The following is a 72,089-nucleotide window of genomic DNA, read 5'->3' as shown; positions in this document are numbered from 1 at the left end:
ATTGGATGCTGCTTCTAGCAAACAATGCTTCGATCCGTATTGTGCAACGGCATTGACGTGCATGAGCAGGGCTTCGAATGTCGCACTATTTTAACTCTAAAAAAATGACAAAAACTGCATGCGTTTTCCTCGGAAAAGCAGACTCCACAATGTCCCCGCTGGTGTGCACAACAAATGAATTGTTCTCGGAGCGCATGCGCGCCTTGTGTTTATTTCGTTCAAGCTTGTTTTTTCCTACGGTTTCAAATAACATTCTTGCGCGCGTTTTTCTTTCGGCTTCAAAGCGAAATAATTGTTCCGCTTGGCTCTAATTTCGCAAGGACTTAGCTGCAGCATATTGCGAATTACGACAGAGAGAGCACCAAGGCTTTTCCCGACTCCCAAGAACGAAACCGCAATAGCTATAATGGATATTTCTTACTCCCTTATCTTTAGTGGAAGCTGAAAGCCGAGATACGTGTGGTGTCATATCTATAACGTCATGAAGCAAATTCTCAGAAAACCTTGTTTTCATCAAGCACGTCATGAAGCACGTCATAAATGTCATGAAGCAAAGTCTCAGAAAGCCTTGTTTCTTGGGCTAGCTGGATTGAGAAAATATTGTTTCCTGCGAAACAAATTCGATGTTCTGAAATCACGCGGTCTTCTGGTGTTGAGGTGTTTAAAAAATTGCTCCTTGCGCGCTATTTGAATGGCACCCATTTTGAATGGTCCGTTTCTAGAAAACTTATGGAAACGCATTTAATTATCTTCAGAAGAAAGAAATCAACCTCCCTCATGCAATGTACAACGCCGAGTAATTTTATTGTTTATTATTATTTCATAAATACTGCCAACTGCCCTTTGGCGGTCAAGGGAGGAGTGCACAAAGTTAAAAAATTACAAAGTAGTAACAACAAAATAACAGCAACAAAGGCCGATTATAGTACGAGGACATAAATTCAATAATACCAACGGGAAGCAAAAATAGTACAGGCAAATCATCCGACGTCAAACAGACTAAGTGAACAGAATAAAAACAAGGAAACCGAAATACGCTGTGAACTAGACGCGCTACTGCGATACATGAGACGAAACAGCAGGCAAGGAAGAATCTGAAGATACCAGTTTGGTGATATCGCTTGGCAGTCGGTTCCATAGAGAAATGGTGCGTGGAAAGAAGACACAAGGATATGCTTTTGTTCGGCATCTTGGCATCAAGATAGTCCTTTCGTGTTTGTTACTGGTGGGGCGTGTTGTGTTGTATTGCACATAACTATGAAAATTCAGTTTTGTTTTATTATGTGTGATATTGAACAACATTTTTATTCGGTGTTCCCTGCGAAGGGATTCAAGCATGGGAAGCCCAGATCTGTTGAGCAAATCAGATACCGAGACCTGCCGGCCATAAGCGTGATAAATAAACCGGAGTGCTTTCCTCTGGATGCCTTCAACAAGTTTTACAAAGTAAAGTCATTACAAGGTAAAGAAAGGAGGGGAAGACTGTGAATGCTTTCCGACGTTCCGACCAGATTACCTGGCTTCGTATGGTCCTATTGACGAAACTATGGCATGCACCCGGAGGCTTTCGCCACTCTTTTTTACTTTGTGTGTTTCAAAAAACTATCTACCACCCCTCTCTCCACGGTGGACTTGAGCAGTGTTTAGATTTATTCCCACCATAAATACTGTCGTAAAACGCACCAAGATTATACACAAAAACATGACACATTAAAAAATCGCATGTTTCAACTAAGGTGCTCTGCAGTTTCTAAATATATGCTTTTAAAATTTTTGAAGAGTGCTTTTTTTCGGCATAGCATTGTCAGAGGTGTGGCGCTTCCGTGCACTGCTAAGACTTACTAATTACTAGGCTCGTTGTATAATATTTAACTGTTACCCTTCTAATTATTATTCTTAGTCTCTGTATGTATTGAGAGAAGTCTAGCCTGCCATAAGTAATATGTATACCGGTTTTTTGAAACCGCAGCTGGACTCGCGCTGCAACACAACAATTTTGCCCACATCGAGTTGCGTGCGTGCGTGCGCGGTGCTGCGTGTGTGTGTGTGTGTGTGAGTGCGTGTGTGTGTGTGTGTGTGTGTGCATGCGCGCGCGTGCGTGTGTGCGTGAGTGCGTGTGCATGAGTGCGTTTTTGCTTGTGTGTGTGCGTGCGTGTGTGTGTGTGTGTGTGTGTGCATGCGCGCGCGTGCGTGCGTGTGTGTGTGTGTGTGCATGAGTGCGTTTTTGCTTGTGTGTGTGCGTGCGTGTGTGTGTGCGTGTGTGTGTGTGTGTGAGTGCGTGTGAGTGCGTGAGTCCGTGCGTGTGTGTGTGTGTGTGTGCGTGTGTGCGTGTGTGTGTGTGCGTGTGAGTGCGTGAGTCCGTGCGTGTGTGTGTGTGTGTGTGTGTGAGTGCGTGTGAGTGCGTGAGTCCGTGCGTGTGTGTGTGTGCGTGTGTGCGTGTGTGTGCGTGTGTGAGTGCGTGTGTGTGTGTGAGTGCGTGTGAGTGCGTGAGTCCGTGCGTGTGTGTGTGTGAGTGTGTGAGTGCGTGCGTGTGTGTGTGTGTGTGTGTGTGTGTGTGTGAGTGCGTGTGAGTGCGTGAGTCCGTGCGTGTGTGTGTGTGTGTGAGTGCGTGAGTCCGTGCGTGTGCGTGTGTGTGTGTGTGTGCGTGCGTGCGTGCGTGCGTGTGTGCGTGTGTGTGCGTGCGTGTGTGTGCGTGTGTGAGTGCGTGTGTGTGTGTGAGAGTGCGTGTGAGTGCGTGAGTCCGTGCGTGTGTGTGTGTGTGTGTGTGTGAGTGCGTGTGAGTGCGTGAGTCCGTGCGTGTGTGTGTGTGTGCGTGCGTGCGTGCGTGCGTGCGTGTGTGTGTGTGTGTGTGTGTGTGTGTGTGCGTGCGTGCGTGCTGCGCGCTTGCCCTACATTCGATGGTACTCTGGTGCCGGTTAAAATAATGACCGGCCGTTGCCACCCCAGGGCTCTGGCGCACAGCTTAACCGCTGAGAACTCCCAGGGATTTATGAATGTGAAGTAGAGGAAGTCCAAGTTTGCCTATATGGGCATTAACCCATAAGCCATCGCGACATCAGCGCACAGATCAAAATGAGTCCAGCGGCCACTTCGCATAGCCATGCAGAGGTGCAATTACCTGCTGCGTGGTTTCTGGTTAGAGCACGCCGCGCGGCGACTACATTCATAACGTGAGCGAGCGGGCTTACGCCTTCTCACAAGTCATCATTATTATTAAGGTGAAAGCCGGAGCTCTGCGTTTGCTGGAGGGTATGAACCTGGACCGGCTTAAAGCAAGTGCCAATAAGGCAAAGGGACTTAGTTTAAGAATTTTTTTCTCAGCGAAAAAGCACAAAGATGGTATGTCATTTCGGGCTATTGTAACTGAGAGGAGCACTTGGCAGTACGAAATTTCAGGGTATTTACAGAAATTTTTGGCTACCTTGGCTATTAAGGACCCATTCAGAGTCCGCAACTTTGAAAGTGTGGTAAATTTTCTGCGACATGAAAATCCAGGCTCATGTACAGTGTTCAGTATTGATGTGGTCGATTTGTTCTATCCCTCCCTCACAATGAATTGATGAAGGCGGTTTCAAAATGTGTAACAATTGACAATGATGAAGAACAGTTTATTAGAGGGTGTGGCATTTCTGTGGCTAGCTTTCTTGAGCTGCTGTCTTTTTATTTAAAGTCAATGTTCGTTGCATGGGACGGTAAACTGTATACCCAAAAAGCGGGTGTTTGCATTGGATCTAGAGTGGCACCAGTAATTAGCGATATTTTTTTGTCCTTTGTTGATCGTGGCATCCAGGAAAATCTGTCTGGAATGGCGTCACGCATTTTTCGTTACGTCGATGACTTCTTAATTTTTGCAGAAAAAACTAACTTTTCTAGGCGCATGACTGATGTACTAAAAGTATTTAAAGAAAATGCTTTAGGTCTAGAGTTTACCACTGAGGTCACGGTCGGTAGCAGGCTACAATTTTTAGATCTGAGTTTGAAGGTGGAGACGGGACACGTCTGTTGGGAATATCGTCCAAGGATGGGAAAACCGCTGTTAAATTATAAATCGCATCATTCGAAAACAGTTAAAACAGGAATTGTTGTCTCATCTCTTTCGTCCTCATTATCAAAATCTTGTATCCATATGGCAGCCAATAGCTTCAATGAACAAGTTAAAAGGTTAAAGGAAGCTGGATACCCGGATGGTGTTATGTTATTGGGCTGTAACAAGGTAGCCAGAAAGCTTAAGAATCCATACTTGGTGCCTAGTCCAGGAAAAGAGAAGGAAAGAAAAAAGTTTGCCATTCTCCCTTATGTACATCGCCTGTCACATAATTTTAAAAATGTGGCAAAACGGTATGGCGTAGGGGTGGTTTTTACCGCACCCAAGAAATTTAAAAGGGTTTGTGCTGTTTTGGAAAAAAAGGCTGAGCAACGAAAAGAATCTGAAACAACTTGTGGGGTTAAGCACGAAACAATGTATGTGCCATGCGCAGAAGAGGTAGTTTACAAAATCCCAATGTCATGCGGACAAATATACATCGGGCAGACGGGGCGTTGCATCAATACACGTTTGAAAGAGCATGCAAATAATCTGGAAGCTAACAAATCTAATAATCTAGTTGACCATGTTCGAGGCTGCCAATCTTGTTTTCCTTCATTGCCTTACTGTGATATCCTCTACAAACACCCGTCCCGATTAACACGTGAGATTATGGAAGCATATCACATGAGGAAAGAAACAAGGTTATGCGTCAGTAAGCCATCTATTTCATTATATGACAGTGAGGTTGCATACCTTGATGCCACGTAGAAACATGGGTTGTGTTTACTAGCTGATAAGTTGTCCACTTTTTCTATAAAATGTACTACTTTCCTTGAATAAAATTTCAGTTGTGAGTCAGCGCTTGTCCTGCGTGTTCTTCTACTTTGTCTGCGTCGTTTGCGCTGTTGGCATTCAATATATACCACCAACTCGCCCGTTTGGCTATAGTGTTGATTATTATCAGACCGACTACGCCAACTGCAGGACAAATGACTCACCCATATCTCTCAATTAACCAGATCATGTGCCAGCTGCGGCTTCCGTATTTCCGCAAACTTCGTAATCGCATCCGCCCACCTAACTTTCTGCCGTCCCCTGCTACGCTTGCCTTCTCTTGGAATCCACTCCGTTACCCTTAAGGACCAGCGGTTATCTTTCTCTCGCATTATATGCCCTGCACGAGCCGATTTCTTCCTCTTTATTTTGAATAGGATGTCATCAACACGTGTTTGATCCCTGACATGCCCTGTGCTCTTCTTGTCTCTTAAAGTTAAATCTATCATTTATCTCTCCATAGCTCACTGTGTTGTCCTTAAGTTGAACGCTTTTCGTTAGCCTCCATGTTTCTGCCGCATAGGTTATTACCGGTAAGATACAGCTGTTGTATAGTTTTCTTATGAAGGATATTGGTAAACTGCCATCCGTGATCTGAGAGAACCTGCCACATGCGCTCGACCCCATTCTTATTCTTCTGGTTATTTCCCTCTCAGCCTCCGGATCTGTTGTCGCTACCTGTCCTAAGTAGATGTATTCCGTTATAATTTCCACCACCGAGCTACTAATTGTAAACTGCTGTTCCCTTCGGAGACAGCATGTAAACTGTCTTAACTGTCTAGGCCGAATTTTTTTTCCTGCCTATAGCTTTGGCTGCGATGAATTCTTTCAGCAAACTGTGGGCCTCTAATCGTTCAGAATCGGGTAACTCATTCCCAGTGGCCCAAGTGCGTCACTGCGCCAGTCTAGTCGCTGATTGTAACAATTGCATCACCACCGGGGCAGTGCAAGTTCCCTCCCGCACCGAGTGAGTGACGTGACCACCCTCTCTCGTCTTTTCGCACGCCGTAGACCCGCGCACCACCTGTGCCACAGCGTCACGTGACCATCCATGCCTCCGCCGGACAGCGCGCATCTGTGCCCTGCTCCTCCGATTTCATCGCGACAAAGGGCGCCTTTTAAGCTCGAAACCTCTAACTCAGACGTAAAGAGTGTAAAAAAAATCGCCTCCAGCATGTACACTGCAAAACAATTCCGTGAATGTTACATACAAACTCTCCATAACAGAACAAACGCTTGCTCTGTTGCATCTAAAATGGAGGGCCCATCCGTAACACATTCGTGAAGGTGGCTGGCCGTATTATGCATTTTCTGAAACGTATTACTAGCCGTAACTGTTGGCCCCCGGACTAGGCACCACATGGCGTCCCATTTCTGATCTGTGTGGCTTATTCTTGTTCAACAATGTCCACAAACTAGCACGGCAAAAATGAGATTAACCCCATGTGCAAAGGTGAAGATCCGAGGGGGCTGATAATCAAATTAGACCCAAGTGACGCATAATGTTGCGTCAACGTTCAGGGATTGCTACAAATTGTGAGCAACATTAAATAACAAAGGACTTACTTTGCTATAACTTTAAAAGAAGAACGTTTACTTCATAAAAAAATATTTTCACCATGTTGCTAACCACATGACGGGGTAACAATTAATAAATGCATTTAATAAATAATTTAGAAATGCAGCGTAATGAGGTCGAGTTAAAAAAGCATTTAGACACAGACAATGGTTAGACAACTTCTCTAAATTGAAACTGAACACCAGCTGAAAATACATTACAAACATGATGAAAGTGCACAAGGTGAAAGCAGAATTTCCGTCTGCCGTTTGATAAGGAAACGAACCACTGAGAAAGCCAAAAGCATGGGCAAATAAATTTGTGAATGCAGTGCAATGTAGCAGTCACATCTTTGCTACACAACCATCAATCAAAAACGCTATCTCCTTCAGGGATAACAAAAGCACAGGCACAACAAAATATTGCTTATTGCAATGTTCAATTTATTAGGTACCTATAGCCGGCCATTCATGCCTGGTCTTCCTGCGGATAAATGAAACGCTGCAAAAAAGCAGTGAGCAGCCATAATTGCTGTAGTGACAAGGAGGATGTGCACCGTCGGTGCTGCTTCCTCATCCTGAGTAGGAAATAATAGCTGTTGTTTCTGGAATGTACTCTGGAAGCATGAATTTCCTATCCACCTTTATTTAGCTTGCCCTGACACGACCCATCATGAACTCTACAGCTTTGACAAACATGCGGGCCAGTCGACAGCCACAGAAGACTGTAGAACCCTGCTAACTTGCAAAAAACCAGTGCTCAGAAAGAAAAATTATAAAAAAATGAGGAGTTCCTTATACGCACTATGTTTTATATGGTACTAAGAATGTGGCTAAGACATGGCATGAATATTGTTTTTTTTCTGCTCAGTTACAAACTTTCTCGCCTGTGCCAACATATTACTGCAATGTAAATAATCAAACATGCCAGCATTGCACAACATGCTGTAAGACTTACAAAATGCACCCCCTGCAAGGCTACCACATGCCTCTTACATGTGGTAATGTTTATATCTACCAAACTATCTAGACTAAAATGAGACACCAAGCCTCTGACATCTGGATATGTGTAGCTCCCATGCAATTAGAGTGATTGGAGATGCTCCTTCTTGATGGCATTTCAGTTGCTAGGTGTGGAAGGACCGGATATGAAGGTGGACAAATAGACACCCACTTTTTAAGCAACGTCACAATGAGCAATGTGCCTTGGCTTTTCTTCCATCCAAAAAGTTTTATGTTACATGTTTACGTAACTGCTTGCATGTGCTCATTTTCGCTTCCTGAGGGTTTCTTTTCTTTGTTAAACTAGCTTTAACTCTGACCTCAGTCTTCTGCACCTTCTTAATTTTTTGCTAGCGTTCACCTTAAGTCATGTGTAAGCTCACGCAGATCTCTACTTTTCTACGTTTCCAACTGTCACATCTTCTCTGCCTTCGTCATGTCCATCACTGCATCCGACGCCTTCAAGTATGCTGTGTATAATCCCCTTAACTAATCTGCCTATTACACATGTATTTTTGTTAGCCACCCACTCCTCTATCTGGCGCCGATAGGCCCTGAGAGTAAATAAATGAATTGTAGTCTATGCTAAGTCTCAGCAAGCATGCATTATGTTCAGTTTATTTTACCATGTTGACTGTTATGTTTGGTTATTGTCGGAGAGACTGACGACATGGACCAGCCCAGTTGTGAACAGAAAAGGAACTGAGGTTTATTCAGGATTTGCTTGGGTTGCTGTTACGTAGGTGGCGCTGGCTGTGGAGCCTTGTTAGGACGAGGTGGCCACGTAGAGATGGCGCCACAGGATGGGAAGCCTAGTTGTGTTTGTGGGTATACATAACACGACCTTCTTTAATGAAAATTGAGAAGGTTGCACACGGAATATCCTGGTTATCTGAAGTCACTGATTGTGCTTGGATAACGTGCAGGAGGCTTGATCCTTCTTCCTGATCGAGTAGTATAAGGTGGGCGAGGAGGTACTTGAAGTGGTTGGGGGAGAAGGACCGGATATTCTGGGTTCTGTTGAGGAGTGCTTGAATCGAATACCTCGTAGTCTTCTGGCGAAGTTTGGGCAGTAGGAGGTTCCGCCGTTCGAGGTCGCAGGTGGATTCGATTTCTTACAAAGATGCCTCCGGTGTCTGTTTTCACAGTGTACCTTCTAGGCTCTGGGCCCACGTTTACCACGGTGGCTTTTTTCCAATTGCGGCTATTTCGGAGCCATACGGGTTGGCCAGGAACAAGCGGGGCAAGGTTTCTTGTGTGCAGGTCAGCATGCTTGTGTTGTTGTTTCTGCCTTTCCTGCAGAAGATTCTGGTGAGCCTCAGTTGGAAAGCTTGGTTTCAAGGCACTTGGTAGCGTTGGTAGGAATGTGCGAAGCTTTCTACCCATCAGGAGTTCAGCCGGTGATTTTGCTCCTGGTATTGGTGTGGAGCGGTAGTTGAGGAGCACTACTGCTAGGTCTTTGCCTTCCTCGGCTGCTTTAGTCATCATTGCCTTGATGGTCTGTATTGTTCTTTCCGCTTGGCCATTGCTACGAGGGTACAAGGGAGAAGACGGCTGGTGTGTCACGTCCCAATCACGGAAGAACTTCCTGAGCTCGTCGCTGTCGAAGGGAGGTCCCTGATCAGATACGATTGTTGTTGGAATGCCAAACCTGGCAAATGTTTCCTTCAGTATCTGTATCAGCGAACTTGCTGTGGTTGTCCTCAACTGCCGGACCTCTGCATACTTGGAAAAATAATCGACAATAAGCAGGTATGTATTTCCCTGCAGATGGAAGAAGTCCATGGCGAGTTGTTGCCATGGTTGATCTGGAAGGGCTCGGTCCAATAGAGGCTGGTGTGGATTGCCAATTTGATGTGATTGACATATGTAGCAGCTCTTGACCAAAGTCTCGATGTCTTGGTTTAGAGTTGGCCAATACACACTCTGGCTTGCCAAACCCTTGCACGCAACGATTCCGCGGTGTGCTTGGTGGAGCGTGCGAAGTACATTTGCCTGGCATGCGGCTGATATAACCAAGCGTTGGCCGTAGCACACGAAGCCTTCCGTTGTGTAGAGCTCGCTTCTCACATGGTAGAATGGTTTGACGTTGTTGTCTACCTGTGCGAGTTTTTGAGGCCACCCTTCTTTGATGTATTTGGTTACTGTTTGAAGAGTCGAATCTCGTGATGTCTCCTCAGCGATCTCGCGAAGTCTGCCAGGAGTTGCTTGAACCAAACTTGAAACGTCAAGTCCGGGGTCGTGATCTGCTGTTTCCATTCTTGTTGACCCATCGGGAGCTCTTGACAAGGCATCTGCAACTGCTAGTTATTTTCCCGGAACGTAAGTCAGAGTCACGGTGTACCGCTGGAGGCGCAGTAGTAACCTTTGAAGTCGGGGTGACATTTTGTTCAGGTCCTTATTCTGCAGTCCAATCAGAGGTTTGTGATCCGACTGTATGGTCACTTCTCGTGCGAACGTTTAGTAATGAAATCTTTCACACGCAAACACGACGGCTAGCAGTTCTTTCTCGATTTGCGCATACTGCTGCTGGGTGGCTGTGAGAGCTGCTGAAGCGTAGGCCACGGGTCTGCCTTCTTGCAGTAAGACTGATCCCATTCCGCAGGAGCTGGCGTCCGTAGAAATTGTCACGGGCTTTGATGGATCAAAATAGCGAAGTACGGGTGCCGTAATCAACCTTGACTTCACGAGCTTGACGATGTCGGTATGTTGTTGCGTCCAGTGCCAGTGAACATCCGTCTTCAGTAGTTCACGAAGAGGGCTTGTGAGTTCCGAAAAGTTGGCAATAAATTTCGTCAAGTAGGTAACCATTCCAAGAAATCTCTGTAGTTCTTGCTTGTTTGTTGGCAGTGGCATAGATTCGACGGCTGTCACTTTTGCTGGATCTGGAGCAATCCCATGGGATGATAGTTGGTGTCCAAGGTATGTAATGGATGTCAAAGCCAGCTGGAGCTTTTCCTTATTAAGTTTTAGGTTGTTGGCTCTGGCGATGGTCAGCACCTGTCTCAGGCCGGCCGCATGTTCTTCAAGGTTTCTTGATGCCACAAGGATGTCGTCAAAATAGGGCTTGACAGTTAGTTGCTGCTCAAACGCCCTGTCTATGGCTTGTTGGAAAAGTTCAGGAGCTGTTGCAAGGCCGAATGGAACCCGAAGGAAACGATAGCGTCCCCAGGGCGTCGTGAAAGTGCACAAGCTCGTCTAGGACCAGCTGCTAGAATGCACTTTTAGCATCGAGAACAGAAAAAATCTTTGCACCGTTCAGCGTTGCGAACAACTCTTCAGGGACTGGAACCTGATAGTGCTGTCTTTTCACAGCTGCGTTCAGGTTGCGAGGGTCCAAACACAGCCTTACGTTGCCATCTTTTTTTGTGAATAATGACAACTGGGTGAACCCACTCGGATGGCTCTGTCACCTTCATTATGATGCCGTTTTCTTCCATGCGTTGCAGCTCGGCCTTCACTTTGTGCTCTATTGCGCAGGGTACTCGGCGTGGAGCTGACACCGTAGGAATCACTCCTTCTTTCAGTTGTATGGAGTACACCCCAGGCAATTTCCCAATGCCTTCAAATACATCAGAAAAGTCGTCGAGCACGTTCCTTGTGGTCTGGGTTGCTGTGCATGCAGCTACAGTTGTTCGCTGCGGCTGTACTCTTTTGATGAGCTGCAATGCCTTGCAAGCGTCGGCGCCTAAGATTGGCTTTAGCGGCTGGTTGACGACGAGGAAATTCAAGATGCAGGAGTGTTCGCCCGCTGAGCATTGCAGTTGGCATTCAGCATATATAGGAAGTTCCTGCCCGCTGTACGTCGTCACTCGTGCATGCGTCGGCTTCATTTCTGGTTGCATACGCCAGTTTCTGATTTGATGCATGGGCATGATGTTCACGTCGGAGCCGGTGTCTAACTTGAACCCGATGCTGTGACCATTCACGCAGACTGTTTCGAACCATTCTGAGGCACTGTTTACGTTGAGGAGGTCGAGGCTCTCCAGGAAGAATTCTTGTTGCTGATCCTGCTGCTGAGGACCTTCAAGGAGCCCGATTCGCTGACTTGAGGAGTTGCTGCCTCGTTGGTGTTGTTTACACATGCTCGAAAAATGCCCGAATTTGCCGCAGGTGTAACAGTTGTGACCGTAAGCGGGGCAGGCTCGCGGCTTGTGCGCTTTTCCACAGCGCGAGCATTCGCGTTGCTGCTTCTGCTTCGGGATCGAATGCGGGGTCCTCAAAGCTGGTTGTTTTGACGAGTTCCATCTTTTCTGATTGTTTATGGCTTGCACTTCAAGCTTGGGCTCTTGCAAGTCTTTTACGTGCTTCTTAGAAATCTCTGCTGCTTTGCATGTTGTAATTATCTTGTCAAGCGTGAGGTCCCGTTCACGGAAAAGTCGCTCCCTCAATTCTGTGTCTCTAATTCCGACAACGATGCGGTCCCCTATGAGCCTCTCTGCCTTTTCTCCAAAGTCGCATTTTTCTGCTTGCCTCCGGAGGTCAGTTACGAAGTCGTCGAACGGCTGGTTTTCTTTTTGTTGCATGCTGTTGAAGACAGCCGCCGCCTGTATTACGTTTTTGTATGGCTTGTACATAGCGTCGAACTGCTCGAGGAGGTACGTAACTTGATCCGGCGTCTGCGCGCCGTCGGCGCTCGGAGGTTGCGGGGGGAATGTCTGGGCGACGCGGCGGCCGCGGGGCCCGAGAACATGGAGGAGTAGGGCCTTGCGAGTAGCGGGAGGCTTGCTGGCGTACTCACATGCGAGTTCGTAGATGTTGTAGGCGTCTTTCCAGTCCTCCCATGCTTGGTGCGGGTTGTCGCCGGGCTCGAAGTGAGGAGGTGGTTGCAGAAACACACTGGCCATATTTACGGGGTTCTAGGTTATTCTGACACCATGTTATGTTTGGTTATTGTCGGAGAGACTGACGACACGGACCAGCCCAGTTGTGAACAGAAAAGGAACTGAGGTTTATTCAGGATTTGCTTGGGTTGCTGTTACGTAGGTGGCGCTGGCTGTGGAGCCTTGTTAGGACGAGGTGGCCACGTAGAGATGGCGCCACAGGATGGGAAGCCTAGTTGTGTTTGTGGGTATACATAACATTGACCAGTAAAGAGTGGACAGAAAAAAGCTGCTAAGTGGAGCTTGTCATGCCTCTCGCCCCTACACTGGAAAGCAGCAGGCAAGGCATACGTAACCACTAACGACAACGGAACATGCGAAGTGTGAAGTAAATCAGTAATGTTCCTCGCATTTATCACAAGGCATACTCTCTGCTTAGTAATTTATTACCCCCTTAGATATTCTGCAAGGAGTGCATACAATGATGTGTCACCACAATACAATGAGAATCATTAACCCTGTGCCAATACAACAGCAAAGAAATTTATGCCCAATAAATGCATTGCTTACATGCAACCAAGAGGCAAGAATGGGCCAACCTGGCACATATATGGAAAATAAGCTCACAATAATAAAGAATGACATTTGAGCAGCCGCTCATTCCCCCAACCCCTCCCACAAAAAATATGAAAAAGGGTCCTCTTCACACGGCACGTTTGAAAGATGCTTCTGTAATATTTGCGAAAGTTCGACTACGTGTGAAATTCAGATATAAATAACGCCAACGCATGCGGTTGGAAGCGAGGCGCCAGGGCGCGGGCAAACAGTAATCGTCTTCAGGTATCGACTGGTTCCACCTCCTGAGGGCCGCTGCTCGACGAATACCACTCATGGCCACGTTCACATCCAACAAGCTTGTAATAAACTTTAGACAGGTGTTTATCATGACGCAGCAGCAGCTCATCAGTGCTATTGGCCAGTGCTGAATTTTTTAGCTTGATAAACGCAATCATCCTGCGAAACGCGTGTCGACTGTTCCTCGCCAGATTCTTGCAGTCCCATGAGGGTGAGCAGCTTTTCCGCCGGCTTAAAGTCTCCTCTTTCGTGCAGGGCCACTGGCATTGTAACGCACATTCTGCACGGTCGTTTTACTATGCATCGATGCCGCATGGGACTGCAAGCGGTTGTACACTCCAATGCAGCGTACGGGCCGCACACATACACACACCGTAATGACAATACAGCGCGCAGGACGCACGCAGCGAACACGGAAGAACAAAAACAAATTACTAAGTAATTACTAATTACTGATTACTGACTGAATACTAATTAACTGCTAATTAATGACGCTTAAGCTTGTTCTTAGGAGTGGAACGCGACAGCGTGTTGTAGCGCTGCCAAGGAGTGCACGCAAGGCCAAAACCCGTTCCGCGCGATGCCTTGCCCTTTGAACGCACCGCTTTTGGCGGAAAGGAAATGGTGCAGTAATTCTCTGTCATCTCGGTGCACACCTGAACCGCACCGTCACGACTATTTCGACCAATCTGAAAAGCGGACGAATTTGCTAACACATCTTGGTCACAAGAGTATGAGCCATTAAAGGCTAACAATCGAAATGCTGTGGTCTAAACGGCGCATGAAGCCGCCTACTCAGCACTGCGCTAGAGCGCACGTACAAAGGTAGCACAAAACTATGCGCTGGGTTAGCTGGCATCACTTGGTGAGCTAGTTGCAAAATGTATTTTGTGCTAAACCCTTGACAAGGCGCCTTGTTTCACTCAAAGAGCGGCAACTCATTGTTATCTGCCCGAAAAGCACTTATCCGAAATCAACTAAAAAAAGTCTGCCTCTCCCGCAACCGAGAGTAGAGTAAGCATGAAATGTTTATGGGCCTAATGTCATCTCGGTGGACACCCGAACCGCACCGTACAGGAAGGGAGGAACGCCACCACCCGTTCAGCGCGATGCCTTGCCATTTGAACGCAAGGTTTTTTGAGGAAAGGAAATGACGCAGTAATTCTCTGCCATCTCGGAGTTCCACCTGAGGTTCCGAGCAGTGCGGACGTGCTCCGCATGGCCTCTGGCCTCGTGTCCATTTTTTGGCAAATTTCATTGACTGCTGTTCCCGTGAATTGTGCGAAGGATTCGGAAGGGTCCTCCATGCCAGCCGATACCGGATTTCGCCAGGTACGACCACTGCTTGCCCATTTTTCGGGACTTTAAGTGCAAGTGTCAACACTTGGTGTACCGCGTTTGGCCTAACGCTAGGCCGAACGCCGGTGCCGTGCCGGTGGGACCCGCTCGCCACGCGGACCACCCATAACGATCGCACCATGGAATATGCCGTAGAAGGCGAAGACATCACTCCGGCTCAGCTTGCCGAAGGAGGATGGAAGACCGTTCTCAACCTGCAAGAACGCTACCGGCGCCCCGGAGCGAAGAACGCCATTCATGGGAACGCAGACCCGACGAACGCGCCGGCGACGCCGGGGAAGGAACACGGCACCGCTACCGGCGTTCCTCATAACGAAGGCAAGCCCAACTCCGCTCTTCGGAAAAAACCACCCGCCCGACGTAGGCAGGCACCGCTGCCACGTCTACCAGCAAACGACTACAAAGTCGTCGTCAGGCCGCGAGGCATGGACTTGCGCACCGTCGCGCCGCGCCACATTTTCAGAGCTACCTGCGTAGCGTTCGACCTACCGCTTGAAGAGGTGTTGACTGAAGACAGCCTTCGAGTTAACACCATTAACAACACATTCACTATTAGCACACCGAATAAGCTCAGGGCTTCGGTGTACAGCAATCTGAGACTGCTCAAGATGGGCGACAAAGAGTACGAAGTGTCATCGTACGTGTCGGCGCCGGACGACTCCACGCGAGGCGTCATTTTATGCATACGATGGCGGGACACCTGATGAGGTCCGACAGGGATTCCTGAAGCGCAACCACGGGATTCCGGTGGTGGATGCTCGCCGCCTCGGACAATCAATGTCTATCCTGGTGACTTTCGCCGGCAAGAAGGCTCCAGACACCATCTACTATTGGGAGAGTCCTCTCCGTGTGCACCCGTACAGGGAGCAGGTCGAAACCTGTTTCAACTGCAGAAGAGTCGGTCATCGGGCAGACGTCTGCTACAGACCCAGAACCCAGCTGTGCCGCAGATGCGGCGAAGAACACCCTCCCCCAGCCGAGGGGGAAGAACACACCTGCACGCCAAAGTGCATTGTGTGCAAAGGCGCCCAAAACACCGGCAGCAGGAACTGCAAGCATCGCTTCGTCGACCGCCGTCCCCGATACAACCAACAACAAAAGAAAGCGACCAGCGAAGAAAGCGACCAGCAGTCCGGACATAAGTCGCGTTCCAGAGACAAGGCCGGCAACCGATCGTCCAGCCAGTGTCGTGGCAGCAATTCCCGCGACAGATCCACCTCCTTCCCACCACTGTCGTCGAGCCAGGGTGCCAGTTCGAGGCAGGGGAGCAAGGACAGACGGAGGAGTGCGAGCAGGAGCAGGAGTGGAAGCTGCTCGACAAAGCAGGTGAGCTGGCCGGATACAGCCTCCCATAACTACACCGCTCGCGAGAAGGAGCTCCTAGCTAAAATACAGTCCAGAGACGAAACCATTGCGCAAATGCAGCGAGAGATGGCCGAAATGAAAAGGCTGTTTAAATCGCTACAGCCACCCGCAACAGCCATGCCGAACGCATCTCGCACGCCCCCCTCTCCCGCGCTCAGCGCTACACCTTCCACCAGTAATGCGATGGAGACGGATAGCCGCATTAACCTCAAACGGCCAGCTCCTTCAGACGAAGGCTCCGAATCGAAACGCGCTGCGGAAGCCTCCAAAGAGGACAACCCGCAATCGACAATCAAACCTAAGGCTTCAGACAAGATAAGAGCCGAAGTGAATGCCCTCGAGAACAAATTTAGCGGTCTCGAGGAAAAAGTTAACAATCTTACGAGGGAAGTAGCCCAACTGGGTACAAACATCGCTGCCTTTTTCCATCAAGTAGTAGAGCGCCTCGCGGCCTTAGAGGCAAGCCGTAACGTTATGCCACCAGGCGCGACCTTGCCCGTAATCATCCCTCCCATATCCCACCATGGCCCCTCGCCAACAAATCCCCAGACCGGGAAAGAAACTCTCGATCGAGAATCTGCGGCCCATCTCCCTCACGTCTTGCATCGGAAAACTTATGGAGCATGTCATCCTTAACCGACTTCAAAATTACGAGGAAGACCGCGACCTACTTCCTCCCACAATGTTTGGCTTTAGGGCTAGCTTATCCACGCAGGACGTGATGCTCCAGCTTAAGATGGAGGTGCTCGACCCTCCACGTGGAACTGGGACGAAGGCAGTGCTCGGGCTAGACCTGAACAAGGCCTTCGATAACGTTTCGCACGAGGCCATTCTCACGAACCTCTCTAAAATCGACCCGGGAGAACGGACATTCAATCACGTCCGATCATTCCTATCCGAGCGGACCGCAGAGCTTGTGTTAGGTGGCCTCAAATCGGAGCCCATTCCTCTTGGCAGCCGAGGCACGCCACAAGACTCGGTGCTCTCGCCTTTCCTCTTTAACCTTGCACTTATTACGCTACCCCCCAAACTTGCCGCCTTGCCGGGACTGCAGCACACTCTATACGCGGACGACATCATCCTGTGGGTAACCACTGGGAATGACGGCCAAATAGAGGATACCCTGCAGCAGGCAGTTGACATAATTGAAACTTACGCGTCTGGAGCGGGTCTTGAATGCTCGCACTCGAAATCGGAACTGCTGGTTCTTAGAACCAAACCACGCGGTAGAAACGCAAACCTGACCCCACCGACCCCTCTCAATGTATATGTGCAAGGACTTCAGGTCAAGGAGGTTCAAACCATACGCATACTAGGCATGTACATACAGAACAATCGCAAAAACACCGAAACAATCAACAGACTCACTGCCACGGTCAATCAGACTGTGCGGCTAATCAGACGGATCTCCAGCAAAAAACGAGGCATGAAAGAGAAAGATCTATGTCGACTTCTGCAGGCTTTCGTGCTGAGCAGGATCGTCTACTCCCTCCCTTACCTGCAACTGCAGCTGGCGGAAAGAAACAAGGTCGAAGCTACTATCCGGCAGGCCTACAAGGCGGCCCTTGGGCTCCCGCACAGTACGTCCACGGAGAGGTTGCTGGCCCTTGGGGTTCACAATACTCTCTCGGAGTTGTGCGAGGCGCACCTCGTTTTACAGCTCGGACGACTCACTCGTACGAGCGTGGGAAGGGCCCTCCTATACAGACTAAAGATGTGCGAACAGCTCCCAGAGAGAGACTCGAAAACGCAGTTACCCACGCACATCAAGAAAGCTCTTTTGATCAAACCCCTACCCAAGAACATGCACCCCACGCACCACGAAGGCCGACGAACAGCGAGGGCTCGCGCACTACACACCAAATACAGCCGACACGACAACGTGGCGTACGTGGACGCAGCGGAATACCGACCAACCCCGAGAAAAGCGTTTGCAGTGGTCGCGGTGAACGGGAACGGCGCCCCGTTGGCGGCCGCGTCGATAGAAACCACCTCCTCCGAGACGGCGGAGGAAGCGGCAATAGCCTTAGCTATAGCGAACACGCGTGCTGATATTATATTCAGCGACTCCAAAACAGCCATTCGCAATTTCGCGAGGGGCCGTATCACATCTACCTCACTCCGCATCCTTCAAAACACCCGCCTTCCGATTAGAGAAGTTGAATTGATCTGGGTCCCGGCCCACTCGTCTAATCCGTGGAACGAGGCGGCTCACGCGCAAGCCCGAGGTTTCGTCGACCGGGCAGTGAGCGCGCCCTCCGACCCGAATTTCACGAGGGACGGGTTAATCTCATTTCATGACATCACCCATAACTTTAGGCTGGACAGGCGCGCATATCCCCCTCCTCACAAGTCGTTAACAAAAGCGCAGGAAGTCACCTGGCGCCGTCTTCAAACACGCTCCCTTCTCAATCCGGCTCTGCTTGCCCTCATGTACCCTGGCCAGTACGATCCAAACTGCCATAAATGTGGTGAAAGGGCCACCTACGACCACATTCTGTGGAATTGCGCAGAATGTAGTAGTAGTAGAAAACTTTTATTGAGATCTTTTAAGAGATTCGCGGATTCGAAGCCTCCGTCGTCTTTCGTGGCGCCGGCGACTTGAGGCTTCTCTTCAGCAAGGCTGTGCCCCTAGTCCAGGGCTCCACTGAGTCGCGCTGCATCAGTAGCGTGCCGCACTAAGGCCCTTTGGGTCGCGAGCTCGCTGCTGGTGAGCCGGCTCTCCCATTGCTCCGCACTCGGGAATTCGTGTTGGTGGAATGCTTTATTTCGTTCGCACTCCCATGTGATGTGGTATAGTGTGGTTGTGTCGCCGCACCAGGGGCAGTTTGCTCTGTATTGTGTTGGTGACATCTTGTTATAGATGTACAAGTTGGGGAAGGAGTTTGTTTGTAGCCTACGCCAGCCGACTGCTTCCTCCCTCGTGAGGGCTTTGTGTGGTGGTGGGTACTTGAATCTAGTCCCCCTGTATAGTTGTAATGTCTCTGTGTATCCCCCTCGCATGCTAGTAGCTGAAGCTCCAGAACATCTGACATGCCTGCTCGGTATGTAAGCCCTCGAGCTAGGCTGTCTGCTCTTTCGTTCCCCGCTACGCCTGCGTGGCCTGGGACCCAGATTATGTGTTGTATGGGTGTCTTCTCAGCAGAGGCTGCTGCCCCACTGATTATCCTGAGGGCCATACCGCTAATTCTGCCCTTCGTATAGTTTTTACACGTGTCTTTCGAGTCTGTTAAGATGTTTAGGGATCGGCCTTTCCTATAGCCTTCTGCTACCGCCAGCGCGACGGCAATTTGCTCGGCCTCCGTTATGCCCACGACCTCCACTGAGGCGCATGTGGCCATGTCTCCTGTGCCATTAACTACCACCGTAGCGGCTAAGCGCTTCCCTGCATGTACGTACATGGAGGCGTCCGTATAGACTGTGTTCTCTGATCGGCCTAGCCTCCTTTCTATCTGCTCGGCCCTTGCTTTTCGTCTGTCCTCGTGTAGGTTAGGATCCATGTTTTTAGGCAGGGGTCCTACATTAAAGGTCTTTCTAAGGTCGTCCGGTACGTCCGCGTATCTGTCTACCAGTCCGCACGTGTTCCGACCCAACCTTCTCAGGAGCGCCCTTCCCGTAGAGGAGCCTCTGAGTCTGATGAGTTGTGCCCCCAATTGAGCCTCGGCAAGCTCATCGAAGGTATTGCTGATTCCGAGTTGGAGTAGCTTCTCGTTTGATGCGTTTCTGGGCAGGTGTAGAGCAATCTTGTATGCCTTCCTGAGAATACAGTCGGCTTGCTCTCGCTCCGCCTTTGTTGTTGCGTGGTAGGGCAAGGAGTACATAACTCTGCTAACGATTAGGCTGTTGACGAGTTTGAGGGTATCTTCTTCTTTCATCCCGTACCTTCTCTGAGAGACTCTACTGATCATTCTGCCAACCTGCTCCGCGCCTCTTCTCAGCAGGCTGATGGTATGGCTGCATTTTCGGCTGCTCTGCAGCCACATGCCTAGGATTCGTACCATGTTCTGTTCTGGGATCAGTTGCCCCTCTAGAACTACTTCCAGCGAGGCTTTGGTAGGCTTTCTTCCGATCCTGATGATTTCCGACTTCTCCGTCGAACATCTCAGGCCTCTCTCCCTGACGTAGGTCTCTACGCAGGTCGCAGCTTCTTGTAGTCTGTCTTGCTTCTCCCCTAGCGATCCTTGGGTGACCCACACCGTGATGTCGTCGCCATACATCGCGTGTTGGATGCCCGGGATTTCCTTGAGTCGTCTTGCTAGCCCGATCATCGCCATATTGAACAGGACGGGCGATATCACGGAGCCTTGGGGTGTTCCTTTGCAAGGCGTGGTGAAGACGTCGCTTCTCAGCTCGCCTAGTCCCACGGTCGCTGTTCTGTCGCTCAGGAAGGCCCTGATGTAGTCGTGGGTCCTTCCCCCGCAGTTGGTGTTGTTGATGCCTTCCATGATGGCGGCGTGGCTCACGTTGTCTAAGGCTCCCTTTATGTCGAGGGCCATGACAACGTTTTCGCCACTTCTCGGCATTTTCTCGAGTACTTCCTCCTTGAGTTGGAGTAGTACGTCCTGCGTAGACAGGTGGGCTCTGAACCCGTACATGCTGTCTGGGTACAGTTGGTTCTTCTCTAGGTGCGACTGGATCCTTTTTGTGATTACTTTCTCGTACATCTTGCCCAGGCACGACGTGAGGGAGATCGGCCTGAGGTTCTCGACCTGGAGTTTCTTGCCTGGCTTCGGGATCATTACCACTACCGCGTGTTTCCACTCGGCCGGCACTGTTCCTTCTTGCCAGAGCTTGTTGAAGTAGGCTGTGAGCTGATCTATGGCTCCATCGCTGAGGTTTCTTATGAGCGAGTTCTTGATTCTGTCCGCCCCCGCTGCTGTGTTTTTTGTTGCCGACCTGATCTCCTCGACGACTTCCTCTCTCGTTATGGGCCGATCCATGGTTGGATTCTCTTCGCCCTGGTACTCTTCTTGGTAGCTTTCGACCTGGTCTCTGCCGTAGCATTTGACCCGGACTTCCTCGAGTAGCTGTTCGTCCGTGCCCGTGTACTGGTGCACCAGCCTCTGAATCGATTTGCCGCTTTCTGATTTGTTCTTGCTCGGGTCCATGAGGGACTTGAGGATCTGCCACGTCCTGGCCGTGCTGAGGGTGCCGTTCAGCGCGTTGCTGAATTGCTGCCATCCTTGCCTAGCCAGCTGCGTTGCATACTCCTCCGCTTGTTTAGTTATTTCGGCTATTTTAATCTTTAGCTTCCTATTGAACTTCTGTCTTTTCCAATGCTTGGTGAGCCCGCGTCTCGCCTCCCATAGCTTGAGGAGCTGCTTGTCCACCTCCGGAGTTTGTTCGGTTCTATCCACCTCTTTAGTATAGAGTTCTTGGATCTGTCTGAGTTGCTGGCTCCACTCCTCCGCAGATACAATGTCGCCCTTGATCTGCTTGCAGTGTGCTCTGAAGGCGTCCCAGTCCGTTAGGCGGACCTTGCCTATTTTCCGCTTGATATTGTTTGCGGTTGTGCTGATCCTTATTATGTGGTGGTCGCTTCCAAGGTTCTCGAGCAGGTTCTACCATTCTGCTTGTCTGGCGCCCCTTACGAAGGTCAAGTCAGGGCACATGTCTGGACTGACGCTGTTCCCCTGTCTAGTTGGGTGGTGTTCGTCGGTTAGCAATTCGCACTCTGCCTGTTCTGCTGCAGCGCAAATGCCACGTCCCTTCTTGTCGTCTTTATTGTATCCCCACCTCGGGCTCTTGGCGTTGAAATCACCTGCTATTACTAGGGTGTTGTTCCCCGCTAACGTTTTCGCCTCCGTAAAGAGCCTAATAAATTCCCCATCTTTCTGTCTGGGCGGGCTGTATAGGTTTATAATATAAGTGCTTTGAGATCGTGCTTTCTTTTTGGGGATTATCTCCGTGATCACGTGTTCGATCCGGGTGTCCTCTATTTCGTTATGTGCTATGGCTACTACTTGTTTGCTAATGAGAGTTGCCGTACGGCCATTTTCCTGACACGTGTAGCCCCTAAGCGTAGGGGTGCAGTTTGTTTCCTGTAGCATAATTACGTCTGGCGGGGTTCCTCTGGCATAGATGAATTGCTGCAGGAGGCCTTGTTTTTGCCTGTACCCCCTGCAGTTCCACTGCCACATCTCTAATTGTTGGAGGCGTTCTGCCATGATGGGTTACCATTGTTTGCGTTGGGGGTTTCTGTGCCGAACCTGCGTTCGTTAAGTAGTCTGTCTCTAGCATCATTGGTTATTCTCTGTGTGTTTTCGCTCTTGATGTGCGTCCTGACATTCTGTTCTAACAGGGCAAACTTTTGTTGTCCCTGCTGCATTTCGCTTTTTAACTGCTGCATCTGCTCTTGCATCTGCCTCTGCACGTTCATCATGAAGGTTTTAAGCTCATCGTTGGAGGTCCCTCCCTCGTGGTGTTGTTGCCCCGTCTCCATCGCCCTAGGCGGTGGGGTCTGAGTCCTAGGCGGTGCATAGCCTGTCCTCGATTCACGTAGTTCTCTGATAACCTCACTTAGCTGCTTCCTAAGCTGCTCAAGTTCACGTTTAAGTGTCTTATTTTCCTCCGCTAGCTGTTTCTCGCGTGCGGTTTGTGTGTTGTTTGTGTTCGAGTGCGGAGCAAAGAGTGATTTGGGAGGGCCGTCTCCCCAGCTCACCTTAACGCCGCCGCTCTTCTTCTTTTGCTGTTCCTGCCCTTGCGTCTGCTTCTGCTGTTGCTTGCCGTTGCCGCCCAAGGGTGGGAAGGACTCGTCCCTTTCGGATCCCCGGCTCTGGCTCCGGTTCCGGCTGCCCCCGCGGCTGCTCCGGCCCGACTCCTGACTCTCGTCACGAAACCATCTTGGTTTTCTTCCCCGGCTTCGGCCCCGGCTACGGCGTTGCTGCTGCAGGGGGCCCCACCGCAGCTCGCTCGCCGACTTGAGTCGCTGTTTGCAGTCTCTCGTGCCCGCCACGTGGTCGCCGCCACACAGCAAGCATTTGGGTGTGCATTGGTGGTCTGCCGCCGGGTTCTGGAGTCCGCACTGTCTGCAGGCCCTAGTCTCCGGATTCGGGCAGACGTCCATTCGGTGCCCCTGTTGGCCGCAGGTGTAGCATACCTGCCTCGTGGACCGGTACGGGTAGCACCAAAATTCTCCGCTGTGGTAGAGAACTTGCTTCGGGAGGGTGGGGCCGTCGAAGGTTATGACGGCCGTGCTGGATCTCCCGAGCATTCTGGCTGTTAGGATCTTCACGCCTTGCGTGCGAACTCTGAGGCTTGCCTTGAGTTCCTCGGTCGAAGTCTCCGGATCCACTCCGTGGATCACCCCGCGTAGCGTGCCTTCCGGCGCCGCCACGTGTGCGTTTACGGCGTAGTTCTTGCCTCCGAAGCTCAGCTGCTTGATGCGCATAATCTTCTTGGCCGCTTCTTTATTGCTAGTGCTCACAATTATGATGTTCGATCCATTGCGCAGCCGGATGATCAGGTCTTCTTCCTTACATCCCCGCTCGGTAGCCGCGACTACCGCCCGCGCCACGTGGTGTTGGTGCAAGTCTCTGACTGCGAGTCCTCTCGGCCGGAGGACGATTTTAAAGTCGTCTCTGGGGAGCGGAGGCAGGCGTCGCCTCGGCGCTCCCTCCCTCTCGTTCTTCTCCGCCGCAGCTGGCGCGCCAGCTGCGTTCTTCGTCGCCCCTGAAAAAGGCGTGCAATCTAGGCCGTTTCCCGCCAAAACTTGCTGCTTGCCGCCGCCATCTTGGCGTTTCCTTTGTTTCTTCGACATGGCGACTATCCAGTCGTCTTCTTTTTCTCTGTCGATTCCGCTTACTTGTGAGCGTTGGATCGGTGAGGTGCTGCTTCCCGGGGCTTGGATCCCTGCTGCAGCGAGGCCGTCTCGGTCTTGATGCATGTGGGCCGCTTCGATGGTGTCGTGGAAGTCTTCTTCCATGTTTTCCTGGGATTCTGCCGAAAAGCTTGTCGGTCCTAAGGTCACGGGTTGGTCGTAGCTCGGATTTCTCGTTCGGGACATCGCTCCGATGCGTCTTCACCGCGGGCCAAAGCCGGGAAGGCCGCGGAGCCCCGTACTTAACGCCTTGCCGACCACGTGGGAACTTCAAATGCCGATAAAATCCGAAAAAATGGACCCACCGGCTTGAAATTGGTATCCTCGTGGTCCTCTTCACTTCCGAGGTCGATTCCGACCAAAATTTCGGTAGTCCGATGGGATTAACCGGGTCAAAGGACCCCAAAATCACGGAGCGCACATTGCGCAGATGATGCGCCTCCGGCGGAGTTGATACAGCTCCCTTCTCCCGAGCGGTGGGAGGGCGTGCTGGTCAGCTCGGACCCCAAGATCCAAGTGCGGGCAATCGAGCGGGCCAACGAGGTCGCCGCTAGCCATGGGCTAGCGGCCATCTAGTACGTGCCTCCGCAACCTGCTCTCGACGCAATAATGTTTTACAATCCAATCTGCCATCTCGGTGGACACCCGAACCGCACCGTAAAGGAAGGGAGGAACGCCACCACCCGTTCGGCGCGATGCCTTGCCCTTTGAACGCAGCGCTTCTCCCCCGGGCCCCTGTGCGCCTGCGCGGCTTTGCTTCGATGCTCGAAGCCCCTAAGAGATCACGTATGACAACGAAGTGTATCGTGGCATTTATGTGCTTTTTGCACGTGTTATTAGAAATCGGAAATTATAATTCCGTGCATTATCAAACGCACAGCTCGACTGATATCTTGATAAACATTGAGAAGGCACTGGCAGCAGTTATTTTTTGTGACTCGTTTGGAGACCAACCGGCGCTTGCATGCCGGTCGCGTAGGAGGGCTTAGAGAGTCTCATTAAATCTCGTTAAGTCTCGTACGGTGCCCGGATGTTCTCGTTTCAGAGCCCGGATGATGGCTTTCGGTCTCGGCGTGACGTCACCACACTGCCGACAACAGGAGCTAAAAGCATTTCATGCTTAAAACCGTTCTAAAGCACCTGTTCACTCAACACCACACATGCTCCGCGCATGGTTCCGACTGCGGGCTTGGCTAGCGCTTCGACTCGTCACGGCCAAGCTGCATGCACTGCGCTCTTGTGGTAACAACGCTCATGAAACGAAAAGAAAATTTTAATATGTAAAACCATTCAAGTTGTCAGCTAAAAAAGCTACGGTAAAATTAAATACATTTGATATGTTTTCAAGCAACACGGCATCGTCTCCGGTTTGGTGAACTTGTGAGAAGGTGAGCAATTTGTTCTCAGATTTTGAAAGCGGTTTTTTGTTTCTATTGTAACCCTGTGTCTCGTCGCATGTTATGTTCAAGGTAACATCAGCACAACGTGCATGCGCTTTCTGTCTCTATTTGAAGTAACATTGGTCGATCAACGTAAACTTTTCGATTCAATTAAGCACAGGCTGTCCATGTTGCTAGTGCGTGTCGAATGTGCTTTGAGATCATTCTGCGCTCGAGATGGTCTTCTGATAATTCATTTATTACCAGGTATAGTCTAGAGATTTGGAACCGTTCATCCCACTGCAACAGTGCTGAAAAGCTGTTTTGTGTTCATGCATCTGCTGTCCTTAAACTTTTCGGTAATAATTCGCGTGGTTCCTTTGGATCTGGACAACCTGCTACTGTTGCTAGGGGCGCCTCGCAGCAGAGCCCTTGGGGACGCCCAGTGGGTCAGCTGTTTGTCCAGGTGCCAAGTTACTTAAGGTACCATTCCAGACTTTTTTTATGCGAAGCATACTACTTTAGCTACCACTTCAACCCTTCACCGTGGTTATGCGCCTCCAAATCACGTGATACATGACGTCACACTACGTGACACGATGACGTCACGACAGTAGAGAAACGGGGGCCCACCTCGCACCGTCGCTGTGGTTGTGCGCCTCCAAATCACGTGATACATGACGTCACATCACGTGACACGATGATGTCACGAAAGTGGAGTAACGGGGGTTCACCTCGCGCCGTCGCTGTGGTTGTGCGCCTCCAAATTACGCGACACGATGATGCCACACCACGTGACACGATGACGTCACGACAGTGGAGAAACGGGGGACCGACGCCGTACCTAGACATGAACAAGGCAGAAATAGAGAAGGTGGACAGAATATTGAGGAAATGCGCCAAGCGAGCTCTGGGACTTCCGATATCTACGTCGACGGAGCGGCTTGAAAAAATGGGGGTACACAACAGATGGATTGAGCTGGCAGAGGGGGTGAGAATATCCCAATTAGAACGGCTCGGCCAGTCTGAAACGGGCAGGACAATACTCGAATGGGTAGGAATCCGGCCAGAAAGTAGCACGCACAAGATGGTAAACATCCCGGTAGGAATCAGGGCCAAGATATGCGTCCCACCCATGCCGCGGAGCATGCACCCCGTGTATAACAAGGAAAGGCGAGAACATAGGGCTAAGGCCTACGAGAGGAAGATGAAGGAGCGACCGGCAGACCAGGTGGCGTACGTAGACGCGGCGTGCGGACAGCACGGGGCGGCTGTATCCGCTGTGGTCGATGGGGCAGGAGTACCAACGGTAGCGGCCTCGAGCCGCACGAGTGATGCCAATGCGGCGGAAGAGTTGGCGATAGCGCTGGCTTGCGTCGGTACCAAGGCCACGACGATTTTAAGTGACAGCAAAACTGCAGTAAGAAACTTCTCGAAAGGAAGAATCTCGGAAGAGGCTAAACACGTCCTCGAGGCGAGGCCGATAGAACGTAACATAGAGATAATATGGATCCCAGCGCATGAGTCTATTGCAGGAAATGAGGCTGCACACGAGCTTGCCCGAGCTCTCTATCACCGGGCGGCCGCAGAGCAGCCCTCCCGCATAGACATGAAAGATAGCCTAATTTCATACCACGAGATCACGGAACATTATAAGCTGAGCAGGAGGGTCTATCCGCCGCCCGACCGTTCCCTCGCAAAAGAGGAGGCAATTGCGTGGAGAAGATTGCAAGGGGGGAATCATATAAGCCCCTTCTGGGTATACATAACAATCTCCAAAGGGGAGAAAGACCAATATTGTATACCGTGTGGGGAGAGGGGCACCCTCGACCATGTCATATGGGAATGTGCTGGAAGCCCGGGCGCCGAGCAAAATATATAAGATAGAGAAGCCTGGGAGACCTTGCTGCGGAGCGAGGACCCCGCTAAGCAGCAACAAGCCACCCGCCTGGCGGCTGAGGCCGTGAAGAGACAATGTGTCTTCACCAGACCTTAGTTTGCGAGGCTCCTAAGTAGGGCTCCCTTAGGCCTGCGTGCCGGGGGGTCCAAAAAGGAGTCTCATTTCGGTGGAAATAAACGTTTTGATGATGATGATGACGGGAGCCCACCTCGCGCCGTCGCTGTGGTTGTGCGCCTCCAAATTACTTGACACGATGATGCCACACCACGTGACACGATGACGTCACGACAGATCGCCGTCACGAGCTGGGAGAGGGAGAACGATGCCATCGCAAAGACGCCGGAATGTCCTCGAGCGGCATTCGCGCGCATTTCGAACGCGCGTTCACACTCGAGAGAGAGAGAGAAAACTTTATTTACAGAGGAATTCGGGGCACGCCCCAGGGTCCCCGCACGACCCCACTGCACTCAAGTGTTTATGTTGCGAAGGTCCATAACACTGGCAGCACGGCCGGTGGCGATGATCTGCACGGCCGGGTACTCCGAGCGCAGCAGGGTCTCCCAGTCCTCCCAGGTCTTGAGGTTCTCTAGGTCCCGTGGGGGAGGGTCCGCCGGGCAGAGGGAAATGATGTGGAGGGAAGAGGCGAAGGGTTCTGGGCATAGAGTGCATGCCGGAGTGGGGAAGGAGGGATGATAATGGGCTAGGGTAAGGGGTGAAGGGAGTGTGTGTGTCTGTATTCTGCGCCAGAGTGTTGCGTGTTTGTTATCTAGGGAGGGGTGGGGCGGGGGGTAGGGCTGGCGTAAGGCTCTGTGCGCCTGGGTCAGCTCACTGAATGAGTGCATGCGCTCCTTTGTGAATCCCCGATCAGAGGCCACCTGAGCCCGGTTAAAAGAACCTCGGGCTAAAAAGTTGGCGGCCTCGTTTCATGGATTCCCGGAGTGCGCGGGCACCCATATCAGCTCCACTAGGCGGGGCGGGGGGGCATCGGGCGAGTCCAGTATGCCAAAAGCAGGGACATGGACTCGGCCTCGAGCAAAATTTAGAATCGCAGTTTTAGAATCGCTTAAAATGTACCGGGCTTCCGTGCGGGTTATAGCAAGGGCAATGGCGGCTTCCTCTGCAGCCTCTGGGGACGTGTCTGGAGGGAGAGGTAGTGTGAGGAGGGCGGATAAAGAGGAGTCCACCACAGCTGATGTAGGTGAAACGCTCGCTCCACCGGGCAGGCGGACGCGGCTTCCGTGGCAATCCAGGCGCTCACCCAACGCGTGTCTCGGGGTTAGTCGGCGTTCCGCTGTAGCCATGCCGTTGTCTTCCCCCACGACGAAGGCTTCTAGTGGTTGTATTAAAATGACCAAGTATTCAACCAAGGAAAGCCATGTATTACCAAGCCTAGCCATCAATATGCTTCGCATCTGACTAGGCTTAACCTTAGCTAAGCCTCAGCCATTTTTTTCTGTCCATCAACCTCATATTCCTTGCAAAAATTACAGTATGTAATTACGCACTAAAAAAATTGGTAACTTATACACATTTCAGGACAGTTGAGAGAAATGAAATTAAAATCGGTTTTTGAGGAAAGGAAATGGGGCAGTAACTGTCTCTCGGTGGACTCCTAAGGGGAGGAATAAACGAGGGAGTCTAGAGAGAAATGCACAGGCAGCATCAGTATTCTCTCTGTAGACTTTTCGAGACCTGGATTCATTCCTTCTAGGACAGTGCCAAGTGGTAGGTGAACTGCACACAAATTTATTTTCCTCTGGTGCAAAGTAAAGAGGGAAAATGTTATAAGACAAGTCTCTAGTCTTTTTCATTCTCACTGCATTTGCTCAAAGCATAGTAGGAACTGCTGTATTTCTTATACCCTGGTTTCCTTTACTTTGAGCAGAAGGTATTGACAATGAGCATCAAGGCAACTCCACTCTCACTGCTTGTTGCTGCTTTTAGGTTTCCTCCATGATTTTCTGTTTGCTCAATCCTGGCCTTAACATATTTTCTTCTGCTGCTTAGCTTCGAACTATTGGCTAGGTTACATGGTTCTGCTACTTCTATGTTCACTGTGAGGTTTGAGAGCTTGTTGCTTTGTTCTTTTTTTATAAGAATCTTTGTCTTCTCGAGGCTGATTGGCAGTCCGGAACAGAGACCACATGCATTGTTTATGTTAAGATGATGACATGATAGCCTAACACATCGTATCGTTGCCATTCGAGCCCCCTGTGTACTTGCTTTGTTGCACTGGGAGCAAAAAAGTTTAGTAGAAGTCGCAATGAGGCGCACTTTTGTTTAGACTAGTGGCAAAGGTTTACTGTTGCTTCGCAGTAAAGTGCTCCCACCTGTTGCGCACGAGCATTTAGATGGCTGTTAAATACTACTATCAAGGATTTAGCCATTTTAATGTCGCAGGTCTGTTGTGTAGGATTTGAGATCATTGTCTTGCACTGTCCCCGAAGCCTGTTGTGTGTAAGTTACGCCACTATGCTGTTGTATTTCTGTCCAGTGTAAAAAATATTTTCTGTGATTATGCTACACGCACAGGTTCATGGGGAAAGTAAATATTTTGTGTCGCTTCAACCGGGTAATGCTTCAGAATGAACACATGCAAAAACACATGCTGTTAAAAGCCTTGGCTTGTGGAACCCAAGTGTGAGGAGAATACTATTATGGCAGGGATTCTTGCATTGCAACCTTTTAAATTCGTTTTTTGTAAAAAGAATGACGTGAGGTTTCATTACAGCTCTCTTTCATTGCTTGCTCAGAGAAAGCGTTTATTGTAAGTAAGCAGTAATCGCTTTATTCTATTGTTCAAGTAGCAGCATCAGCATGCCTCATCATTTTTGTCTTGAATGACTGAAGGTGCTTCCAGAGCATTGCCTTCTTTTTTTCTTGTTGTTTATTCAGCATGCAATATTGTGTCTATAGATTGCTCTTTAGCATTATTTTGCGTTCTCCCAAGCAAATTTTAGGCGACCAAATTCAGAAGCACCTTGTATTGGCCTTACATGCTCGCTATTAATGCACAAGTAATTGCGTGAGTGCCAGCGTAGGAAGACGCCGCCTCTGAAACCGCCTGGCATGTTGCAGCCTATCATGCCTCCTAACCCACCCTTTGAACAAGTCGGCATGGACCTCCTCGGACCATTTCTCTTGTCGTCGGGAGGAAACAGATGGATAGCTGTTGCAACCGATTACCTGACACGTTACGCCGAAACGCAGGCTCTCCCTCAAGGCACATCGTTCGAAGTTGCGCACTTCTTTATGCGTGCAATAGTGCCTCGACACGGCGCTCCGTCCCTCGTCATCACAGACCGAGGGAAGGCATTCACAGCTCAGCTTGTCCACGACATCTTTGAGCTGAGTCACACCAGCCATCGAACAACGACAGCATACCATCCCCAAACAAGTGGGCTCACAGAACGCCTGAATAAAACACTGGCCGACATGATTTTCATGTACGTGGATGTGGAGCACAGAACCTGGTACCAAATACTCCCTTACATCGCATTCGCGTACAACACTGCGACTCAAGAAACAACCCGCTTTACACCATTCCGTCTAGTCTACGGCAGAGAAGTGCGGATGATGCTGGACGCCATGCTCCCGTGCGTGGATGATGACTTGACACCAGATGCGGGCTCCTTTGTCGAACAAGCCGAGCAAGCTCGCCAGCTTGCTCGTTTGCACATCACAGCTCAACAAGACACGGACTCCAGACGTTACAACCGGTGCCACAGGGAGGTTACCTACAACATCGGTGACCGTGTGTGGGTGTGGACCCCTGTCCGCCAAAAGGGATTGTCCGAAAAACTTCTGCACCGATATTTCGGACCTTATGAGGTGCTCCGTCGTGTTGGAAACGTGGATTATGAGGTTTTGCTACGTGGAACTGTGGCTACCGGTCGTCGGCAACCACGGACTGACATTGTGCATGTAATGCGACTCAAGCCATACTTCTCGCGTGAGAGCGATGACGCTCCACTTTAAACTGTGTTCGGGTTCTGCGTTTTAATTTGTTTCTTTTTGTTCGTTTCTTTTTTAAACATTGTCTTCCTGCTTTTCCTGTTCGTTTTCTGCTTTGTACATACCCTCGCATCGGGACGATGCTCTTCCTTTTCGGGGGATTAATGCCACGGACCAGGCTCGAGCTACCTGCGCGCTAAGCCGTGACGAGGACGAAGTCGTCGCGTTCGCGTGAGGCGCGCTCGAGCTGGCTCTGTTCTGGGCGATTAATAACCTCGGCCATTCTGCGGTCCCCCTCTACGTCTACGACTGTTCTCCGTCTGGCCTGTGACAATATGCCATACTAAACACCAAATCTACATCCTTCAGAGTGGGTCTAGAAGCTTGTCTCCAGACTCTTGCCTTCAAGGAGTTCTTACAGGTTTCACATATCTGCTTGGTGTTGGAAGTGACAGCCTCGACTGATAATGATATGCATTAGACACATTATGCATTTACAGTTAGGCCGGAACGAAATTCGAACATATATATGCAGTACTTTTCTACTTTGCAGCGATGTATACATTTAGAAAGGGTTCCGATATGCGTATTAGGTAGATCTCTTAACCGGAAACAGGAATCAGGCTAGCTGCATACTCAGGCTGAAATCACACAGGTGAAATATTTTGTCTTGTTCATAGGCGCGCGCTGTTTGCATTTCATTCCAGCCTGATTGTGCACTACTGCCATAGCAGGTACCCTATCTAAACGAGACACTCTCTTGTGGCAAATCATGCGCATATGTTTTAGACACGTGTGTGAAGAAATGTGCAGCTACAAACATTGCATACTTGGTTATTCATAATGCTTTTTTTTCTCATGTGCATAGAACAATGTTCAGCTACATTGCTTGCTTTGTTGTTACTGCTTCTATTTTTCCGCTAATATTAAACTACATATTAATCTCAGAGACCCGATGTTCAACTGAATGATCCTTCTGTGTCCCACTAGGAAGGCAAAAGCATCACGCCTAGGGCTCATTCACCGCCCTTCATCCCTGTTTTGGTTTCAGTCGGTCAGTTATGCTATTAATGAATGTAATCACTTTATAGCACAAGTATATATGAAAATATATTTTGGGCTAAAGGAGGTTAACAAGTTATCCACTGTGCACAATGGTATGGTTGGTCTTGTACATCTTTTCTTGGGTGTTAATGTTTCTTTTGTGGTTGCTGTCTAAATAACTTTGCCTGCCTATTGTATCCTAAGTCCTTTTATGCCTGTATTCCTTCCTACTGGCTCTCTCCCTTTTCAGTCATTCCTTTTTCATTTAAACTGGTGATCGGTCACAAGCCTGCTGTGGGAATGGTAGTTAGCACTAGGCTCCTTTTTTTTCATTGAACCTGCACTGCTAATATTAACACTAATAGTACTGTATCAGTATTTATGTGATACTGCATTTTTTTATGCATAAATAGTTGGCTAAGCCAATGGTAGCAGCGTTGAATATCATAATATATCATGCATATATCTTGCATGCAATATCAGTATCAGTTTATTCACTTTGGATGAAGGTTATACAAACAGAGTGATGAAAGCATCTGGGCCCTTAGCAAGCTGCTAGTTCGGGCCCATGCAATAAGTGCACAAAATAGTGTACCCAGGCGTCAGCATAAGAAAAAAAAGTGTACATTTTATATGAATAGAAGATGTTACACAAAACTATATCAGTATATTCACTATTACACTACCCTCTATTTCTTTCAGCTCGGCCGTTTGGCTGTAGATATTTTGTGCTTCTTTCTTAGTTTAGTCCACTCAAACTAAAACTTTGCGTTCTGTGTTGCAGGTAGACTCTACAATGAATGCCGCACTGTGTCTTGTAAGCAGGAGGCGGTGTTAATGGAGCCATGAACTTTTCTTGCGGATGAATGGTGTTGGCCTTATTATGCACTGAACCTCAAGTGTGAAGAGGAAAATGTCGTGTTGGATTTCTGCAGAGGTGAGACATCATGATGAATCTACCAGTGCGAAAGACGAGACAAGAGACAAGACAGTCGCTGAGTCGCGGCCATAGTTTATTGAAGTGAATAGGGAATACATGAAGAAGCCAAGCAACACCACAAACCACACAATTACAGATAAGCATACATGACAACATGAGTCAATGCCCCTGAACATTCCCCTGATCGAGATAGTCCAACTCATTGCGTGTTAGTGCGATAGACAACACACTTGCACATTAGTCACCGAGTCGTAAGGTGTGTCTAGCCTCAATAATCTACCATTTAATCTTCTCTGAATTTACTGCCAAAATGTGTGCTGCCAAAAGGAAAGGGTAGCAGCCTTCACATCCCTTGCAATATACAGAAAAGTTAGAACCCCTACCCTTTTGTGCTCCTGTAATCTTACATTGACACTCCTTCCAGTTTGACCTATATAGACCCGACCACAAGATATAGTGTCTGACACCATGTTCATTTTACAAGGTACATATACATTTCACTCCACATGTGTACTTTTCTCTAGCCACATTCACAGAATTATTCTTAACAATTTTACATATTTAAACAACTTATTAGGGGCCAAAAAAATTGCTTTTCCATCATACCTTCTGGCCGCATTTTTCAATTTGTGCGACAATCTATGTACGTACGGTAACACAACCGGTCTTTTGGCATCTCGCTGACTGGCCCCGGTCTGATTGCGCCGGTCGCCGTGAAAAGCTTTCGGCTTCTTTAACAATTTATTGTATGCTCTTGCAACAACATGGTTAGGAAATCCTGCGTTCATTAACCTAAAATGTGCTCTTGGAAACTAGTCGTCATGCTGTGAAAGCATGACTTCATCAATTCTGAGCCCAGGCTTAACAGTCCAATGCTATCTTTCACTAGCTTGTAATAGCCAACCTGTGTCCAAGTAGCAGCTTAACACTCCTGGGTGAATATCACCAGCACACATGGTGTGTGCAGATCATCAAGGTAATGTCCAGAAACTGCAGCTCTTTTTGTGGCGACATTTGCTCCAAGGTAAACCTAAGACAAAGGCCTTGCTCCTTAAACAGCTTGAGAATATGTTCACGTCCCAAATTATCAGAACCTTTGTAAAAGACCAGAAAATCATCAACATAGCAAAAGATTTTTCCCCCAGTCCATCCAAGTCCTTGACAATCATTCTATTTACCCTACTTAAAATATATCTTAGCACAAGGCCCATCTTCGAACCACTACATAAACCAGATTTTTGAACACATACCACACTACAATACTATACAGCCATGCTCTTAAAATAAATGCTATTCAATAGCATGCTCTTCAGATAAATTTCAGAAAAGGGTTCTTGCAAAATTTTGTCTGGTTATTTGCAAAAGCATTTGTCTACTCACGCATCTTGAAGATCCGTTTCTTGTACTCAATTCGCAGCGTGGTTGAGTATCTGAAGAATGGCAATCCAGCAGATTGTCTGGCGGTTAGTGTCGATGTAGAACTATTTTATTCCATCCCGTATGAGGACCTTATGAAAAGCTTGTGAATGTGTATATCGGAGCACAATGATGAGCTTGTGTTTAGGAACAGGTGCGTAATAATCTTTTTTTTTTGGACTTACCTGCTTTTATTTGAAGAGCATGTTTCTGGAGTATGGCTGTGCGGCATATGTTCAAATGTATAGTATATGTATCGGTTGAATGCCTCTGTGCTAAGTAATATTCTCTTAAGCAGGGTGGATGGAGTGATTGCCAAGAACTTGCATGGGCTGGGGGAAAATCTTTCACTGCGTCTGATTTTCTGGTCTTTTACAAAAGGTTGCGATAGTGTGGGACCTGTGCATATTGTCAAGTTGTTTAAGGAGCAAGGCCTTTCTTTAACTTAGGTTTTCCTTAGAGGAAATGTCTCATCAAAAAGAGCTGCGGTTTCTGGGCTTCACCTTGATGTTCTGCACATGCCATGTATGCTGCCGATATTCACCCAGGAGTGTCAAGCAGCTACTTGACTACTGGCCGAACCATTCTAAGCTAGTGAAAGATAGCATTGCGTCATCTAGGCTAGGCTCGGTATTGATGAAGTGATGCTTTCACAGCATGACAAGTGGTCTCCAAGAGCAGATTTTAAGTCTTACGAAAGCATTATTCCGGAACCATGCCATTGCAGGAGTGTGTGATAAATTGTTAAAGCTGAGCATATAAGATTGATCAAGTTGGTCAGACATGCTAAAGGTAAGAATAGCATAGCATCATTTAACGAGGACAGCAGGAGAGCACACGCATTAGTGCCAACCTTGGAGAAGATAGAGAATCCAAGAGCGTGTGCTTGACATTCAGCGTTGGCAGACAAGGATCGGGCTCATTCAATCTTGAATGTTCAAATCAGTGTTTTCTAATTTCCTTGACTGTCAGTGCTGATTGTCAAGCACGTGCTCTTGGATTCTGTATCCGCTCCAAGGTTGACACTTGTGTGTGTCCTTGTTGTCCTGCTGTCCTTATTACTTGATGCTGCGCCATTCTTCCCTTTAGCATGTTAAAGCTAAAACCCCTTCACAGGGATTGGCGGGATACGGCCAGGGCCAGCCATCGAGATGCCAAAAGATCGACTGTGTTACTGTACATAGGTAGATTGTCGGACAATTTGAAAAATGTGGTCAGAAGGTATGACGCAGAAATGGTGCTCTTGGCTCCTAATAAGTTGTCTACAAACAGTAAAATTGTTAAGAATAATTTTGTGAATTTGGTCCTGGAAAAGCATATGTGCCTTGTAAAATGTATGTGGTGTATCGGATGCTGTTATCTTGGGGTTGGGTTTATGTTGGTCAAACTCGAAGGTGTGTGAATGTAAGACTACGGGAGCACAAGAGATATTTGGATATTGGTAGGGGTTCTAACTTATCTGTACATCGCAAGGAATGTGAAGGCTGCTAGCCATTCGTTTTGGCGACACTCATTTTGGCGATACATTCGGAGCAGATTAACCGGAAAATTATCGAGGCTAGACACATCTTATGACTCGGTGACAAATCTGTGAGTGTGCTGTTCATCGTGTTAATATGCAACGAGTTGGACTATCTAGATGAGAGGAAAGTTAAGGGCGATCTTTTACTCATGTTGTGGTATAGCTTATCTGTAACTGTGTGGTTTGTGGTGTTGTTTGGCTTTCCTATGTACTCCCTGTTTACTTCAATAAACTTCAGTTGCGAGTCAGCGCCTGCTTTGTCTCCTTTCTTGTCATTGTCTCGTGCTGGTAAGTTCACGTAATTGTAGAGTAGATTCACTGAATTGTATACTTGCAGAGGCTTGTGAAGAAAAACCAGAGGAATTTTCTTTCATTTGTCTGGAATGGAAGTTAAAAGATCTCGATAGACGGGAGGAGCTGCACGGTGCACGTCCGTGTGTAGGAATAGCAAGGGGCTCATAGGCTCAGAGGTGTGACCATGACTGTAAGAGGAGCGCGCATGTTCTGGCTGGCAGGACCACGAGGATGGGGCTTCAGTGTGCGGTGGTAAACAGTGCATTCCTAGTAGATAGGTGGTGCGCTGACGCCTTACAAGGGCTTAGTCAGCTCCTCACTGAGAACTCTGCGCACCAGTGAGGCAAGTTCTTGATGAACAGTGTAGTGAACGCTGGCGACCGTTGTAACGTTAGAAAGGCGTCTAAATTTAAGTGAAATTCACCGCACTTTCAATGGCTTAAACGTGCAGCAGTGCTAAGTAACATCAGTAGTACTGGCGAGGGTGTCCTCGGTGACCACAAAAATGATAAACATCGGCAATCCCCGTTAAATCGTAAATATTATAAATTCTTTCTACAGTGTGCTCGTATGCGATCTGCCACCGTTGTATGCATGTGTTTATTTTATTATTTTGTAATGGCTCTTAGTTGAGGCACAGGCATTTTCAAGCTATTTTCTTTAGCTTTTGGCCGGTGGCTCATCCTAAAGACTGTATGCACATTTGTAAAATAAAATAAAGTTTGGTTTAAAAAGACGGACAACCTTGTCTTCCTCAGATATTCGCCTTTTCATGATGCGGCAGAGCCTCAGAGCATCCTTCATGTACGTCGTGCACGTTTCTCATGACAACTGCACACATTCAGAAAGGGTCTGTTCTTCCTTGCGCTTCTTGGTGCGGAGTCTCCAAAGCACTTAGGGATCTCGTCCACGAACTTCTCCCATTTAGGTAGTGTGTCTTCGTGGTTCTCAGATCACAGCAGTGCTGTGCAGGCCAAAAGGAAGACCACGTTGGCGGTCTGCATAGCTGACTCACAGCTATTATACTTGCTGACGCATTGGTAGTGTGTCAGCCAATGTTCGACATCTTGATACACTCTAAGGTAGTGCCATCTTAGTGCACTGTTTAAAGCAGCGACTCGCTGTGACTACTATTCAATGTCCATTGCTTATTCTTCGACTATTACGAAAACTTTTAAACAAAGATTAGAAGATGAAACCGTATATATTGGAAGGCGTCGGTAAAGCCGTGTGCTTAATGGTTCGCGTAAAACGTGAATATTCATAAGCATTCAAGCAGAAACAGTAAACCCACTGCTGCTTAAAGAAAGGCAATACCTGAGTGGCAGTTTTTACATCTGATCTTTTAAGAATACATATTTCGCTTTTTGCCTGAGAATGCCAGAAACGGAAAAAGAAGTTGCACATTTTTTGGTGCCACATAGTTACCCCACTAGTATACATAAAGTTTGGCCTAGAATTATAAAGAACATTCAGGAAGATTCCAGTAGCAAGTAATGTGGTATTTCGCGATACAGTACTTCCTACTACCTGATAAAGTTTTTCAATATGCTCAATAAATTGCGCACCGATAATTCATAGTCGCCAAGCTAGCACCCCTCTTGTTCAACAACTCTCGCATCAGGTGCCAGTGCAAAGCAGCTCCCACAAAATCAAAATTGCATGAATAGCGCACAATCCTTTAAAACTATTTATGAGGCCCTCAATGCGTGATTGTTTTCATAACAGCAGTATCCCACCAGTGTGACCAATAGGTGTTTTAATGTCTACTGCACTTAGAATTAACGTCCGCTGTTCAAGAAGCAATAATTTCGTTGCAGCGCTTATCGTGTACAGTAGGGATAAACTGGTGGCACCCAAAGCACGGGGTGCAAGCACATCTAGAGAAGATAAGTAGGGACTGGGAAGAATAATTTCTTAGCTTTAGGCACTAATGAATGAAACAACACGAACTCACATGTCACTTTTCGTGGTTGGCTAGTAGCACCTACGCAGTTCCTATATTTTACGCCTTTTAGACGCCTTATAGAGCGGCGAAGTTCGATGTTCGCTTCATGCAAATCTGGCAGCTTTTGTAGAAAGTATATAGGAGGTAGATGAACAAATTGGTATAGAAATGATCGGTACATATGGTTCGGGTCTGCTTTGTTTATTTTGGTTTGGGATACGTAGCCGATCCTAAGTAAAGCTCTGAGACAAATTTCATTGTTTTCGTTCGTACGAATCGTATCGACTAAAACTCCGAGACCTTGTTTTGACAGCTTGTAATACAGGCTGTTTTTTGATATTGTTAAAGGGCAACTGAAGCGGTTTTAGAATTCGATTAGTTTAAGGTTGCCGAATGTGCGATATGTGCATGTAAAGACTGCGAAATCGTTTTGCTCTACCATTTGAAATGGCGGCGTAATCTCCGAATAAAGTCGTCGTCGACGTTCAGGCTTTTCAGAAGTGCACAGCGACGGGCAGAGGCCTCTATAATGACATCACGTATGACGGCACTACGTTTCCAGCGAAGAAACGGTTATTCCATGTGAGAAAACCGACGCCATCGAAGGTGAAGCTCACGGTGCATAGTTTGGCGCCATCTGACGACGCATAGCAGCATGCAGGCGTAAGCAGCGGGCATCTGAAATTTCGGCAACAATGACGTAATTGCTGAGTTTCCTCGCACTCCTTCAACGTAGTGAGGAGAAGGACGATTATTTCACTATTTTGAATGCTAGTGCAAAAATACTTTGCATGCTTTATCTAGGAGCTTGATAGCTTCGAATTCTTGAATAACCTCGAATTCTCAAAACCTGTTTCAGCTTCCCTTTGAGCATAATGAGGATGACATGAAGCTTTGTGAACTAACCACGCGACCTTTTCTTGACAGCCTGTCCTACCGGCTCTTTTTTGATATTTTTAAGCATAGTGAGCATAACATGAAGCTTTGTGATATATACTGTGAATGGACAACGAAGAAGACAGTGCTGGGCTCGTGCACAGTGCGCGAAGAGCACGAAGTGTGTTGCGCGCTCCGTTGGCCTGCAATGGATCGACTGAGCTGCTGTCAGCTATCTCTCTGTAACTACGCCTACTCCTTGTGTGCGTACATTTACACCAGATTATTGGCGTGAGGTGCGGTGCAGCCTAGAGCAAAGCACGGAGCTCCGCAGCGGTCTTCAACTGCCCTGCTCTTCAGCCATGCTCAGCACCGGGGCTGCACCATCGGCGTCCGCCACCCCGGCGGTCATGCATTGCCCACCCGCGTGGTCCCGGAACCTTCAATGGAACGGATGGTGCTGATGTGGAGGCCTGGCTCGCCATGTACGAGCGTATGAGCACGCACAACAGGTGGGACCCGACGATACAGTCGGCCAACGTCTTTTTCTACTTGACGGGCACTGAAACGGTCTGGTTCGAGACCCATGGGGAAGAACTCACCAGTTTGGACCTGTGCAAGCAGAAGCTTACCGACTTGTTCAGTAAGCCATTCGGACGTCAGGTGGTCGCGAAGAAGGAGCTTGCATGCCGCGCCCAATCGTCCACAGAGTCCTATGTGCCTTACATTCAGGGCATTTTTGCCCTCTGCATGAAAGTTGATTCCGCCATGTCAGAGAGCGACAAAGTCGGTCACGTTCTAAAGGGAATTGCAGACAACACCTTCAGCTTGCTGGTGTACAAGGACTATGGAATGGGTGACGCAATCATAAAAGAATGCCATCGGTTTGAACAAGCGAAAGGCCGCCGTATTTCCCCCCAGTTCACGCGGTTGCCGAACACGGCGACAACGTCGTCCTGCGCAGACTGCCCACAAGCGTGCCCCCTGCCAACATCCGACAGCCGGACACGACTTGTGCGCCGAGAACTAGAGGCACTGTCTCCCACAGTTTCCCAATTATCGGTGCCGGACAGTGCCCTTGCAGTACCCCTTATACAGGCTGTTGTCCGACAGGAATTCGCTAATTTCGGGATCCAACCTGTATGCTCCATTAGTTGTCCAGATGCTTGTAGTGTGCCTCCGGTGCTCGGTGCCCGACATCCATACCACACTCGCCGCAGCCGCAACTCGGATGAGTGGAGAACACTTGACGACCGGCCCATTTGTTTTAACTGCTCCCGAGTTAAATCTCTCGACACTGCATAAGCCGTCCGTCATCGACCTACTGCCGCTATCATGATTCTGTCTATTCCCGCCGCTGGTCGTCGCCCACTGAACCACAGTTCGCAAGCTCCGATGCTCAGGCCCCTCACTCCAACCGCTCATTGTCACCTTACTGTCGTCGATCTCCGTCGCCTCTTCTCGCCGCCAGTCATCTCCTGACCCGTATGCTCGATCGCGTTCGAAAAACTGATGGCTGCAGCGTCTGGAGATGATGCTGCTCCGACGACCGAACTTGAAAATACTCCTTTCACTCTCCATGCCCGACGGAACATACTTAGCGTCGACGTGGACATGATCCCTGTTACCGCTCTCATCGACACGGGAGCGCACGTCTCCGTTATGAATGCCCGTCTACGCCGTCGTCTAAGGAAAGTGCTCACTCCTGCCCACTCCGCTGTTCGTGTCGCCGATGGCGGTACTTCCGCTGTCTCCGGAATGTGCACAGGCCATGTGTCAATCGCCGGCCGCCATACTTCGGTTCTCTTCACTCTCCTCGAACACTGCCCTCATGACCTCATCCTTGACCTTGACTTCTTTCCGGAACATTCTGCCCTCATTGATTGCGCCACAAGTGTCGTTGAGCTCGCCCTACCTTTCACCGAGGAGCCACCGGTTCCAGTTGTCCACCGCCTATGTACCGTGCATTTTGTACGCTTGAACCCCGAAGCCGTCACTTACGTATCATTATCTTCCATCCCACCAGTTCCTGGTGACCAATACATCGTTATTCCAGCCCTTGGTGTGCCTCTCACACGGAGGGTTGCCCCCGCGCATACAGTGGTCACTATGTTTGTCAATCAAGCGTCCCTTCCGATCCTCAACTTTTCATCGCACTTTCAGCCGCTTCCCCAAGGCATGTCGCTCGCCACGCTGTGCCCTGGTTCCGACTGCGTTGTATCGGCTGTTACCGGCTGTGTAACCTCCTCGCCGAAATGCCCCGAGTCAGACATCCCACCATCTGACGAATAGGCAAAAATGATTGCCCCTGACCTCTTACCAGCAAAAACTCACGACCTTAGATGTCTTCTTTCCTCTTTTCACATCTTTTACTCCGACAACCACCCTTTGGCTCGGACCTCTGTGGTTACGCATCGCATAAACACCGCCGACGCCTCTCCTATCTACAGACGTCCTTATAGAGTCTCCAGTACAGAACGGAAGATCATTCAGCAGGAGGTGGACAAAATGCTTACTAAAGACGTTATAGAGCCCTTGTCGGGCCTTTGGGCGTCACCAGTGGTCCTAGTTAAAAAGAAGGACGGGAGCTGGCGCTTTTGCGTTGATTACCATCACCTTAACCGCCTTATCGAGATCTTTCACAGATATGGAATGATTTCACTAAATGTCAAAGAGAAGACTGAAGCTGTGCGAAGCAATACCAGCAACAGCCCTGCCGCGGTGGCTCAGTGGTTACGGTGCTCGGCTGCTGACCCGAAAGACGCGGGTTCGATCCCGGCCGCGGCGGCCAAGTTTCGATGGAAGAGAAATTCTAGAGGCCCGTGTGCTGTGCGATGTCAGTGCATGTTAAAAAACCCCAGGTGGTCGGTCGAAATTTTCGGAGCCCTTCAACACGGCGTCCCTCATAGCCTGAGTTGCTTTGAGACGTTAAACTCTAATAACCAAACCAAACCAAGCAATACCAGTTACAAACACATCACAGCTGTTGAAGAAGCTGAAAGATTCATGCCTTCATCTTTTTTCTACATCAGACACATGACTGCACTTTGTCTTTCTGGGCCATCATTTTGAAAAGGTTAACATGGCAGCTGCCTTCGGTTAAATTTCTGCTAAGAGCCCATTGTGGAAACTTAAGCATCTGTTCCTCGTGAGGCGCACTGCAGAGATATTTGAATGCCTTAGTGAGCTGCAACCAGCACCTGTGGCTGCATTTTCACTGACATCAGAGATTAGTACATTTTCTTGCAGATTCTGAGATAATGGAAACTATGACTGAAAGCATAAGGTTTCGGGGAAGTATGCTTCCTGATTGCTTGTGGGCAAGTGCTGGGTAACCACCAATCCAATGTGTACAAGCTTTCTCCTCATCTGGTGCTCGTCTTCTTTAGGGTGAAATGCCGGCCAAATGGTTCATTGCCCCACCTTGAGATGAAGAAAATACCTTGTGCCATGGTGCTCTTTGTCCTCAGATTCCCTCGCGCCATCAAAAATCACAATCATCATAATGCTTGTGGGCAAGTGTCTGGCCTTTTTCAGATGTTACCAATCTTCCTTGCTCACTAAGTTGTGCATTGAGTACTATGTAATGAAAGGCATCTGCATTGAATTGTATTTGCCACCCATCCTTAGCTACTTTATATTTGCACAAAATTGTAGACAACCGTAAAGACTTTCATGCACACAGTGGTGTCCGAGTAAGCGCATTTTGTCTGTTTCTGCCTGGCCCTGTGGTTTTTGCTGTTTACTTTTATGAGAAATAAATGAATTTTACGCAATGAATCATGTTGGTTTGGTTCTCAGTAAATGGCTTTTACAAGCTTCTACGAAACCCGATTGTTTAATAGTGGATGGTTCAAATGTATTTGTGAAATTTATAATAATTGTTGTGTGGCTACTAAATGAGGATTTTTTTATCTTTTCCGATGGATCTGACATCAATGTTTTGAAGTACAATGTGTGCAATTTGTCATGAAAATAAAACGTATGTACTTGTACTCAACAAAACACTTGCCACTCTTTCATTCTAAGTTGCATTCTTTGTACGTGTGCAATACATAATATGCATGAAAGTCTTGTACATAATACTTATTTCCTCGTCCTCTGGACTGCTATATCTGCAGTGAACATTCTGGGCAGAAGCTATACACAGATGCATGTGCATGTACTACTGAAATATTATCGAGAGCAAAAATAACAGACCCCTGCCAGCGCGTGCCGATCCGCGCCAAACTGCATGCGAGCACCGCCTGACGAAACACTCCTAGTGTCGAGACGAGCGCAGTGGCACGCAATGCGTAGCGCTCCTCGAGATGGGCGCACGCCACTGCTCTGGTCTCGGCACTAAGAGCGCTTCGTCAGGCGGTGCTCGCATGCAATTCGGCACGGATCGGCACGCGCTGGCAGGGGTCTGTCATTTTTGCTCTCGATAGTACATAATTACAATGCAGATTATTTCCGTTCTAGATCAGATGACTTCCAAGTGAACGGAGGAGTATGCATACACATTACGGGACCTTTAATAAGAAGACAACAGAGTAGCATTTGTTGCAAAGAAACGATTTCATTCTCGTTCATAGCATAGCGTAACTTTCCGTTACCAAGAATGTGACAACCGTCGGACGGAGTCGCTGTATTCATGTTGCGGAAAACCCTCCGGCAACGCATTACCAGCGGGTTTCTCTGTACTGTGGGGCATTTTTTTTTTTACAGTGTATGTGGCAAGTGCGCGCTCTCGATCCCGGGGCACTGCCCGTTCATCTTCGTGTTCTGTGCAGCACTAATCCGGAGGCTCTGACCACAGCCAAATCGTGTTTAGAGCTCCCGCTAAATAAGCACAGAAAATTGGATCAGCCACCCTATGTATCAGTTCAGTTATTCATGCACGTGAAATCAGTAAAAAGGTCTTTGCCAAAAGAGGAAAAATAGCCCGTGATTTCACTCTGAATCAAAACAGTGTCTGTAATTATTTTTTTTTGCTAGAGACCCATTAAGTGATATCACACTAAGGCTCATGAGTGGATGCGGAAAGGAGTGCGTGGCAAGTTGTCCGGCAGAACTTGCTATTCAGATTCGCGAGGAACAAGAGCGCGTACCACCCCAGTTTTAACACAACCGCGTTAAGGATGTCGTGTAGTGGAAAAACCGGCCTCGGCGACATTGGTCGCGAGCGAAAAAAACATATAAAGCCAAAGAATAAAAAAAAATCCGGAAAAGGTCAAAGATTGATCGAACTGCCGCCAAATTTCGCAAGATGGTTCTCAGAACGAAACCATAGAGACTGAGCCGAAAACAAAAATTTGTTAATATCGGTTTCCCTGCGAATCAAACCCAGGACCTTTAGCTTGCCAGATATCACCCTAATGATATGCTACGAAAGCGTTTTCTTTCTTCCCAAAAATGGTATTTACTATACAGGTTATGTAGGCACACCGCATGGGTGTTTGCCTATTTTATTGCATAGAAGTAAAGCTACTAAGCCAGGCTTCTAACCTTACTAAATCGGGTCGCATCCCGCAAATCCATCATTCATACTCACACAAGCATGCTGCTAGCACTCTGCCCGCACATTGAAATTCCGGGACACACGCATGCATCGAGTAAAGGCATCCAGGTAGGAGGTTGATATTGCGTGCCTTACCTCACACCAAAGTACAGTTCTCTTTAAAAAGACTTTGATTCACATTGCAGCTCCGCGTCGCGATCTATTATGTGACTATTCCACAGACTAAACAGTCCCATCAGCACAAAAAGATCACCTAGAACCTCAGAACTTTCCAAATACACAAAATTTTTATAATACAGGGCGTGATCTCAATGTCCTTTTTTGAGAGTCCGTTGAAGAAGGTCCGAAAACAAATCCCAGGGAACACTTAAGGGTGTGACGCAATAGCGCTATGGGTTAATTGCCATTCATGAAGAAGGCCATTGTCTACTTTACATTCACTGTTCCCTGGGAGTTCTCATACCCCTCCTGGAGCAGTGGTTCAGCGGTTAAGCGCACCTCCACGGCTGTGCAACGGCAGCGGTGTACCTTGTGCGAACCAGGTTGCTCTTTCTGCGCGACCAATCATTATTTTACGGTTACCTGCTGGGCAGGTTATGACGATACCTGCCAAGGTGGACAGTTTTCTCAGTATTCGTTGGGCAGGTTGTGATGGCGCCGCAATGTAATGTCACTTTAAGCAGAAAGAAGTAAATGGGAGTAAAATTCCCTACACCGTTTTATAGAAGGGTGCGCGCTAGAGAGCAGTTTCCTTCTTTTTTACTCCCGTATCGGCGTATTAGTGCTTAGAGCGTAGGTTTCTCTCTGGGGATCACCTGTCAGAGCCATAATCAATCAATCATCAAGGGGAGGCTTTGGACCAGTCTGTCTGACATGTTGAAGAGGAGGTTCGCGGTTATTCCTCCGCTTCAATCAATCAATCATGCTCACAGCAGCCGGCCTTCATCATATCTCGGCATCCATATCGCATTCGCCAACATAACTAGCGTGATTCCAAAGCGTGGGCAGCTTCTTAGCTTCATCGACGACACTGACGCTCACATTATCATTCTAACCGAAACCTGGTTGACTGAAGAAGTCGCCGACAATGAAGTGCTTCCCGTAAATCTGAACTTAATGTATCATCATGACTACAGAAACCATAGAGGGGGTGGCGTTCTAATAGTTGTAAGAATATGTTAAGGACATAATATATGTTTATCACTACTGGCTTTGTTAACATGTAAACGTCCTGCGGCATAAAATTTGTCATTTACTGTCTTCCTTCTACTGCTACTTTATTTGTATTTTCTGATTTAGGTATCAGGTGATGTGTTCAATTCATGCTTGCTTATGTCATATTCTTGTTATATTATTTGGTGTCATTGTTTGTCCTACAAAGGCGCTAAAGGTGCGTGTTCCCGCCTGTATCAGGGAGCCAAGGCCTAGTCAGGACTACCGCCTTTTGCTTTGACTTCCCCGTTCATTTTGAAAGAAAATAAACACCAAATCATACTAAATAGATTGTCATCTTTGTTAATGTACCATGACATCGTATTCAGGTTACGAGGACAGATGAGGCGTATACAGAACTAAAGCGCGGGCACGTACTGTGCTATCGTGGATTAGCACACAGACGAGAACGAGGTGTGGGACTCCACACCAATGAGGATATAGCTGGCAACATAGAGGAGTTAGATAGTATTAACGAGAAGGTGGCAGCTAGCTTACTTAGGCGTAATAAGATGTATAAGCTGAAGGTGAATGTGCTTATTCAGCTTATTCAGATCAATAAGCTCAATATGACCTAGTCCGGACCGTGAATACCAGGCGGTTATTTAAGTTCCTGCTCTAAATAATTTATACAAAAAGGAAGTGGCGAAGCAGCTTGCGACGAGATTACAAGAATCATAAGACAAAGTCAGGTTTCGTTTTAACTATACTCGCGGTTCTGTTACAACTCGAGACGGTGAAATGAGAGTTCATGTGAGAACAATATTTTAGGGCTATTAACAAATTCAGCCATTATGATCCCGCAATGGTCATGAGAGGGAAATAACTAGAAGAACAAGATTGGAGTGGAGCACATACGGTAGTTTCTCTCGGACCATGAATGGCAGTTTACGAATGTCCTTAAAGAGAGAAGTATACAACAGACGTATCTTACCGGTACTCACCTATGGGGCAGGAACATGGAGGTTAACAAAGAGGGTTCAGCTTAAGTTAAGGACAACGCAGCGAGATATGGAAAGAAAATTGATAGGTGTAACGTTAAGAGATCGGACGCGGGCAGAGTGGGTGAGGGAACAAACGCGGGTTAATGACATCTTAGTCGAAATCAAAAGGAAGAAGTGGGCTTGGACAGGGCATGTAGTGCGAAGGCAAGATAACCGCTGGTCGTTAAGGGTAACTGAGTGGATTCCAAGAGAAGGCAAGCGTAGCAGGGGGCGGCAGTAAGTTAAGTGGGCGGATGAGATTGTTAAGTGGGCGGATGAGATTAAGACGTTTTGCAGGGATACGGTGACTGCAGCTGGCAAACAAGAGGGTTAAGTGAAGAGACATGAGAGAGGCCTTTGCCTTGAAGTGGTTGAGGTCAGGTTGTTGTTTATGATGATGATGACAGGCCACCCGATTGTAGTACGTTTTTCAGCAACTCTCTACCGCAGTCTAGCATATATTAAGAATATCTTCCACAACCCTCCTATTTTTTACTTAGCGATTTCAATTTTCATCTAGATTAACACGCGTCTACTTAGCGTATCTAGCAATTAGCAGTCCAATGAACCAAAGCAATTTCTTGATCTTACCATAGGTTTCAGTCTCCATCAAGCCATAACACTTTCTACAAGAGGGACTAGACCCCTGATCTCTTGCTGATGTGCTTCTTGAAAACAGTAAAAGCGTAACGGTTCTTTCTGGACTCAGTGACAATGCGCTCCACACATTTCAATACTGCGGTTTATGGCTGATTAGATAATCTTCATCTACAGTAAAGGGAATTTGTATGCTGTAAACGTGGAACTTCCACGGCTTCACGAGAGCTTTCGCGACCCTTATCTATCAAGAACGGTTAATCACAACTCGGAGCTATAAAAAAATCAGTGATAAACCTCAGAAACAAATGCATACCAAATATAAGTATTATATTCGGTAATAACAAAGAGTAGTTAACCGTAAGCCTGAAAAGTGTCAACAGGAAAAAACGCCTCTCTCTATCAGCAAACACATCTAGCTAACTGCCCTACTACATGAGACCGATATTATCTGTGCACAAAAATATATGCTTAAGGCTAGCTGCTGAAGAAAAATCAATTCTTTTCCATCGATGTACTTCGAATACTACCATTTAACCCCAACAAATTCTGCTTCATCATACCCTCTCGGTCTCTCCCGAACCATATAGCGCTTATAAGAATTTATAATGAACCAGTCGAACCACAACAGTGTGCCGTAGTTCTGAACCGGTATTTCGTCTCGATGTTTTCTCCTGCAAACAACTCGATGAACATACCTGCATTAGAATCCTCGCCATTTGTGGTGCCTATGACCCAGGTCAATGTCAGCCGTACCAGTAACCTCATCACGTCTCTAATTTGTCACACACCAGTGACCTTGGCCCACATACTACAATTAATCTTCACCAGTCTTTAAAATCGGAGGAAGTCCGCGATCATTAGCTGCCCAAATAATTCAAGCCTTTACAACGGGTGACCGCAAATGAGTCTCTTATTACCGTCCTATTTCTCTGACCAGTGTCTCATGAACCATCAGGCCTACCACGATGAAAAGAAACTTTGCTGTGTCGCCTCTGACTTGGTGTAGCTTTCACCAACCACTACTCATTCTTAATCGGTATGGCTGATAGCCCTGCATGTTCCATCTGCGGGCATGACGAGACTATATAACCCACATTCTTTGTGGCTGCCCTGCCTACACCACCGAAAGGCAGTCTCTCAGCCGCGCGCTGGAGCGCCTAGATTCACGCCCACTCACGGAATGAAGATTCTCGGTCACTGGACGCGGCGGTCGTCGGCGGAGAAGGCCTGCAAGGCACTGCTCCGCTTCTTGAGAACTTCTGGCCTGCGCGATAGGCTGTGACTTCAACGAACAGTGACGTTTTAGAGTGACTTCATTTTTCTGTTACTCTCCTTTCTCGTTCTTTTTTTATCCCCTCACTCCTTTCCCCCCCGTGTAGGGTAGCAAACCGATTATTCTTTCGGTTAACATCCCTGCCTTTCCTCTTCTCCATCCTCCTCCTCCTACCTAAAGCATTTGATTGGGTCCCTCACAATCATTTACTTCAAAAGCTTTCATCACTAGGAATTCCCATCAACCTAATTCGATGGATCGAAAACTTTCTTTCCAGACGCATGCAGCTCACTTCTACAAATCTACAAATGATACCCACCCATCTCCTTCCAATGCAACATCGGGAGTCTCTCAGGGCGCCGGAATGTCCCCACTACTATTTCTGATTTAGATTTATGACCTCCCTTCCAATATGAAGTCGGGATTACTGCCCTTTGCGGACGATTCCTTCAGATAGACGTTTTACAGCACGGGAGCATAGCCGCCACTATACCTGGTCACGTACCCACCCCACCATAGCTGGCCTTCGGGCCTTCTCGTTTGGGCGGCTGCCAGCACGCTCGTGCCCTGCTGGAAAACGCTTTCCTGGTCCTTGCTGTGGATAACGAGCTCTTGGATGGCACATACACTTCCTGTGAGTGCGCGTAGTATGTGCTGGTGCTGGAAAATGTTTTGTTCAACAACCTCGTTTACTCACCTCCTTCCGACTCCATTGACTAAACTGCATAGATTAAAACGGAACATTCACTGCCTTAGCATTTGCTTTCCAGAACTCCATATATCTTCCGAATCGAGGACTATGAGAACTATTAAGAATAGTGACGGCTCAGCATTGTGCATGAAATTTACAGCCGAACCTGCGCGCGCGTGCGACCGCCGGACGATTTTTTCAGGTATTATTTTGTTAACCGTTAGCGTTTTGGCTTTGAAATGTAGTCTATGCACGATGTTCAAAGACCGCTTCAGGAGCGCAGCAATGTTCGACTGCGCTCTCTTGCTAAGCAAGGCTGAAAACTGCTCTGTAGTTCAGCGAACGCAGATGTAGCCAATCGAAAAAAGCTTAAATATACAAAGCCCTGGCATGATAAGTTTTACCACTCTCCGGTGCATTAACGTACTTCTGTAGACCTAAATTTGCATTGAGAGAGGCAATTCTCAAAGCGCCTTCTGTGAGGACTGTGGCGAACCAGTTCTGTTGTCGCTTCCCCTATGCTAGCGCAAAGTGCGCACGACAGTGCAATGAGCACCAAGCCGACGCCCAGGAAGCACTTACTGCGCAGGTCTAAAAAGCACGCATTATTTCATGTCTTAGATCAGTGTTTGTCGAAAGTGAGCGAAGTTTCAGGTTTGCACACATTCACCGTGAATTATGAACATTGACCCTGTATTATGTACTATGAACGAGATCGCTCTGAAGTGCTTCTTAATCTACTGCGAAAACACCAAGCAACATTTCAGCAGCGCGATATGTGACTTCTGTGAGGATATCATCATCTTCTTCTGGCATTCCCGCAGCTACTGCCGGCACTGAAATAATAAGAAGCATAGGGATTGTATATTTTTTTTTTGGAGAGCAACACATCAAGGTTCCATAGCCGCCATGGTAGCTCAGTGGTTATGGTTCTCGACTGCCGACCCGAAAGACGTGGGTTCGATCCCGGCCGTGGCAGTCGCATTTCGATGGAGGCGAAATGCTAGAGGCCCCTGTACTGTACGACTTCAGAGTGCAGGTTGAAGAACTCCAGAAGTTTGAAATTACCCGGAGCTCTATCTTACGGCGTCCCTGATACCCTAATTCGCTTTGGGACACTAAACTTTATGAAACCAAACCAATCAGCGTACGGTACTTGCAGAAAGCAGCACGTCTTCGTTAGCCAGCTCCTCGAAAGATGGCGCTTTGTGCCCTGCAGTGTCCCATAAGTAATAAGCGCGTCTGTTTTTGCGCTACTAGATCTCAAGGACATTAGCTTCACCTATTAATTCAACAATAAGCGATACATCCGTCTGCGGCCGAGTTTAAGGCTAAATGACATTCGTACACAAGCCACCCAGTAGCAGTTCGCACTGCGCACAGATGCTGTTAATGACTGCTCCAAAAGGCCAGGAATGGCAGCCGTCCCAGTGACTCCACCTGCCGTGGATAGAGCGAACTGTTCCCAGTAAACTACCTATACAAAGTGATTAGACCCACCAACGGTTCATATCTGCTTTCGTCCCATCTTGACACACTCGCCTCTTGTTGTGATAAATCCCTCCTCCCCGTAAACATTAACAAATGCAAATACCTTTCGTTCAGCAAAAAACACACTACGAATAAGCAATAATATCAAATTCGCTCATTTTCGAATGACCGCGCAATATACTACATATATATTGGCCACCCGCACACTCTGATACCTGCACCGTAATTTCAAGGCTGCATCCTATCAAATTAAAAACTGATATGTAACATTCATTCGCCCAAAGCTACAAAACCCTTCATCCTTTAGGCATCCATTGCAAGCGTATCTCGCAGCTGACCTTAAGCCGAACAGAATCGCACCATTCGATTTATAACATCTTGCTATTCAAGGAAAACAAGTACCAGCGCACTGAAGCGATTCCTTTCCCATTCCGGCACTGACGTCAAGGCGCATCATTAGTCGCCTCCGTCTTCGTCATCACTTCTATTATCACACACGCAAGAGACACGCAAAGCTCCATCCACAGCACACACATCTAGCCGGCTAAGGAATGACCATAGAATTGCACGCATCAACTCGCGCACCTTAGCACTAAAGTCTTCAGGTTTTCCAGACGCGATAGCTCTATGGAGTGCCTTGCCAAGTACAAGCGCATTATGTGCTTACCGCAAATTATTCTGGGAAAACTGAACGGCCATTTTTCGTGAGGTCAATCTTTTCCGCCATATTCATCTTGGCACTACGAACAGCTGTAGTTGTTGCTTTTTTTTTTTTCTTATCATGCCTATTGCACTGTGTTTTGTTTTTCATTGATCGACTCTTCCATTTATAAATTTTTGTTTCTCTCCCGATCCCATCCATTCCACTTAGCATTGTATATCTCTCATAAGATCATTCAACTGCTGCATATGTTAATTTTTGGGCGTTTTCCTTTAATCAAATATTCTTTCTTTGTTCTGACGTTTTCATGTTGGTACAAAAATGTTGATATTGACCTCCCTTATATAATGCCTTCGGACCTTTCAGGAGAAAATATATAAAATAAAATGTTTCTCCTTATGTCGACGTATTTACGCTTGCAACTCTCATCACGGCACCTAATAAAATTATTACAAAACCAAAACAAGCAATCAGGGCATCGTAGCGTAAATGTAAGCACACAAGGAGTAGACGTAGTCACAGAGAGATAGCTGACAGCAGCTCAGTCGAACCACTGCAGACCAACGGCCCACACAACACACATCGTCCTCTTCGCGCTCTATGCACGAGCCCAGCCCTGTCTTCGTCGTTGTCCATCGACATAACTCCCGGCGGCGAAAGCATCGTCCCGATGCTAAGTGGAAGACGGATCAGGTGCATGGTACGGCTTCAGGCGAACTGTGTGAACAACGTCAGTGGCAAGGGGTTGGATGACGACGGAGGATCGAGGGGGGCAACCTCATAAGTCACGTCGGTGACCTGATGGAGTACGCGATAAGGGCCGTTGTAATGACGAAGTAGTTTCTCGGAAAGGCCGACACGGCGAGATGGACACCAAACGAGGACGAGTGATCCTGGCGCGTAGTGTACTGGGCGATGTCGGCGATCGTAAACTGACTTCTGGTAGGCCTGGGAGCCGGTGAGACGGTCGCGGGCGATTTCGCGGGCCATGGTTGCTTGGGCGATGGCGTCACGTGCGTACTCTGTGGTCGAGGCCGAAGAAGTTGGCAGGAGTGTATCCAATGGCAACGCAGGATGCCAGCCATACAGAAGATAGAAAGGCGAATAGCCCGTGGTGTCATGCCGCGATGAATTGTAAGCAAACGTTATGTAGGGCAGGCAATATCCCAATCACGATATTCGGGTGCGACGTACATAGATAAAAGGTAAAAACGTAGCGCAAAGAAACAAGGACACAGTTTGTCAATAGTATTGAAAATGTCATTTATCAGATTCCTCTTTCCTGTGGCAAGCAGTATGTAGGGCAAACCGGCAGATGCCTGAATGATAGGCTTCGAGAGCATGGGCGTGATGTAGATGATATGCGTGGAAACGGGTTGTCAGCCCACTGCCGTGGGTGTCACTGCATACTGCTTCTTGAACAATGCATGGTTTTAAAAGTGCACAATAACCGGTTGACACGAGAAATCATAGAAGCGGAATGGATATCACTTTTGAAAGATGATTGTGTTAGTACCCCCTCTGTTTCATTGCTGGCAAAAGAGCTCGCATATCTGGCTCTAACGCTTTGCTAGCGTATGGTTTGACGGCGTGTTGGTCGTGATATCGATAAAAACCACCTTTCTTTCTGAAATGAACCATTGTTGGAAGTTAGTGCCATGTGTTGTCTGTCTCTCTGTGTCCTTGTCTCTTTGCGCTACGTTTTTACCTTTCAAATATGAACCAACAAGCCCAAGCGTATACCCTTCTGAGGTACATAGATAGCATGTCAGCCAGGGTTCTATTCAGGCGCTCGGTAAGCCCGTTCGTTTGAGGATGGTACGCTGTAGTGAGTTTATGCTGCATGGAACAGGACCGGAGCATGTCGTCCACTACCCGGGGCAAAAAGTAGCGGCCGCGGTTCGTCAGCAATTGCCGTGGGGCACCGTGATGATGGATATTTTGCAATAGGAAATCGGTGACATCGGTAGCGCAACTGGTTGGTAATGCACGCGCGATAGCGTACCGAGTGGCTTAGTCACTCGCGACAGTCAGCCAACGGTTGCCGGAACTGGACGTAGGAAAAGGTCCGAGGAGGTCTAGTCCTACACGATGAAAGGGTTCCAGAGGTACGTCGATATGCTGCAGAAGGCCAGCAGGCAAAGTGGAGGGCCACTTCCTGCGTTGGCAGAGGTCACAGCTAGCAACGTAATGCCGAACACTACGGTAAATGCCGGGCCAAAAGAAGCGGCATCGGGCCCTATCGTACGTGCGGGACACACCAAGGTGGCCCGCGGTGGGCAGGTCGTGTAGTTCCGCTAGGACAGACGAGCGGAGACGCTGAGGAACGACGAGCAGTAGCGGAGGGCCGTCAGGGCGAAGGTTGCGGCGGTATAGGATGTCATCCTGGAGAACAAAGAGTTGGAGCGAAGGATCGGGGTTGGCACAGGTCAGGCGGTCAATAAGGGGACGCTAGGAGGAATCTTGCCGTTGCTCGGCAGCGATGTTAAGCAGATCATACATAGCGAATAAGCATGGGCCGAGGTCATTGTCTCCAGGATCTGGCGGCTCCACAGGGTAACGAGACAGAAGTCAGCGTCTTGATGTAGGCGCCCGGACTTGTAGACAACGGTGTAAGAGTACTCTTGTAGGCGCAATGCCCACCGACCAAGCAGGTCTGTGGGGTCCTTCAGCGAAGAAAGCCACAAAAGAGTGTGGTGGTCCGTCAGAACCAAGAAAAGACGGCCAAACAGGTAGCGTCGAAATTTAGCGAAAGCCCAAACATGGGCTAGGCACCCACGCTCTGTTATGGAGTAATTGCACTCGGCAATGAAAGAAGATGGCTGGCATATGCAGTGACATGGTCTTGACCTTGGTGACGTTGGGCGAGCACAGCACTCATACCATATCCGCTTGTGTCTGTGCGAACATCAGTTGGCGCCGACGGGTCGAAATGGGCCAATATAGGTGGGGAAGTTAGCATTTGGATTAAGGAAGAAAAGGCCTGTCCTTGGGCAAGGCCCCAGGTAAAAAGGCTGTCTTTCTTAAGGAGGTCGGTGAGGGGTCGAGTAATGCCAGCAAAAATTTTGATGTAATGTCGGAATTAGGAGCACAGGCTTACAAAGCTGCGCACATCCGTGGACGATTGGGGAAGAGGGAAGTCCTTGACGGCTTGAACTTTAGCAGGATCCGGGCGGACACGCGAAGCATCGACGAGATGTCCAAGGATGGTTAGTTGGCGATGACAGAATTGGCATTTCGACGAGTTGAGCAGCAGCCCGGCTTTACGGAAGACAAAGAATGCTCGTCAGTCTTTCGAGGTGCGTGAAGAGGCCGGTCCTCCCTCCAAACAGCAATCGATGAAGTACACTCTTTTGTACAGGCGAACGGGCTCACATGCTCCTCCACGAAGTCCGAATTACTAGTCATCAGGGACAGACGAGTTCGCTTGCCCGTCCCCGACCCGCAAGAACCTATTGTGCTTCAAGTCGACACACATCCCATACCTCCGGTCCGCACCATCCGCGTTCTGGGTATGTTAATACAGAACAACACGCAAAACTCGGAGGCCATTCAGCGCCTCCGCACCACAGCCAATCAGATCAACGGCCTTATCCGCCGCATCAGCACCCGCCGCAGAGGTATGAAGGAGGATGACCTCTGTCGGCTCACGCAAGCTTTCCTCATTAGCAGGATAGTCTACTCCTACCCCTACTATCCCCTCCGCCGGAAGGACGAGGAAGCTGTGAACAGCATTATACGTTCAGCGTACAAAGCGGCACTGGGGCTACCTCAGTACGCCAGCACACAGCACCTCCTCCAACTCGGCATCTAAAACACGCTCACAGAACTCATAGAGGCACACAAGACCGCCCAAATCCACCGCCTCTCCCGCACTACACACGGGCGGCGCATACTTCACCGTCTCAACATCAACCCCATAGGCGACGTCCACCCCATAGGCGACGTCCACCCCACGACGCCCATTCCGATAGGGGTCTATAGCCGCCTAGTTATAAAACCAATCCCCAAAAACGTGCTACCTGGACGCCATGATACGCTCCGCCAGCTGAAAGCCCAAGCACTAGATGCCACATACCTTGCCGACGAACACGCAATATACGTAGGTGCTGCGCGACAGAGTGCAAACACATACGTGGCTTGTGCAGCCACGCCACAATCTACTCTCGTCACCGCCGCCACAGTAGTAGCTCACTCTCCGACAGCGGCAGAAGAAACCGCCATCGCGCTGGCCATCGCTGACTCACGTACGCGCACAGTCCTAAGCGACTCCAAAAGAGCGATACAAAATTACTCGGCAGGTTTTATCTGCCACCCCGCTGCACGCATCCTTCGCGGCTGCACTCTCGATCATAAGATCAACCTGGTCTGGGTACCCGCCCACGCGGGAAACTCTGGAAACGAAGGGGTCGACCGACTAGCCCGAGGACTAACCAACCGGGCGGCCGGCCCCACGGACCCAGACGCCCTTGCCGAGGCTCCCCAGACCTTTGCCGAAATAACCAACCTCTACAGAGAGATAAAACGCCAGTTCCCGCCTCCACACCCCGACTTGAATCGAGCGCAAGCCAGCTTGCTCCTCAGGTTGCAGACGCGCTCCATCCTTAGCCATTCTAGACTTTCACTCATCACAGACGGGGAATACGACCAAAATTGCCAAAATTGTTGCCAGGGAGAAATCGCCACCCAGGCACACATCCTCTGGGGTTGCGCGGGAAATCCGCCTCCTCGAACCTTACTGCCAGCTCCCTCCGAAGAAGGAAGCAACCAACTCCTCAAAAGGCCAGACAAGAGCATCCAACTGGCACTCATTTCGTGGGCCCAGGAAGTCGCCCCCTCCTGGGGGCCACACCAAGCCCACCTGCCCTAAATCCCGCCAATCTATGGCAATAAAGTTGTTTCTCTCTCTCTCTCTCTTCGAGGTGCGTGGGAACTGAGGGCGAAAAAACCACAACGTCGTCTAGTTAACACAGGCATCTAACCCTTTTAAATCCTTAAAGCAAGGAGTCCATCATTCTCTCCAAGGTTGCTGGCGCATTGCAGAGACCGAACGGCATGACTTTAAACTGATATAAGCCGTCTGGTGTGAAGAATGCAGTGTTCTCACGGTCTTGGTCATCTACAGCAATTTGCCAATAGCCGGATCGAAGGTAGATGGAAGAGAAAAATTTGGCTGCGTGAAGGCAATCCAAAGCGCCATAAATTCTTGGGAGAGAATACACGTCCTTTTTGGTGATGCGGTTAAGGTGCCGGTAATCAACGCAAAAGCGCCATCTCCCGTCCTTCTTTTTAGCTAGGACAACTGGTAAGGCCCAAGGGCTCGACGAGGGCTCTATAATGTCTTTGGTAAGCATTTTGTCTACCTCCTGCTGAATGATGCTCCGTTCTGTACTGGAGACTCTATACGGACGTCTGTGGATAGGAGCGGCGTCATCGGTGTTTATGCGATGCGTAACCACAGAGGTCCGAGCCAAAGGGCGGTTGTCGAAGTCAAAGATGTCGTGAAAAGAGGAAAGAAGACATCTGAGGTCGTGAGTTTGTGCTGGTAAGAGGTCAGGGGCAATCATTTTTGCGTATTCGCCATATGGTGGGGCGTCTGACTCGCGGCATTTCGGCGAGGGGGGTATGCAGCCGGTAACTGCCGATCAAACGCAGTCAGAAGCAGGGCACAGCGTGGCGAGCGACATGCCTTGGTGTAGCGGCTGAACGTGCGATGAAAAGCTGAGGATCGGTAGGGACGCTTGATTGGCAAACACAGTGACCACTGTATGCGCGAGGGCAACGCTCCGTGTGAGAGGCACATCAAGGGCTGGAGTAACTATGTATTGGCCATCGGGAACTGGTGCGACGGAAGAAAATGATACGTAAGTAACGGCTTCCGGGGTTCAGGCGGACAAAATCCACGGTACATAGGCGGTGGGCAACTGGAGCCGGTGGCTCCTTGGTAAAAGGTAGGGCGAGCTGAACGACACTTGTGGCGCAATCAATGAGGGTAGAATGTTCGGAAAGAAAGTCGAGGCCAAGGATGAGGTCATTAGGACAGTGTTCGAGGACAGTGAAGAGAACCGAATTATGGCGGCCGGCGATTGACACACGGGCTGTGCACATTCCAACGACAGCGAAAGTACCGCCATCGGCGATACGGACAACAGCAGAGTGGGCAGGAGTGAGCCATTTCCTTAGGCGACGGCGTAGACGGGCATTCGTAACGTAGGCGTGCGCTCCCGAGTCGATTAGAGCGGTAACAGGGATCCCGTCCACTTCGACGCTAAGTATGTTCCCTCCGGCATGGAGAGTCAAAGGAGGATTTTCAAGTCCGGTCGTCGGAGCAGCATCACCTCCAGACGCTGCAGCCATCAGTTTTCCGAACGGGTTCAAGCATACGGGCCAGGAGATGACGGGCGGCGAGATTGGGGCGACGCAGATCGACGACAGTAAGGTGACGATGAGCGGTTGGTGTGAGGGGCCTGAGCGTCGGAGCTTGTGAACTGTGGTTCAGTGGGCGACGACCAGCGGCGGGGATAGACAGAATCATGATCGCGGCGGTAGGTCGATGACGGACGGCTTCTGCAGTGTCGAGAGATTTAACTCGGGAGCAGTTAAACAAATGGGCTTGTCGTCAGGTGTTCTCCACTCATCCGGGTTGCGGCTGCGTCGAGTGTGGTACGGATGTCGGGCACCGAGCACCGGAGACACAGGACAAGCATCTGGGCAACTAATGGAGCATACAGGTCGGATCCCGAAATTAGCGAATTCCTGCCGGACAACAGCCTGTATAAGGGGTACTGCAAGGGCACTGTCCGGCACCGATAACTGGGAAACTGTGGGAGACACTGCCTCTAGTTCTCAGCGCACAAGTCGTGTCAGGCTGTCGGATGTTGGCAGGGGGCACGCTTGTGGGGAGCCTACGCAGGACGACGTTGTCGCCGTGTTCGGCAACTGCGTGAACTGGGGGGAAATACGGCGGCCTTTCGCTTGTTCCAACCGACGGCATTCTTTTAGGATTGCGTCAACCATTCCACAGTCCTTGTACACCAGCAACTTCAAGGTGTCGTCTGCAATTTCCTTTAGAACGTGACCGACTTTGTCGCTCTCTGACATGACGGAATCAACTTTCATGCAGAGGGCAAAAATGTCCTGAATGTAAGGCACATTGGACTCTGTGGACGATTGGGCGCGGCATGCAAGCTCCTTCTTCGCGACCACCTGACGTCCGAATGGCTTACCGAACAAGTCGGTAAGCTTCTGCTTGCACAGGTCCCAACTGGTGAGTTCTTCCTCATGGGTCTCGAACCAGACCGTTTCAGTGCCCGTCAAGTAGAAAAAGACGTTGGCCGACTTCATCGTCGGGTCCCACCTGTTGTGTGTGCTCATACGCTCGTACATGGCGAGCCCGTCCTCCACATCAGCACCATCCATTCCATTGAAGGTTCCGGGACCACGCGGGTGGGCAATGATGACCGCCGGGGTGGCGGACGGCGATGGTGCAGCCCCGGTGCTGAGCATGGCTGAAGAGCAGGGGAGGTGAAGACCGCTGCGGAGCTCCGTGCTTTGCTGTAGGCTACATCGCACCTCACGCCAATAATGTCGTGTAAATGTACGCACACGAGGAGTAGGCGTAGTCACAGAGAGATAGCTGAGAGCAGCTCAGTCGATCTATTGCAGGCCAACGGAACACACAACACACTTCGTGTTCTTCGCGCACTGTGCACGAGCCCAGCACTGTCTTCTTCGTTGTCCATTCACAATATATATCACAAAGCTTCATGTTATGCTCAGTATGCTTAACAATGTCAAAAAAGAGCCGGTATAGACAAGCTGTCAAGAAAAGGTCTCGTGGTTAGTTCACAAAGCTTCATGTTATCCTCATTATGCTCAAAGGGAAGCTGAAACAATTTTTGAGAATTCCAGGTTATTCAAGAATTCGAAGCTATCAAGCTCCTAGATAAAGCATGCAAAGTGTTTTTGCACTAGCATTCAAAATAGTGAAATAATCGTCCTTCTCCTCACTGCGTTGAAGGAGTGCGAGGAAACTCGGCAATTACGTCATTGTTGCCGAAATTTCAGATGTCCGCTGCTTACGCCTGCATGCTGCTGTGCGTCGTCAGATGGCGCCAAACTATGCACCGTGAGCTTCACCTTCGATGGCGTCGGTTTTCTCACATGGAATAACCGTTTCTTCGCTGGAAACGTAGCGCCGTCATACTTGATTTCATTATAGAGGCCTCTGCCCGTCGCTGTGCACTTCAGAGAAGCCTGAACATCGACGATGACTTTAAAATGCTAGGCCATTTAATATGCTAGAGCAAAACGATTTCGCAGTCTTTACATGCACATTTCGCACATTCTGCAACCCTAAACAAATCGAATTCTAAAGCCGCTTCAGTTGCCCTTTAACAATGTCAAAAAACAGCCTGCAGGACAAGCTGTCAAAGAAAGGTCTCGGAGTTTTGTTATGAACGAAAACAATGAAATTTGTCTCACAGCTTTACTTAGGATCGGTTATGTATCCCAAACCAAAATCAACAAAGCAGACCCGTACCATATGTACCTGCCATTTATATATGAGTTTGTTCATCTACCTCCTATAAAGTTTCTATAAAAGCTGTAAGATCTCCATGAAGCGAACTTCGAACTTCGCCGCTCTATAAGGCGAATAATAGGCGTAAAAGATAGGAACTACGTAGGTGCTACTAGCCAACCAAGAAAAGTGACATGTGAGTTCGTGTTGTTTCATTCATTAGTGCCTAAAGCTAAGAAATTATTCTTCCCAGTCCCTACTTATCTTCTCTAGATGTGCTTGCACCTCGTGCTTTGGGTGCCACCAGCTTGAACCGTACTGTACACGATAAGTGCTGCAACGAAATTATTGCTCCTTAAACAGCGGACGTTAATTCTAAGTGCAGTAGACATTAAAACACCTAGTGGTCACACTGGTGGGATATTGCTGTTATGAAAACAATCACGCATTGAGGGCCTCATAAATAGTTTTAAAGGATTGTGTGCTATTCATGCAATTTTGATTTTGTGGGAGCTGCTTTGCACTGGCACCTGATGCGAGAGTTGTTGAACCAGAGGGGTGCTAGCTTGGCGACTATGAATTACCGGTGCGCAATTTATTGAGCATATTGAAAAACTTTATCAGGTAATAGGAAGTACTGTATCGCGAAATACCACATTACTTGCAACTGGAAACTTCCTGAATGTTCTTTATAATTTTAAGCCAAACTTTATGTATACTAGTCGGGTAACTATGTGGCCCCAAAAAATGTGCAACTTCTTTTTCCGTTTCTGGCATTCTCAGGCAAAAAGCGAAATATGTATTCTTAAAAGATAAGATGTTAAAACTGCCACTCAGGTATTGCCTTTCTTTAAGCAGCAGTGGGTTTACTGTTTCTGCTTGAATGCTTATGAATATTCATGTTTTACGCCAACCATTAAGCACACGGGTTTACCGACGCCTTCCAATACATACGGTTTCATCTTCTAATCTTTGTTTAAACGTTTTCGTAATAGTCGAAGAATAAACAATGGACATTGAATAGTAGTCACAGCGAGTCGCGGCTTTAAATAGTGCACTAAGATGGCACTACCTTACAGTGTATCAAGATGTCGAACATTGGCTGACACACTACCAACGTGTCAGCATAATAGCTGCGAGTCAGCCATGCAGATCGCCAACGTGGTCTTCCTTTTGGCCGGCACAGTACTGCTGTGATCTGAGAACCACGAAGACACACTACCTAAATGGGAGAAGTTCGTGGACGAGATCACTAAGTGCTTTGGAGACTCCGCACCAAGAAGCGCAAGAAAGAACAGACCCTTTCTGAATATGTGCAGTTGTCATGAGAAACGTGCCGACTTACATCAAGGATGCTCTGAGGCTCTGCCGCATCGTGAAAAGGCGAATGTCTGAGGAAGACAAGGTTGTCCGTCTTTTAACGGGGATTGCCGATGTTTATCATTTTCTGGTCACCGAGGACACCCTCGCCAGTACTACTGATGTTACTCAGCACTGCTGCACGTTTGAGCCATTGAAAGTGCGGCGAATTTCACTCAAATTTAGACGCCTTTCTAACGTTACAACGGTCGCCAGCGTTCACTACACTGTTCATGAAGAACTTGCCTCACTGGTGCGCAGAGTTCTCGGTGAGGAGCTGACCAAGCCCTTGCAAGGCGTCAGCGCACCACCTATCTACTAGGAATGCACTGTTTACCACCGCACGATGAAGCCCCAGCCTCGTGGTCCTGCCAGCCAGAACATCCGCGCTCCTCTTACAGTCATGGTCACACCTCTGAGCCTATGAACCCCCCGATATTCCTACACACGGACGTGCACCGTGCACCTCCTCCCGTCTATCGACCACCGTCTGCTCCCGCCGTGACCTACCGTCTTCGTGACCCGCCGTTTTGTTATAACTGTGACCGCCGCGGACGCATCGCGCGGTGTTGTCAGCGCCGGCGACAACAGGCCGCACGCTCTTAGACCCTATCTTCACTGGGTTTCCGGAACAAGGCTGCGTGGAATAAATCTTTTCAGCAACCATCTCGCTCTGAAGCCTTTCGGTGTGACTTTCCTGGTTCTGAACGCAGCTTCACAGCACCACCCCCGCACAGAGGCCAGTCGCCATCCTCATCCGGTCGTTCGGGTTTGCCGCCACCGGAAAACTAGCAGGAGCGGTCGATTAAGGTGAGGTCGAGGAGCAGTCATCTTCGTCGATTCCCCTGCCTGCTGTGATGTTGGAGAACACAGTACATGTTAGTGTAAATGGTGTAAATCCTTTCGCTTCAGCGGACATCAGCCCTGAAGTCTCCGTAATGTGTCTTTCTTTCAACAATTACCTTGGACCAACTGTAATGTTTGCTTGGGACCGCAGTGACAGATTTCGCGGAGATGAGGGAGAACGTTTGCGCCCTGTGGGTCTCTGCTGTCAGCCGCCATCGCTGAGGAAACATTTCGGGTTGAGTTTACAGTTTTAGCGCGAGCCACGCATTATATTCTCGGCATTGACTTTCTGCGCGATTGTGGAGCAACGGTCGATTGCGCAGCCAGCGACATTTCTCTGAAGCGCAAGATATTGTCTGCCTTTGCGCAAGAATTACATAAAACTAGTGAAGGAACTTTTGTGTCAGCGACGATGTGTTATTAAAGCTCTGGCGAAAATGTTTATGCCTGTCCACTGCTCTGCAACACCAGCAGGCGTCCACAGTGTATTGAACAACGTCACTAAAAAAAAACTTTTCTCGCGTCCCGTGCCGCCGTTGAGGCCATTGCGCCCTTGTGTGGACTGCGAATGTTTCGTCGGAATTTGTTTTTTACCCTCCGGCCTCAAGTTGGTCGCATCCCACGATTATGAATTTTTAACAATCCCTCTGTGTCTCCTCAACCGGGCCCGAGCGTGGATCGTGGCTATAGCACAAATAATAACTGAACGAAAAGAAAGCCGCTTCTTCATCCGAGCAGCGTGACTTACGTGAAGTTAAGCATCTGTGGTCGTGTTTAAACCCCGTATATACGGGCACCATTTCACCGTAATCACCGACCACCACTCCCTGTGTTGTCTTGTCCTGAGCGACCCTTCCGGTCGCCTACCTCGTGCATTACTTCTCCAAAAATACGACTTTTCTGAGCCCTCCAAGAGTGGTCGCCGCCACGCTGACGCTCACTGCGTCGATATCCTCTTCCGTGCCCGTCAGCAAGTGACGACGATCTAGACGACTACCTCGCACCTGTGACTGAGACATTGTCAGACCACCTAACATTCCAGCACGAGCAAAGCCAAGATCCCGCAGTGACTCCAGTGTTTGATAAGGCCATTGTTGGATAGCACCCTTTGCTATTCGGGATGGTCTGCTCTTCAAAACGAACTGCTTAGCTGACGGTGCCCGTCTGTTGCTTGTCGTCCCGGCTTCTCTCTCGAAAGTCCGCACTCTCTCGAGAGTCCGGCAACATTTTTATTAGCCCAGGTTGTGCACGACCACAACGCGTTAGGTCGCATGTTGTGGACCCTGTCAACGCCTTAAGCGATGCACCACGCCACCGACTGATCTTCAACCGGTCGAAACCCCCGCGTCACCTTTTGAGAAAACAATAATTCTCTTGACTGGTCCTTTCCCGAAGTCGTCTGACGGCTGCCGCTGGATTATCGTGGCTGTTGACTACTTGACTCGATATGCGGAAACGGCAGCGCTCCTTTCTGCCAAGCGGAATTTTCCACTTCTTGCTTAACAGAATTGTTCTTCGCCACGACGCACGCCAAGTGATCATCAGTTACCGCGGTCGACAGTTTGCAGCTGGCGTCGTAGAAGAAATCTGCTGGCTCTGTGGCTCAGAATACCGCCATTCTAATCCCTATCATCCCCAGACAAATGGCCTTACAAAGTGCCTCAACCGAACACCCTTCAACATGATGTAGATTAATGTAGCTTCCGACCATAAGAACTGGACACCGTCTTGCCATTTGTGACGTACGCCTATAACCCTGCTAAGCACGAAGTAACCGGCTATCTCCTTTCTTCCTTCTCTACGCACGCTTACCTCAAACCTTCCTGGATACTGTTATTCTCTTCTCCGCCGTCTCGCAACATCTTTGCCTCGCTGAGGAAGCCCGTCGTCTTGCTCGCCTGCGCACCATCGCATCTCAAGACCTAGGTGCGGTACGACGCAGCTCATGTTACAGTCACCTACGAACCGGGAGGTCTCGTTTGGCTTCGGACGCCATTACGTTGCCGAGGCTCGTATCGAAAGTTCTTATGCCGATACGTTGGACCCTTTGCAAGCATCCCTCGGCTGAGCGACATCACCTATGTCATCGTAAAAGTAGCCTTGACGAATCTCTGCTTGCGAACGACGCAGCTTACTCACGTGGTTCGAATAAAACGCTACAATCCAAGGCCTCTTTAACTCGCTTTACGGCTAGCTTCGCCTGCCCGAGGACAACTGTGATGTTGTTTACGCTGCGTGCAGGGTAGACGAGACAAGGTTGAATGGCGAGAACTCGGACTGTGGTTAGCCTGACGCTGGCCGTTCCCTGTTCTCACCATTTTTCCCGCTCACCTTTTAAATAAACCCATCCTTGCAGCAATATATTGCGTCATCCAGCGTTCATTCACGCAAGAGAAAAAATCTCTAAATTAGGATAGGTATGATGAGGTAGGATAGAGGTAGATGTTTTATGAATTCCCTGTTGAAAGGAAAAGGCAGAATTCACAATATGGCAGTACACGTCATCTAGTGCTGCACGCTTCCTTGCAGCCACTAAACGAATTTATTATTAAAGTTCTTTTTCATGCCACCGCACTCGTTGGCAGCTACGCAAGCGCTATAACATAAAATGAACGGATACACACACAAACCGCATCTTTGGCTTTGTAAGACAGGAAGCGCAATATTTGTGTGTTTTCAATCCCTGTTTCCACAAAATCACGTTTCCTGAAGAACTGTTTCTACGCAATTCTTGCAAATGTTCTCTCAGTTCACTCAAATCATATCTACGGGACAAAGCAACTATTAGCTTTTCGTTTCTGTTTCTTATAAACTATCTGTACAGAGTAAATTCTCAAACGCAATAAAATGAAGCAGCACTTTCCGGACGTTCTCAAACGGGAGGGCAATATGGCAATGTTTTTCTTATTACCGATGATGAAAGTTGCGATATCTCGCATTCGGACACAAGATTTAAGTGCAGGTCCCTGTATTTAAGACAATTTAAAACTATTATGCTTCGCGTCATGAGCGTTAAGCTTGCAAACAATAGAGTAAATTAGAATTAAACCGGTAATAAAAAATACCGTTCGACTGCGGTGTGGTTCGAAATAAATTACCGGTGAGTGTAGAAACCATACGCTTCACAAATACCTGTTTTGCACAAAAACTCAATGTGTGCTCATACTTCTACTTTGCTGATGTTTGTGCTTCATACTGGCTAAAAAGTACCCAAAAAAATGCTGTGGATTTTGTTCTCTAGCATGAAACTTTTAGTTCATTTGGATAAAAGCATGTTTAGAAGGTTACTTTCTGCTAAACTTATTTTTAATTATGAAGCGGAGGATGACTCCGCACAGTCGCCAATTTTTTCTGTCTGCAGTGATAAAGCTTGGAGGCAGAGATAACTTGTCTTGAAATAAACACATCCGCAATTTTTTCTACACGTAGCTCCTCCTCAAAACCAACAGCTGTTCGTGCCTAAGCCTATAAACGTCACTGTTAAGTAAAATTTCCGGGGTTGCTTCACTACAGCATGGCACTCTATTGTCCCTGAGCCCCCACGACACCGGCAGCGCTGTCCAATAACACACTGCTGCTTCTCACAGCGTGTAACCCTGAATGATATTGGCTGCGGAATTATGGAAACAAGAAAATGAAATGCGGCACACTTTCAACCACACGACATGTACAGGGCATGCTGATTATTATGCAGTTAGGCTAATGTGTAGGTATATGTAGTACATTATATTGACATTTTATCGCTAAAAACATAGTTCGCAAAAAGGGAAACTTTAGACTTCTGGAGAGTCGTGGGGCGCAAGCGCTCCTTAGGCGAAAATGTTTCCGTTAATGGTAACTAAAGGTTGCGTTGATTAAGGTTATCTCAAGAAAATCACAGCTGCGGTATCGTTTTGTCGTTTTCTTGTTGTCCAGGTCACCTCAAAGAATTCGGAGCTCTGGTACTTAATTTTTGCTCAAATGAATGAGTGAAAAATGTTTAGTTTTTTTTCCGCGGAGTTGCAAAATGCAAAAGAATGCAGGACTTTTTTGCACTTTTCAATGGTTTTTGTGAAACTAGTAAATACCGTACCGCAGACTTCCTGCGAATCTTGAGTATAAAGAAGAAATACGAAAAGGACGCCTAGATTTATGAACCCATTACATTTCACAGGTCGAGACATGAACATGGCCAAGGTGACATTTCCTGTTCCACCCATAAGCACAAACTGGAAATAGTGCGATGTATAAAAACTGAGGCCAGTAATCCCGACTGGCTAAGTGAGGCATCGTGGTTTCGGCACACTCCGCTGGCAGGTTCTAATCGTCAAGATCGGCAGACTTGCAAGAACAGCATTCGTGCGATACAAACCCATGACTGACAGAGGGAAACCACATTGTCTCTTTACAACCAATGTTCACTTGGCACTGACACAGAACATACCTCCACAGAGCAATGAAGCCTCAACTGTGGGGAACACAAAGGCCTGTGCCTTGTTGCAATTGGGGCAAATGTTATCGTAAGATGACATGAAATTAAAATGCCGCTTATTGATAAAACTGTCCGTCTAAGCCGGAATGCCTATTGGACTTCGCTTAATGTGCTGTATAGTAAAGAAACGCACGTTCTATACCTTTACATTTATTTATAGAAGTGTGTATTGCAGTATAATTTTCATAACGAATTTTCTATTCTTTTCATCAGCACCTCCAGGCATTCAACCAAAGATGAAAGTATTTCAGTACGTGATGGTCGCTGTGCTGCTTGGTCTTATCCTGCAGGCTGAATGGTGAGTTATGTCAAAGTCTTCGCCCTCGCTGTTGCGTAGTTCCAGCATCGCCGTGTTCCACTTCCACCTATGTGACTCTTAGAACACTCATAACTCACTTTTGCACAATGAATTTCAAGCAGAGCATGCTCTACATTTTTCTTTTCTGTTATTTTTTTGCCTCTCTTGAGCAAATCATTTTTATCGTTGCTTAAAATAAAAAACAGCGCAGAAACAAGGGAAGAAAAAAGGGCACGATGGCACAATTTTTAAGTATGATTCAGCGACTTGCCTAAGACTCCGCCTTAACACAGCTGAACTTACGTTCGCCAAACGGCTCGAGCCAGTAGCTTATATTGGATATATTAATCCAAATTAATAATGAACCAGCCTGGACACCTGTAGCCTTCCTATTCGAGTGGGGAGCAAGAACTTTTAGTCTCTCTCGTAGGGTGCTTATGACTTCACAGAATGCACCGTCCGTTGTTAACATTCACAATATTATTCACTCAGTTCACACCTCTCATGCAACAGAAGGGGGCTATGTGCCATTTTATGCACTTTAGACGAAATATAACGGGCTCTCGCGGCCGTTTGTTGTGATATGCGTGTTTTTAATGACTTCTTAATTTTTCTATGATTTCTTTTCAGCTGCATCAACACACGTCCATCAAGTGACGGTAAACCCTCTTGCGTTGGACAGGTATGAAAAATTGTGCTATGTTTCGCTGCCCTAAACACATGTCGCTGCTGCCAACACATCATATAATCGTTTAGCTTCATGAATATGGCATCAACTTGGCCATAAAACACAGAACACTGACAGACTAAGAAAGCTCCAAATGTTTTATTTTGTTCAACTGTTCTTAAAGTAGAGCTCTCGTCGATATCTAAATTGTTGTCAATGGAAAATAAACGTGTCTAGGCTTACATAATGAACTTCGCAGTTTTTATTGGGTTTACATTTGCACAGAGGCTGAGTAACACCTTTTACAAAGACCCCATTTGAGGTCGGAGGAAAGTTTTTACCGAAATTCGGGTGCCATTAGCCGGAACACGGTAATTATCTAGAAAGGTGCTTCATTTCTGTTTAGAAGAAAAAGCTCAAAACAGCTTAACTTCAGCGCAAATCTAACAAAAATATATTTTCATCTTGAAGGAATTTATTATGCACAAAATGTGAAGACCTTGCTTACAGCGCACAAAATGCATACTTAAAAGTCATTCATCTTCATTCCTTCATTGCGTTACTGTAGAAGCCAGGGTGGAGACATATGGCTATCTGGAAAAAAAAAAAACAGCGTAATAACGCGGAATGCAGAATCGTTGCATGATACTTTTTTAAAAATATCGGTAGATTGCGCGGAGCTTATGATCTAAATGATGCGATCTAAATATTGTTATTTCGTTTTATCGTAAGTTGGCTGTCCAACCAGAAATGAAAGGAAGCTTTTTGTTTTCACGGCCAGAGAGAATTCGTAAAAATCAAATTTATCAAAAATCATTGATCCCATAGTACAGATGCCGAACGAGCGAAAAATAGTTTCTTTCGTATATTTAGCTGCATTTCAGCATCTGGCTACAGACTTGTATGGCTGATCTTGAAAGCAGACCACAATACGCCGCTTCAGTTAAAAGTAGTCACAAAATTGTTAATTACTACAAAGTGTTCAAAAAACGCCAAACTTAAGTCTCATTCCCTTTGTCATTTAGAGCAGCCTAAATTACATTCTCTTTTTCATTCATAGCAACAAAAAAATTCCCGATATTTCCGTAAGCAGACATACTATCGCGAAACATGCACCTGCATTGCAGAACATCGTCTAGTTTCGAAAACTCTTGACGTTAACGCCGATTCCTAAGTAAAAATATAAAAATATATTTTAATTACCTTAATAGTGGGATTTTCTCGGTCGTCGTACATAGCAGTATTATGTAAGATTGTGTTCTTTGTCTCCTTCCTGTACTTTAGCGTCCTCGTAAGTCGAATCGGAAGTCATTTGTGATTTGCGGAGCTCGAAGTGTCAGCCCCATTCTTTCTGACATGGGAACTCTTTTCGCCAGACATATTGTGGCTTTACGTTCAGGCATGGTATCTGGTTCCACCCTACTTGGCAGAGTAAGCAGTACTGGCAACTGTCATCTTCCCATAAAGGCCAAGGAAAGCAAACAACTTCGCAAAACAAGATGCTCCAATACACTCGGTGCTGATCAGGAACAGGATTATAACGTAATGCACAGAACACAACCGCGAAGGTGGCATTGAAAAGAACTATTTTAGAAACTAGTTGCATATCATAGTGAATACACATTTCCTTGGGGTTCAGCTGGTGGAATTTCAGCAAAACCTTCTCCTTTTCTTTTTCCCGCCCATCTCGAAACCGAAGAAGCATACCCCTGAAACACACCCAAAAACAATTTTACATAAAAACAAGGCCAAATATGGCATACATTCGTTGTTCAATGTTATGGAAGTATTTAAAATTTGGTATTGCGCTACACTCTTTCGGATTCGCATGTTCAAAATAAAAACTCTTCTAAATTCGGACGAGAGCAACTAAAGCAGTCGATATTACTTCCTCACTTGAAGTAATTATGCGCCTTCATCAGGACATGCGGTATCATACGAGGGGCGTGCAAGGTATTAGCCTCGTGCTCTCTAAGTAAATAATGCGGGATAACGAAAGATCATTGCGACAAAAATGAAGGTTGAAATGTTTTTATAGGGAGAAACAATTCATTTCCCGACATAGCACCCACCCACGTTGACGCATTGCCGCCATGTATGCACTAGTGCTTGTTTGCCGTCAACGACGAACGATGCCTGCTGTCGACGACCCCAACTACGCACTGCATTGATCACATTTTCATGGGGCGCAAAAGCCTGCCCTTCAGATCTTCTTCAGCTTCAGGAAAAGCAAGGAGTCACTTGGCGCTAGGTCCCGATTATAGGGTGGGTGAGGCTGCGCTCCAAAGCGACGGTTGTCTAACAAAGTGTGTGCTGCCGAGCGTTATCATGCTCAATGATCCTCGACTATTTTGCGGACGAACTCTCCGCAGACAAACGCGCAACTGCGTCAGCGTCCGCACGCAGCATGCTCAGTTGACATTTGGGCCACGTTCCAGGAATTTAATCAAAACCACGCCGTCACTGTTGGGTAAGATGCTGATTATAATTTTGTAAGCTCACAGTCATGAATAGGCCTTAATAGGAGAAGAGTAGCTCCGATTCCTGTACTGCATGCATGAGTTTGGTCGCTTGGTCGTAGTGATGAGCCCATGACTCACCACAACTGACGATTTCATTGACTAACGCATCTATATCAGCTTAGCGCACCAAATTTTGCTGACACACGTCCAGTCGCGCTTGTATCATGTCGACTGCCAGCGGAAGACGCACCTACCGGAAACACATTTTCTTTAACCCAAGGCCGTCGTTTACTATGTGGTTCGCCGCTCCGGGCGATACGCCCAATAAATCACGCATTGCCTCTCTGCCTAACGCTGTATTTGCCACGAATGAACGCATCCACACATTCCACGGGCTCTGGAGTGGATGCAGACAGCGGCCATCGACTGCGTTCCTTTTAATGCACACTCGACGTGGCAGTGTCTTCTGTGCTTACAGTCGTTACCCATCTCCAGACAGTGCTAACATCAACATACGCCCCCCCCCCTATTAACAGCAATCAACATAGAATTAATATCAGTAGGTGGAACACCTTCCCACTGGAAAAAAGTTCGATTATGCCACGCTGTTTTAACGAATGTAGTACGCCCGCGTAGGGGGACATTTCTTTTCCAGCTACTTCGATGTCAGCGTTGCCAGCTGAGAAATCAGAAGACCCACACAGGACGGAAGCATCAAAGTTTATTTCACCAAAACGTCTGTCAATTTAACCAAATATAAACAGACCAGACGGCAAAATATATTGGACAACCCTAGTAATTTAACCTTAGGAATGGCCTCTAAGTTAAGCTCATTAATTTCATGTCATTGCAGCTTCCACAAAAATGACATTACAGCGTGATATAGCGCAAAGATACAGCCCGGCAGAGACAAGACAGAGCGAGAGACCAGTCGCTCTTGCCCTGTTTCTTCCGTGGTGTGTCTATTCGAGATTTCACACTAACTAGCCCATAGTTCCATCTCAGTATGTGATATTAGTTTTCATAAAGGCAGTTTAAATAACTTTCGTGCGAAGTGAACAAATCGCCTTCTATTTCAGCCTTGTGGCATCTCTGATTGTGATCCTCCCTGCAAGTGCAAATCCTGCAATGCAATTATTACCGGATATTGCAATGTATGAAAACAGGAAATGTAATGACCAGTAAAAGCTGGTTGATATGCGAAATTTCTTTCCTCTTCGGCGGGTCAGCAACCATTCACCCATTTCTCTCAAGATTAATAAAAATATTTTTTTGAAATTTCTTCTCCATGCCTTAATTTCATCTCGCTAGACCACATCATCACGATCACACTCACCTTATTAGGGGCAGATTTGGAGAGTTGTTCCCAGTCGTAGACTTCCGACCAGAACCTGCGAGTACATATCACAATAAGTACTCCTAACTAAGAGAAGAAATACTAACTAGGTCTGAATTGTAAACGCCATCCTTGATTGCTAAGATGATTTACACAAAAAAATTGACGAGGAAACTAATCACGTTCAGCAAAAGAATGATTTTTTCTGTGCGTGTTTAGCATCGCCTTTCCTTGACATTGTCACGAACTAGAAGACAACAAAGTGGGCTATGGCGCAGCACGGAGCATTCGCGCTAGGGCTGCCGCCATTAAAATCACGCCACCGCCGTCTGTCATATTAGGTTTTAATCGGCCTGCCGTCCTGTACCAATATTAATGGAAGAACAGTTACAATGGGAGGTACTACTCGGTTTATTATTTATTTTTAGAGACATAAATCACCTAGTCGGCTTCCTAATAGCGACAGGTAAAATTTCTTCCCCTCTATGAACATTATATCTGAAGTAATCGTAAAGTAATCGTAAGTAGTCGAGAAGTAATCGCATCCGAAGTGATTAGCACGAATAAGGCTGCAGCAGCACTGGCAGGTGTCTAATCGCTGCTCGCTCTTCATGCAGTTCCTTGGCCGTCAGCTCCGTGCCGTCAGCTACTTCATTGGCTCGGCACAACTTCTTCCATGATTGCGCCTTGAGCGATACGTGGAAACCGAAGAATACTTGCTCTCTGACTGCCCTATTGTTTCCTTCTGCGGTAGCTTCGGCGTGTACTGCTTTAAATTTCTGCAAACCAGTCATCCTGGTG

At 48.1% G+C, this 72,089-nt stretch overlaps 1 protein-coding gene across 3 annotated transcripts; it reads left to right on the top strand.

The window, feature by feature from the left end:
• The first annotated feature begins 14,281 nt into the window (after positions 1-14,281).
• LOC149333253 (uncharacterized) lies at positions 14,282-71,186 on the top strand. Of its 3 annotated transcripts, XR_016285300.1 has the most exons (5): positions 14,282-15,783; positions 32,703-32,855; positions 61,922-62,018; positions 66,739-66,823; positions 67,454-67,989. XR_016285300.1 is itself a non-coding variant. In XM_089558622.1 (4 exons), exons 2-4 carry the CDS (start codon positions 66,762-66,764, stop codon positions 71,110-71,112), a joined length of 195 nt encoding a protein of 64 aa, XP_089414748.1. In that variant the 5' UTR covers positions 59,925-60,045; positions 66,739-66,761; the 3' UTR covers positions 71,113-71,186. The 3 variants fall into 3 exon arrangements, 2 of the variants coding, with proteins under 2 accessions (XP_089414747.1, XP_089414748.1); XM_089558622.1 differs by lacking the exons at positions 14,282-15,783; positions 32,703-32,855; positions 61,922-62,018 and adding exons at positions 59,925-60,045; positions 71,032-71,186 and having other exon boundaries at positions 67,454-67,505; XM_089558621.1 differs by lacking the exons at positions 61,922-62,018; positions 66,739-66,823; positions 67,454-67,989 and having other exon boundaries at positions 32,703-32,933.
• Positions 71,187-72,089: the final 903 nt, after the last annotated feature.

The sequence above is a fragment of the Amblyomma mixtum genome, chromosome 8, assembly GCF_055824585.1.
Source record: "Amblyomma mixtum isolate Tamu chromosome 8, ASM5582458v1, whole genome shotgun sequence".
Classification (NCBI taxonomy): Eukaryota; Metazoa; Arthropoda; class Arachnida; order Ixodida; family Ixodidae; genus Amblyomma; species Amblyomma mixtum.
Note: the sequence above shows the minus strand (reverse complement) of the source record. Positions and strands in the feature narration are given on the sequence as shown.

Bases quoted from the DNA above. Each gene is read 5' to 3' on its own strand.
- LOC149333253 (XM_089558621.1), top strand. From the start codon at position 15,235: ATGTCTATCCTGGTGACTTTCGCCGGCAAGAAGGCTCCAGACACCATC. The intron at 15,784-32,702 runs GTGAGCTGGCCG...TCTGTGTTGCAG, and splicing joins GAAGCTGCTCGACAAAGCAG to GTAGACTCTACAATGAATGC.